We start from the raw sequence: 72,089 nt of genomic DNA on the forward strand, positions 1-72,089 counted from the left end.
TAGCATAATTGTCTAAGAAGTTAACAAAAACTAACTAGATTGTATACTTGTAAAACCTTTATCATACTTAAAATGAGAATAATTTTATCAATAATATTTGAATCAGTCTTCATCAGTCATTTAATAAGTACAATATTTGAATGGATTATAAAGTACAATCAGGAAAATATAAGTGCTAAATATTTCTATTTTTTTTTTCCTTTTGGGCAATTGCCCAATATTGAATGACAACCTTGAAAAAAGTTGTGACAGGAGATGACAAATGTAGACAGATGTAGCCAAAAGGATAAACTTACTTTAAGTGCAGTACAAACATGAATATAATTATTTCTAGACTTAGAATGCAATTCATCTTCAAGTCTTGCAAAAAATAATTTGAGTTAAAAAACAGATTCAGAGCTTTAAGATAGCTTTCTGGAAAGCTTAGAGAATTCTAAGAGTGGCAGATATTGTAGAATGCAAAATACACTTTTAAACGTGCTTCTGTGATAAGATTACAATTTGGTAAAGTATCCCCCAAGCAGGGAAATGTTATTTCCTTTTCAGACTCCAGTTAAGTTATAGTATCCATAAGATATGTTTCTGATTCTATAATGTAACAGTTACTCAAATCTGTCTCCCTTTCTGTTTGATTTCTTCCTGGTTTACGACCTGTGCTGACAGACAATATAAACCATCATACATGTCATTTAATAGGTCTTTGTATGATTTTAATATTCAATATGTAAGTGCTGTGGGATGGTCTGTATGTCAAATCTGTTGCTCTGATTGGTCAATAAGTAAAACACTGATTGGCCAGTGGCCAGGCAGGAAGTATAGGTGGGACTAACAGAGAGGAGAATTGAGAGAACAGGAAGGTGGAAGGAGGCTGTCAGCCACCACCATGACAAGCAGCATGTGAAGACGCTGGTAAGCCATGAGCCACGTGGCAAGGTATAGATTTATAGAAATGGATTAATTTAAGATGTAAGAACAGTTAGCAGAAGCCTGCCACGGCCATACAGTTTGTAAGCAATATAAGTCTCTGTGTTTACTTGGTTGGGTCTGAGCGGCTGTGGGACTGGCGGGTGACAAAGATTTGTCCTGACTGTGGGCCAGGCATGAAAACTCTAGCTACATGTAAGTCTTATGGCAGAGGCCTCAGACATTATGAAGCAAACATAAACTTGACCTTCAATTCCCTGTTTGATTTCTTGAACACCAAAGACTACATCACAAAACTTTAATATTCTAGATGTTATCTTTGGGAACAAGTTATTGAATATAAAAAATGATGAGTAGAATGAATGTACATCAGGTGAAATCAGTAAACAAAACCCAAATATTTCAAATATCATTACAAAAAATTGTTCATGAGGAGTCTTTATCTAGATTAAACTCCACCTAAGGATTTTAAATTAATACAGAAGAAGAAGATTTTAGCAATGTACTTAAATTTGGTTGCAAGTATGTGGTATTATCTACACTTAAGTCATTGTCAAAAATATGTTTTATGTAGCTGGTGGAAATACTTCCAATTAATAACTCTTACTTCATAATTTAATGAGTGAAATATCATATGGAAACTAACTTTCCCTTCAATTTTCCAGCAATGACAATAGGGTATTTCTTATAAATAAATTCACTAAGTCATAAATATGTGTGTAGTTCTGCAAATTTTCTATTTAGTCTTTCAGATGATGTGTTTAAATAGGTGACTTCTAACTGGAAGCACTTTTCAATGGGTTCTTCCTAATGTGGTAGGCAAGTGTTTCTTCATCAAACCAAGAATCAGAAATCACAAAGTAAGAGAACAATGAACCAAACTTCATTAAAATTAAGGTATTTTCTTCAGCAAATAAAAGCTGTTTTCTCCCCACTAAAGAAGCTCTGGGTTGGGATATGATATTTGAACCTATTTATTTCATTAGTAATTCATATTAATGACATATGAATTTCTTCTTATGAATTCTTGTGAAACCATAAGCTGCATGTGGTCTCATGGTTACAGTAAGGAAAAGAAAAGTGTTTGCATTTCTGACATGTAAAATAGAATTGAAAAAAATAGAGGCCATAGAAACAGTTTCTGACATTCTTTTGTCTTTTGGCTGTAACTGAAAGAAAGTATTGCTATCTGTTCTGAAAGTCACATCAATTTTGGGGGGATGGTATATTCCTATAGTTAGCTACTTTCTAAACTTGGTGTCATCAATCAGCAGTAGGGCTTTCTTCAACATACACATGCTTGACTTTTTAAGCAAATGGTTCTATCTTTATTTTCTATCAAACCTTTTGCAAAAGAAGTCTAATAGTTTGCTGCTAGACTATGATGTTGAGTCACATTGTTCCCACAGCTCACTTATGGCTGTACACATGAAGAACTGAATCAAGTTCACACTATTTCCATAAATTTGCAAATGAATGAAAAACCTTGAGCAAAAGGAAATTTCATTGTAATGGATTTTAATAGTATTCATGTTTTAAAAATAAGTGCAAAATATATCTGTGGATCATATATTCTTCTCCCATATTTTTAATAAAAATTAACAAATGAAAAGTTTCCCATACATGTCATTTAAAATAAGTGTTCCTGATACTTTTTTTCACATTTTTTCTGAATAAATTTTTATATACAATGTAGTTAAAAAGCTACATAAACTTTAGTCCTTGAGTCTAATTAGGATCTCTTTTTTAATTACCTCCATTATAAAACTTAATCTAACCCTTGGTCATAGATATTATTAACTATTATCATAAATAAATAGTGAATATTCGTAGAACAGTCCCTGAAAAATTAAAGGGGATTCTAGTAAAAATATGTTGAATGTTTTAATAAGTGTTATAGAAAATAATATGTAATGATTTTAGCTAGAAACAAAGAGGAGGGGCTTAATAAACGTTACTTTTACTTTTTCATTGAACTTTGTGCACTGCTGCTATTTTCAATTAGTAGGAAGTTTTGTTTTAATATTTACTTTTCACTTAAAATGAGCCCATATATTGTGTAAAATAATATAGAAATTTAAATATCTTCAACTTGGAACAAATATGAGACTAAGGTCATATGACTAAAGTAATCTATCCATGTTCTCTCTCACTACTGATAGACTCAACATTGGAGCCTTTTATTTCACAGTAGGACATTCTCTTATGGGTCTTGAAGTATATAAAACGGCATCTATTGCATGTTAGTAAAATTAGAGACATAATCCTACTTGTTACCTGTACTTTTATCAGCATTTACCTTGCTTTTTCCTCTGGTATCAGTTTTGCTAGGCTAGTCTCCATTACATTTTTAGTTTTGGATTTTTAAGGGCAAAAGCCCAAATGAATATTTCCATTAGAAATGAAGCACTCTAGGTACTTTATAACATGTTTAGCATTCTTATAAATGTACCCTTTAAACACATGTCTTTGGTTAAAGAAATCACCTATGTGTGATGCATTAGAGTCTTCTAAATACTCTACATTACGTGATATGGTGATTTCAGTAAAAAATATCCCTCATAGGATAACCTGTTTCAATACTTGGTCCCTGATTGATGGCATTTGAGAGATTATGGAACCTTTAGGAGGCACAGCCTTGCAACATCATTAGGTGTAGACTTTGAAAATTGATAGCTTTGCTTCACTTCCAGATCCTTATTTCTGCCTGACTGTATCTGAACATGTGATATGTAGGCCTCCTGCTATGGTTGACTGCTGCCATGCTCCCCTGCCAATTTGGATCTCCCCATGAAACTACAGCCCAAATAAACTCATCTATTCTTAAATTGCCTTTGGTTGTGGTATTTTATCACCGCAACAGGAAAGAAGCTAATATATGTGAGTTCTGATATGTTTGCCATTTTTTTCTAAGACATTTGCAAACAATGCTTTTTCAGTAACATTTTTATTTGTCTTACATTTCAAAAATTTAACTAATACACTTTATAATCATAATAAGGTAGATTTTAAAATTAGAACTTTGTGTTTTTCTATATAATTTCTATAGTACTGATATTTTAGGTGTCAAATGTTCTTTGCTCAACAATTCGTCACTCGTGTATGTGCAACATCTAGAAATAATGTACAATATCAAGTATATGCACATCTGTAATTTGTTCATTAAGTGAGTGCTCATTATCCAAAAGTAATGTTTCAGGCTCTGAGATAATTTCTGAAAATAAAACGGCAGACAATTGAGGGCTGGCCATTACAATGCTGTGGTCTGTAATTAATTGGTAAGCTTACTCTAGCTTACAATTGAAATATGAAAAGAAACTCCTCCCAGGGAAGCAGGCAGCTAACTCCTGATCTTCACTTCTGCCTCTGCTCCTCCAAATCCAATCCCCAATTCTAAAAGAGGAAATAAATAAATTCCTTAAAGAAATTTATGAAAACACAAAAAAAAATGGAAGGAAAAGAATAAAAGCATTCAAGACTTGAGAGTGAAAATAGAATCAATAAAGAAATCTCAAACTTAGGGAAATCTGGAAATGAAAAACTTAGAAACTAGAACAGGAAACACAAAGGCTCCCCTCAACAACAGAAATCAAAATGTGGAAGACTTAATCTCAAGCATTGAAGACACAATAGAAGGAGTAGATACAGCAGTCAAAGAAAATGTTAAGACAAAAAAGAAAAATAGAAAAGAACAACTCCTGGCATAGAACATCCAGGAAATCTGGGATACTATGAAAAGACCAAATTTAAGGATAATAGAAATATGGAAAAGAGAATAATCCTAGGACAAAGAAACAAAGTATTTTCAACAAAAGCAAAGAAGAAAAATTCCCCTAACCTAAAATAGATGCTTATAGTACAAGTACAAGAAGCATAACAACATTAAGTGGACTGGGTCAGAAAAGAAAGTTAAAACATGTGGAGACAAGAAAGAATACTAAAAGATGTAAGGGGAAAGGCCAATTAACACATAAAGTCAGACCTATTAGAATTATACCTGACTTCTCCATGGAGACTCTAATGTCTAGCTAAAAGACCCTGGACAAATGTGCTGCAGATTCTAAGAATTACAGATGCCAGCCCAGAATATACCCAGCATAACTTTTAATCATCATGGATGAAGAAAATTAGTTACTCATGATAAAACCAAATTTAAACAATATCTACCTACAAATTGAGCCCTACAGAAGGTGCTAGAAGGAAAACTTGAACTTCAAGAGCTCAGCTACATTCAAGAAAATACAAGGAGTAAATAATGCCAGACCAGCAAAACCATTAGAGGGGAGGAAAGACAAACACTGCACCAATGACAACAACAACAAAACAACAGGAATTCACAACCACTGGTCATTGATATCTTTCAACATCATTGGTTTCAATTCTTCAGAAAAAAAAAAAAGACACAAACTACCAGATACAAATCCAAGATCCATTTTTGTGTCCTATCCTAGAAACATGTGTTAACATCAAGGATCAACATCACCTCAGGCTAAAAGGATAGAAAAAGATACTCTAAGCAGAGGGACCTAAGAAGCAAGCCACTGTAGCCATTTCAGGACATTGAAGATAGAAATTGAAGAAGGTATTGGAAGATGGAAAGTTCTCTCCTGTTCATGGATAAATAGGATTAATATGGTAAAAATGGTCATCCTACAAGAAGCAATTGACAGATTTATTGCAATCTCCATCAAAATTACAATACAATTATTCACAGACTTTGAAAGGACAATTTTCAGCTTCATATAGAAAACAAAAATTCAGGATAGCTAAATACACTCCTGAACAATAAAAGAAGTGTTGGAAGTATCACATTCTCCAATTCCAAGTTGTACTATACAGCTATAGTAATAAAAACGGCATAGTATTGGCATAAAAACAGCTATGGTGGTCAATAGAATTTAATTGAAGACTTAGACATAAATCCACACACCTGATTTTTGATAGGGGTCAGAAAGCACACTGAGAAAAAGACAGCACCTTCAACAAATGGTATGTAGAAGACTGCAAATAGATTCATTCCTTTCACCATGCACAAAACTTACTTCAAAATGGATCAAAGATAACAATATGAAAGCAAATACACTGAACCATATAGAAGGGAAAGTGGGGAATAGCCTTAAACTCATTGGCACAGGAGAAGACTTTCTGAACAGAACAAAATTAGCACAGGAAATAATATCAGCAAAAAGTAAGTGAGGCCTCATGAAACTGAAAAGCTTCTGTAAGGCAAAGGACACCTTCATCTGGACAACACAACAGCCAACAGAATAGAGAAAGATTTTTACCAAATATACATCCAGAAGAGGGATAATATCCAAAATTTATTTTTAAAAAAGTACTAGATATCGAGAAAACAAATAATCCAATTTGAAAAATGGAGTACAAATTGAAACAGAGAATTGTCAATAGAGGAAACATGAGTGGATGAGAAACACTCTAAGAAATGTGCAACATCCATAGCCATCAGACAAATGCAAATTAAAAGTACTTTGAGGTTTCATCTTACACCTGTAAGAAAAGCTATGCTCAGTAAAACAAGTGACAGCTCATGCTGGTGAGGATATGGTGTAAGAAGAACACTCATACATTGCTGATGGAAGTGCAAACTTGTAAATCCACTATGGAAATCAGGGTGGTGGTTCCTCAGGAGAATGGGAAACAATCAACCTCATGATCCAACTGTAACACTCTTAGGCATATACCCAAAAGACACTTCATCTTACCAAAAAGGAACTTGCTCAACCATGTTAATTAAGGCTCTATTCATAATAGCCTGATATTGGAAACATACATTTGTGAATAGAATAATGGATAAAGAAAATGTGGTACATTTTCACAATGTAATATTACTCGGCCATGAAAAAAATGACATGCTACCATAAAAGAAACATAAACACCAACCCAGCCACAAACCTTTTAATCTACGATGGTGTCCTGCCTGCATGGAATGTCACGACAATTGTGGCACAATGCTTGTGGAAGTAATGAATCAATATCTGATTCTACTTAAGGCCCTCTCCATGAGATGGAACTCGTATCTGACTCTTCTTGTGTGATCAAGAATGAGAGATTAGACAGCCCACACACCTAGTATAAAACCAAATACTACTGGCCAAAAAAAAAGTAATAATAAAGTGAGTCCTAATGATACTCTGTTAGACCCATAGATCAGTGTTTTATTTATCCATCATCATCATTACTTTTGCAGAAGATTAGAATAAATACAGAGACCCACAGCCAGACATTATGCAGAAAGGAAGAAACCTTGGATCTCTCAGCCCTTAATGGGATGTCTCCATCAATCCTTCACTTAAGTTCAGAGAGCCCTACAGAATAAGAAATGATTAAGAACGTAAGACCCTGAGGGGATAGAAGACACCAAGAAAATAAGGTCCACTACAGTAACATGAGTAAAGCTCCTATGAACTCATAGAGACTGATGTAGTATGCACAGGGCCTACACATGTCTACATACAAATGTTATGGCTTCAAGTTTATAGTTTTCATGGGATTTCTGAGTATGGGAAAGAGTTGGTTTCTGATTCTTGAGCCTTCTATTGGGCTCTTTTCTTTCTGTTGGTTTGTCTTGTCCAAATTTGATGTGATAGCTTTTAATTTATCTTAATATATTTTATTTTGTTGTAATCTCCTAGAAGCTTGTTCTTTTCTAATAAGAGATAGAAATGGAGTAGATCTGGATGGGAGGGAGATGGAGAATAGCTGGGATGAGTAGGAGAAGAAATTATAATCAGGATATATTATGGGAGAAATGAATCTATTTCCAAAAACATGAAGAAGAGAAATATGAGAAGAAACAATTTTGCATAATTTCTCAAAATGGCCAGGAAGCACTTTCATTTTGCAGACTGCCTTTACTCTAACATGCACTGTGCTGGAGCACAGAATCAAAGGAAACATTCAAACATTTCCACAGAATAGGAAGTTCTAAATTTATAAAAATAGCTTATAGAATTAGGAAAATATATTTGTTAAATCTATTTAAATATGGTATGACACTTAAATTAGTAATTGAGACTAAGAAGAATAATTAAAACAAGTGAGAAGAGGAAAAAAACTTGAATTGGTAATACTTTCTGATTTTAAAGCTGAATAAAGTCTATTAAAATTAATTACTGTGGAGAACAAGGAATAGGAGACCATGGTAAATGAAGACCACATGAGAATAGGAAGAAGCAAAGTGCTAGAGAGACCCAGAGAAATCCACAAAGATACCTCCACAACAGACTGCTGGCAATGGTCGAGAGACAGTCCAAACTGACCTACTCTGGTGATGGGATGGCCAAACACCCTAATTGTCGTGCTAGAAACCTCATCCAACTACTGAGGGATCTGGATGCAGAGATCCATGACTAGGCCCCAGGTGGATCTCTGGGAGTCCAATTAGTGAGAATGAGAAGGGTTTATATGAGCGAGAATTGTTGAGACCAAGGTTGGATAAAGCACAGAGACAAATAGCCAAACGAACGGAAACACATGAAATATGAACCAATGGCTGAGGGGTCACCAACTGGATCAGGCCCTCTGAGTGGGTGAGACAGTTGATTGGCCTGATCTGTTTGGGAGGCATCCAGGCAGTGGGACCGGGTCCTGTGCTCATTGCATGAGTTGGCTGTTTGAAACCTGGGGTGTAGCTAGAGTTTTCCTGCCTGGCCCACAGTCAGGACAAATCTCTGTCATCCGCCAGTCCCACAGCCACTCAGACCCAACCAAGTAAACACAGAGACTTATATTGGTTACAAACTGTATGGCCGTGGCAGGCTTCTTGCTAACTGTTCTTACAGCTTAAAGTAATCCATTTCTATTAATCTATACCTTGCCACATGGCTCGTGGCTTACCGGCATCTTCACATGCAGCTTGTCATGGTGGTGGCTGGCAGTGTCTCTCTCACCCAGCTTCCTGTTCTCCTTTTCTCCTCTCTGTTAGTCCCGCCTATACTTCCTGCCTGGCCACTGGCCAATCAGTGATTTATTTATTGACCAATCAGCAACACATTTGACATACAGACTATCCCACAGCACTGGGGCCTATGCAGGGTCCCTTGGCTCAGTCTGGGAGGAGGGGACTGGACCTACCTGGACTGAGTCTACCAGGTTGATCTCAGTCTGTGGGGAAGGCTTTGCCCTGGAGGAGATGGGAATGGGGGGCAGGCTGGGGGGAAGGTGAGGGGGGCGGGAGGGGGGAGAACAAGGGAATCTGTGGCTGATATGTAGAACTGAATTGTATCACAAAATAAATAAATAAATAAATAAATAAATAAATAAATAAATAAATAGATAAATAAATAAATAAATATGTTCAAAGAACTCAAAGAAGATATGAATAAATGCCAGAATGAAGATTGTGAAAACACAAACAGTTGAATGAAACTAAAAAGCAAGAAAGGAGTTATAATTTGACAGAGTCACAAAAAAAAGAAAGAAAGAAACAGAAGAGCATGAACTGTATCAGGTCCAAGTAAAGGAGTGTGGAAAAAATAGCCTGATTAGTCTGCAATGAAGTAACTGATGATATTAAAAAGGATACAAAAAACAAAAAAAAATAATTACTGTATAATGAGCTAAAAAAGAGATTAGGTAGAATATAGAGCCCTTTCAAAATTCATTAGCATTAAAAGTTTTATCTTAGTTAGTGTTTCTATTGCTGTTAAGAGACACCATGACCACAGCAACTCATAAAGGAAAACATTTAACTGAGGTGGCAGCTTACAGTTCAGAGCTTCAAGTCCATTACCATCATGGCAGGGAGCCTGAAGGCAGATATGTTCCTGGCTACATCTTGAGTAGAAAGCAACAGGAAGTGGACTGTGACACTGAGAGTGGCTTGAGCATAGAAGACCTCAAAGCCCTTCCCCACAGTGACACACTTCCTCGAATAAGCCCACACCTACTCCAACAAAGCTACACCTCCTAATAGTGCTACTCCCTTTGGGAGCTACTTTCTTTCAAACCACCATGTTCTACCTCCTGACCCCAAAGGCTTTTAGCCAACTCATAATGCAGAAATGTATTCAGTCTATCCTCAAAAGTCCCCACAGTCTATAACAGTCTCAAACTTGTTTCAAAGTCCAAAGTTCAATGTCTCCACTGAGACTCATGGGAACCTCTTAATTGTAATCCCCTGTAAAATTAAAATCTAAAAGCAGATCATGTACTTTCAACATATAATAGCACAGGATATACATTTCCTTCCTAAAATGTAAGGATGGTAGCATAGTGAGGAAATACTGGAACAAAAAGACCAAAAAACAGCTGGGCAAACTCCAAACTCTACATCTCCATATCTGCTGTCAAAATGCTTTTCAGATCTCCAACTCAGTTCAGCTCTGTTGCCTGCAAAACATTTCATTCTCATGGACTTGTTCTGCTTTCTGCTAGAAGCTCTCCTCAGCAGGTACCCCATGACTCTGACATCTCTAACATCTTGGGTTCTCCAAGGCAATCCAGGCTTCAGTTTCACAGCTTCACACATAACCTTTCTAGGCCTCCATTCAGGGACACTTGCTGTGGGATGTTCTCTATGGCAAATATGTTGCTCTGATTGGTCAATAAATAAATCACTGATTGGCCAGTGGCCAGGCAGGAAGTATAGGCAGGACAAGGAGGAGAATAAAACTGGGAAATGGAAGCTTTATTCCAGCTGCCATGATGACAAATAGCATGTGAAGATGCCGGTAAGGCACGAGCCACGTGGCAAGGTATAGATTTGTAGAAATGGATTAATTTAAGCTGTAAGAACAGTTAGCAAGAAGCCTGCCACAGCCATACAGTTTGTAACCAATATAAGTCTCTGTGTTTACTTGGTCTGAGCGGCTGTGGGACTGGCGGGTGACAGAGATTTGTCCTGATTGTGGGCCAGGCAGGAAAACTCTAGCTACAGACAGTCCTGACATATACCTGGCCTCAGTGACTTTCTTTAGCCTAGGAGGCAAATTCCATAGCCCCTTTCTTCTACACTTAACTCCAGAACCACAAGGCCAAAGCTGCCAAGTCTTGCTACTTACGGGGGCTAGAACATGCCTCTCTTGTTCAATTACATCTTCACCAGCTTTCAGTCCTTCAGTGCCCAAGCTAGGCTGTCTTGATACTTTCTCTGTACAACAGGTTGGCCTCAAACTCAGAGATCCACAAACCTCTGCCATCTCAGTGCTGGGATTAAGGTGTTCCTCTACCTAGAAAAGCTCTAGGCTTTTCTTCAGTTCCTTTTCACAAGTTGGAAATTTAGCTAGATGGGATCGTGCCCTGAGGTCACCACTTCCTTTAGTCTATTCCTTAATTTATTTATCTCTTTGAACACAGAATTTAGCTCTCTTCCTCTTCCTGGTGCCCCTGTTTCTCAATCTGTACATTTTGTATTTTTATTTGCTCAGATTGCTCCTTTCCATTATAAATCTTCTTAAGAGTTATGAATAATAACCACAAAATAGAGTATATACTAGGCTGTTGAGATTTCCTTTGCCAACTGAATTAATCCAACACTCTTTACTTTAACCTAAAACAGACTCTTCAGGTAAGGGCAAAAAGCAGCCACATTTTTCATTAAAACATTGTAGGAACGATCTCTAGGCAACATATTAAAATTACTCTCCTCTGAAACTTCTTAAGTGAGCCCCACACAGTCCAAGTAACTTTAGCACCACTGTCTTCCATGGTACTAGTATTATGGCCCATTAAGCACTGCTTAAAGTATTCTACTGCTTCCTTATCCCAAAGTGCCAAAGTCAATATTGCTCCAAACAAAAACATGATCAGGCCTATCACAACAATACCCCAGTCCCTGGTACCAACTTCTGTCTTAGGGTTTCTATTGCTCTGAAGAGACACCATGACCATGGCAACTCTTAAAAGGAAAACACTTAATTGAAGTGGCAGCTTATGGTTCAGAAGATCATTCCATTATCATCATGACAGAGAGTACAAGGACGTGCAGGCAGACATGGTGCTGGCTACATCTTGATCAGAAGTAGCCAGAAGTTGACTGTGTCACTGGTGGTAGCTTGAGCATAGGAGACCTCAAAGCTCTCCCCCATAGTGACACACTTCCTCCAACAAGGTCATACCAACTCCAACAAAGCCACACCTAATAGTGCCACTCCCTTTGGGGGCTACTTTCTTTCAAACCACCACAAGTGTTTTATTCAGATTAAAATATACACCCTTCAGAAAAAAAATACCAAGCATACAGGAGGTAATAGAATGACCAACATCACTATGAAGAACTCAGAAGTACAGAAAATAACTGGAAAAGTGAATTAATTATTTGATAACTAGCAGAATTGAGCTGTGAGAGGTTTGATGCCTAAGTCCTTTACTATTAACAGAGTGTGGATAAGCCAAAGCTATCTGGGAATGGAAAGCATGGAAGTAAACATAGGCAATGAGTCACTGTCATGATTCTTCCTTTACCTGCAGAGATCAGCATGTCTAGGCCAAGGCTAGATCTGGATTATTTAACTCTTCCTATAGTGAAATGAAATGGGAACTAATGGAGTGTAATGATATTAATTCAACTTTAGTATAATTTAGTTGTAGAAATGAGATCAACAGAACTTTAATTATACCCCACAGCTTCTAGACTAAGCATTTACTATAGGTCTATTCCAGTGTCATTAATCTTTATGTATTAGTAATGTGGTGGTTTAAATGAAAATGGTGCCCATAAGCTGACATATCTTTGTGTTTAGTTCCCAGTTGATGAACTGTTGAGAAAGGATTAGGAGGTGCCTTGTTGGAAGAGTTGTCCCTCTCTGCCTGCTGCCTATGGACCAGCATATAAAGCTCTCAGCTACTGCCCCAGCACCATGCCAGTCTGCTTCCTTCCATAATGATCATGGACTAATCCTCACAAATTGTAAGCCAGCCCAGAACTAAGCATTTCCTTTTTTAAGAGTTGCCGTGGCCATGTTATCTTTTCCCAGCAATAGAACAATAATTAAGACAGATGTTCTAACCAGGGAGTGCTGTGTTGATCTGGCTGACCTCATTATGATGTTGTTTGGAGGCACATGGATGAATTTAGGACTTTGGATTAGAAAAGCAGCTGAGTGCTTCAAGAGGAGACAGTGCTATGGCTCAGCTCAAGAGGTTTAGAGGAGACCATTCTTAGGATATCTGACAAACAATGCAGCTGATGAAAAGAGCAAACATGGCAAAAAGAAACATAAAATGTACATTTTGAGGAGAAAGAAAGAGCATCAGGAAATTTAATATTGGAGCCAAGTCTTGTGCTCAAGGAAATAAAAAGTTTAAAGGACTGGTTTGAAATGGAACAAAGGGATTGGTATCCTTAGGACATGTCCTTGCCCAGCTAATCCTGCAACCTTCGAAAGGAAAGGCCTGAAGTTTCTTGGACTGGAAACCATAAACTAGTCAAAGCTTATGAAAGTGCACATCTTCCAGGTGGCCAGGTTTCAGCCCAAGGAAGAAGCAGAATTTGGCACCTTCACCCAATACATCTGGATATAGACTCAAGAAGGAAAAGGGAAGGAATTATGGAATCTTCCTACATATAAGCTGCTGAGGCCAGGTGTTTGCTAGGGCAGTCTCCTGAGGCCAGGAGAGGCCATTAATGAAGCCTGGGTTGTGTTGAAGACCTCAAGATGTTTGAGATGCAGAGCCATGAAATACTTGTCAAGGAGAGCTGCAGACCAGGTGCTGAACCAGCCTAAGAGAGGGAAGTGTGCTGAAATCTCAATACAGTCCTTTGACTATAGGACCCGGGTCAAAAATCATGGAATCAGGAATATGTGGCAGAAGATATTTTCATCTCACACCAGAGAAATAAATATGAAGAGACTGGGTGAGAAATCCAAAAAGACTAATGACCAGTGACCTATTCCTTCTGTTGGCTCCATCTTCTAAAGGTTCAGAACCACCTGCAGCTAAGAACCAAGTGTCCAAGAAATAGTCTGCAGGTGGCATTTTGTATTCAATACATCACCATCTACTTAGGAACACAATTCAATGGTTTCTGCACTCTTCTGTCCCTGTATCTCTCACCCCTACATGTATGCATGCATACATGTACATATACAGGTATAATTTGCAAAATCCCCCAAATATATTTCACAAATCTTATCTTCAGATAGTCTTAAAAATCTTCTTATCTTCTAACAACACTTTGATCCTCTACTTTTGTGTGTGTTTTTAGGTTCCATAATGAAGGATAGTTAGAAATGGAAGCATAGGGTTCCCTTTTAATTAGTCGGTGAACTCAGTATATTCCTTAACTAGACTTTCTGAGGAGAGACATTAGGTGCAGAGATATAAGTCCATTACAGAGGCGACTGCTGATTAAAATTCTAATATTGAAACTTCAAACTCAGTGTTGTGAAACTGAATCATGCTACTTCATCAGAAGATAAGGTAAGAGTTTCTCATTAATGAGACACAGGTTTGATCTTATTTTTTATTTGAGCTTCAGCTCTTTCTAGATCTTAATGAAATCAATTCAGTGATGTTTTTAGTATCGCAAAAACTATTTGAATACCAAAATCTAAGTTAAACAAAATCTCATTTAAAAATATGATTTTCTGAGAACCTACATTTTCTGGAATTTGGATTCTAGGTTCATTATGGATGAATAAATACATGTAATTTATATCTAGCTACAAAATGTGTATATGAAAATCAAAAAGTAGTTCATTTTTCTAACTCCTTTTAGTTTTTCTTCACATTTATTTTTGAGTTCTTATATTGGATTTATATTTTACAAGATAACCAAAGAACCATAAGTGGATAATATTTTATAAAATTCATGGAAACTTACAGGTTTATAAATTAGTCTTGCCCATTAAATCCTTTCATAAGTAATAAATTACATCTTTACATACTTTTTTGTTTTGTGTCCTAATTTCTGCCCTTTATCAGAATGAAAGTGTTTGAACAGTATGTTCAATTGTACCTGACATCAAAAATGACTAAATTTTCCAAAATTACTAGTGAGAAAAATAATATTAAAATGCTTTCATGTGGATTCCTTCTCAGCTATAAAATAACAGAATATTTTAAGGAAGTGAATCTCATATGTCTCCTGTCTAAAATTCTTTGAAATCGTTTTCTATTTGTAGAGGCTCCTTACCTACCTTAGTCTTTCAGAGATTCTGCTGAATCTCTGTGTGGGGCCTTGATTGTGGATCACCTGAGTGGCTGTACATAATGACTTGTTTTAATCTCCTTTTTTCCTTTGATGTCCTGTTCATCTCATCAATACTTCCCTCAAGTTCTGTTCAGAATATCTCTGTCCTCTTTAATTTTTATTGTCCATTATCACAATGTTCATAGACATAAGAGGTGAAACATACAGTTTCTAGTTGAAAAATATGACAACCTCTCCTTTTGATAATTTTGCATAGTCAATTGATGCCAATAGAATATATTCATTGACATTTTCTAACTTCACTGGAATTACAGTCTCTGAATTAACCATGTATCATTTTGTCTACCAAAAATTTGATTATGGATTTATAATAATTATCACTGCAAATTCATCCCCTGTTTAATGTGACATATTTTATTAGTAGTAAATTTAATAATCTGTACTTAGAAATATATAGTTTTTTTCTTTGCATTTTATCAGACTGTTTCATTCTTATTCTAGTTCTAATATTGCTTTTAAAAAAGAGAAAAGGGCTGGGCAGTGGTGGCGCACGCCTTTAATCCCAGCACTCGGGAGGCAGAGCCAGGCGGATCTCTGTGAGTTCGAGGCCAGCCTGGGCTACCAAGTGAGTTCCAGGAAAGGTGCAAAGCTACACAGAGAAACCCTGTCTCGAAAAACCAAAAAAAAAAAAAAAAGAGAGAGAGAAAAGAATCACAAAATCCTTTGAAACACTTTCAGCTGCATTTGAATCACAAAAGAAAAATACCTTCATAATGTGTTAATAAGGTGTAGATTTCTAACAAAAAAGCCTTTTGTGTTACTAGGAGAATTGCAAATTATTACCTTATTTGTTTTACAGTGTTCATTAATCATGATGCCCTTGAATATAGAAAGATTTCCTATACCAGCTGCCTAGTAGTTGGGCTTTGCTTCCTTAGGAGAAGAGACACACAGATTATAAGTCTGTTATACTTATGGAGACACCAGTGTCTTTATAAAATAAGGGAAGAAATTTATAGTGATAAATATAGATGATGAACGAAGAATTTGGAAGCAGAGATCTCAAAGCATCACAACTGGATTACATTAGATGCATTTACTCTAGATGTAAATCCAGTCTGCTTTACACTAAGATCAGGAAGGTATAATTCAATGAAGCCTAGTTACAACATCCACAATAATCTTCCTCCTGCAGTAAAAAATACAGATTAAAGAGGAGAAATGAACCTTAGTCCTTCTAGGGAAGAAGTTGAGACTCCCCCTTTATCTCATTTCTGAATGCATTTGATTTAGAAATATGAAAATGTGTGATATATTCTTTCTCTGTTACTTCATAAACTAATATATAATATATTGCATATAAAGTTAAATTAGCCTCCTGTCAGCATTCTGACTTAGAAATATCTTTGTCAAGAACCCAGAAATAACTTCTTTGAAATATAATGATGCAGGAACACAGCATCCCTGGGTCTCAATTTCACTGAGCAGGGAGGACCTCAACAATGGGATTCAAGTTGCAAACCTGTCTCCTTTGACAAATTTGGCAAAGTTAATCTTCATTTGGATAAAGAAAATTATCAAACAGGTCACTACCATAATTACCAGGTGAATTAAGGATGCAACACAAATGATTTTACCAAGCCCTGTTTCTGAGGAATTGTTGTTGTTTATATTGAGAGAAATATGGTTTTCTAGTCTGCTTGATATTCAAATGAGTGACATTTCATTCTGCCTCTGAGATCTTCTAAATAGATTACCTGTGCTGAACATCACCATTTAGTTTGCTCTTCAGTCAAACTGAAGAGTGTTTATTTTTGCCTTTATGGCTTTTCCAGATATTTCTGCTGCTACATTAAAACAAGTTTTTTAAAGCTTATATTTCTTGAGGTAACTCACACTCTTCCCTACTGCTTGCATCATGGTAGACAATGTTTAGCCCACTGAACCTTGGTTTGTACATGTATACACAAACAAACTGAGGTAAATTGGGAATTTCAATAACCCAGATTTCCTAAAAAGGATAGTGGCTCATGGAGAGTAACCTACATAAACATTTTCTTGATTTTACAAAGAAATTTAGTTTCAGGAGGCTAAATATGGTAAAGAACTAAACATATAAAAACATAATTATTAACTCTATGGATAATTTAGAATTTCATAGAAATGATTACATAATTAATTTACATACTCTGCTTTTGAATAATTTGTCAAAAATTAATTAGTTATTTTTGAAGATTTACATAGACTTTTTTTTTACTTTGAACTTTTTTATTTTTATTATTAAGAAATGTTTTACTCATTTTATATATCAACCACAGAACCCCTTCTCCTCTATCCTCCCACACCCTAGCTTTCTCCCCAACCCAACTCCCATTCCCACCTCCTTCAAGGCAAGGTCTCCCATGGGGAGTCAGCAGAGCCTGGTGCATTCATTAGAGGCAGGTCCAAGCCCCTCCTCCCTGCACCAAGGCTGCACAAAGTGTCCCACCATAGGCACTAGGCTCCAAAAAGCCCGCTCATGTACTAGGGAAGGATTCCGATCCCACTGCCTGGGGGCCCCCAAAGTAGTTCAAGCTAAATAACTGTGTCACCTATCCAGAGGGCCTAGTCTAGTGCTATGGAGGCTCCACAGCTATTGGTCCACAGCTCATGAGTTTCTACTAGTTTGGCTGGCCATCTCTGTACGTTTTCCCATCATGACCACTATGTCCCTTGTTCATAGAATCCCTCCTCTTTCTCATTGATTGGACTCCTGGAACTCTGTCTGACACCTGGCCATGGATCTCTGCATCTGCTTCCATCAGTTACTGGATGAAGGCTCTACGATGACGGTTAGGGTATTCACTAATTGACAGTTAGGGTATTTGCTAATCTGATTACCAGAGTAGGCCAGTTCAGGCACCCTCTCAACTATTGCTAGTAGTCAAAAGTGGGATTACCCTTGTGGATTCCTGGGAACTTCCTTAACATCCCATTTCTCCCTATTCCCATGATGTCTTCATTTACCATGATATCTCTTTCCTTGCTCTCCCACTCTGTCCCTGCTCCCTTATGTTCTCATCCCCTATCCCTTGCCTTCCATTACCCTCCACCCCCAGTTTGCTCATATAGATCTCATGTATTTCTTCCTCAGGGTGATCTATGCATCCCTCTTAGGGTCCTCTTTGTTAGCTAGCTTCTCTGGAGTTATAGTCTGGTTATCCTTTGCTTTACATCTAGTATCCACTTATGAGTAAGTACATATATGTTTGTCCTTCTGAGTTTGGGTTACCTCACTCAGCATGATATTTTCTAGTACCATACATTTGCCTGCAAATTTCGTATCTTTTTTTTTTACTGCTGAGTAGTACTCCATTGTGTATATGTGCCACATTTTCTTTATCCATTCTTCAGTTGAGAGGCATCTAGGTTGTTTTCAGGTTCTGGCTATTACAAATAATGCTGCTATGAACATAGTTGAGTATGTGTCCTTGTGGTATGTTGAGTCTTCCTTGGGTATATGCCCAAGAGTGGTATAGCTGAGTCTTGAGGTAGATTGATTCCCAATTTTCTGAGAAACTGCCATACTGATTTCCAAAGTGACTGCACAAGTTTGCACTCCCACCAATAGTGGAAGAGTGATCTGCTTGTTCTGTAAATGGTATAATTCTTATTTAAATAAGTTTCATTGTTTGCCTCTATGTCTTATGAATTCTTTCATTGCAATTTAACAGAATCATCTAAAATCTGTTTTTTTCTTATAAAGTTAATATATAACCTCTGAAAATTATACAATGATAATATTACTTCTCAGAATACAGTGGAAATCTTTATTCTTTCAGATACTTTCATGAGAGATGAAACTTGGTTTGCCAGAGGGATAGCATTAGAAAGGAACTGCAAGGTCATACCCACCCATGACCTCATTCAACAGAAACCAGGAGGTGACATGAATCTTAAAATCTTACACTTTAATAAGGGCCTTAGAAATCATATCTTTTAGTTTGACTGAGAAGCCTGGCACTTAGTGTAGTTAAATATGGGATTAAATACTGGTCTTAAATTGGTTGCAACATTTTTGTGGTCTTATTTTACATATTTCTCTACATTGTCTTTCTTTCATAAATTTTTGTAGTTGTAAAATTGAACAATGGTATCTTTATATTAAGGAATATAATCTTGTCTTTGAATGGAAAAGAAGATTTCATAGACAAACTACCAGTGAAATTGAGCTCAGAAAAGTTAGCTTCATGTTCTTCTTTCTGAGGGTTTCTCTGTATAACAGTCCAGGCTGTCCTGGAACTTGCTTTGTAGACCAGGCTGGTCTCGAACTCACAGAAATCCACCTGCCTTTGCCTCCCAAGAGCTAGGATTAAAGATGTGCACCACCACTGCCAGGCAGTCTCCATGTTCTTGCAGTTCCAGGAATTGCTGTGGTTCTGTAAAGGGAAGTCCACCTCACCTGACTTCATTACTTCACATTCAAAGCAGAAACAGTACTTTCCCTGTGTGCTTTTACAGAATTCCTGCAGTGTTCTGTTGAATTAATAAAAGATAAAGGAATGAAGATAACAACTCACATGCATAGAAATGTAAGCAAAACTTGTAATTTGATGATTCTTTGTTCAAGTACCATTCCTAGCTAATCAGGGGGAGCAGGTTTTCCATACAGCTGTTTTTCTCTTGCTGTGCCCACTGATATGAAAGAAGAAAGTAATTACAAAAGCCTCTCTTGAAAATGTGCCTTTCACATGTTTGACCTCATATTTCTTTGTTTCCTTACTTTCCCATAGAGAATGTCACAGAGTTTATATCTTTAGCATGAGGCCATGCACAGGGAATGTGCGTTTCCATTTTCAGTGACCTTTTCATGGTGAATCATTAGAGTACATTGTCTGCAGCACTCCAGGAGTTAGAGTCCAGCAATTTCTGAAAGGTTATAGATGTGATTGCCACTCATGTGCTGGAAATTTTACCCTTCCTTTGAATTTACTGCACTAAACTCAGTGTCACTAGAAGCCTGGTCAATGGGATCATTTAAACAGATTAGATTATTAAAAACACATTATTTACCATTAGAAGTCATTATAATACTAAAATCATTTTGAAAAATTATATTTCACACTAGGGATAATTCCATTAAGGGAAGACATGCCAAGGATACCAAAAGCTTGAAACAAGTCAACTGTACTCTAAGTCAATCTAATATTTTACAGTTTTGTCTATCATGATTCCTAGGCACCAATCAGATTGTACCTTTTTGTTATTTGATTAGTTGTATATCATTTTGAAGACTCAAAGATCAAAGAAACATTATTCATGTATTAGCTTCCAGAGACTGAAATAGAACACAGATATCTAATGTGCAATATCACACATATATGTCTACCCACTTACTCCATGACACGGGTACATTGTGAATGCCAACTAAAAAAAATCCTATGGTGAGTGTTGGATACCTCCTCTCTGGCTGGTGATCAGAGTCCTGCCCAGAGACACCCCCAAAAGTACAGATTATTGCCGCTGGTCTTGATTGTCCATCTAAACCTGATGGTGAGACCCTATTGCTGAAGACGTGCAAACATCATCAAACCACAGGACATGGAAACATCAAGCTGGTATTGACTGGTAAGCTGCCTTCTTGCTGGTTAGCTTTCATAGTACCAAAAGGTGTCTTTTAGGCTGCTAGGAGAAAAAGTCAGTAGTATTCTAACTCAGACATGAATTCTGTGAGCCATAATAATGATCAGCTTGGCACAATGTTCCCATGGATACAACAGTGATATGAATATTATGGAGGTAACTGAGCACTTTCTGATTGAATTTAAAGCCCACTCTACAAGAACAGTCTTATGCCTGGTACTGTAAATCTGCACAAGAACCTGTGCTGGGGAGCTCAAAGGCCTTAGAGGGTCAACTTTCTATTATTTTGCTAAGTGGAGTTAGTATCAAACTCCCTTTTGACTATGTGTCTTTGTACCCATAGTTTGTTGTATCTCTCTGTTAACAAAGAAGCTTCTTGTAGTGGCTGATGGTTGATACTTAGACTCACAGCTGGTCAGAGTGCAGAGAAAAGGTGTCTGTGGAATGTTCAATCATGAATGGTACATCTAAGTCACACCCCCCCAAGACTCAGGAAATGTCACAGACAAGGGGAAAAAGTGGGATGAAACAATGTTTTCTGGTCATGACAGGACCATTGTCCTCATGAACTCACAGCTGCTATGGCTGCCTGCACAAGCTCAAGCCACTCAATTCCAATAGGCATGAGCCCCTCCTCTAGTTGATGCACCATTAACAGTGGATGGCTGCTGAGGAGGGAGATACACTCTTTAGTGGTGTGGTCCCTGGCAGCTTGATGATGCTCCAGAGGATGACCTCACACTCATGTGCATGCACAGCTCTAACTGGACTCCGTGGGTTCTAAAAAATAATAAATTTTAAAAAATGATGTGAAGTTGGGAGGAGTGAAAAGAGGGGATCGAGGGAAGAAAGAGAGGTAGGGAGGCATGGATATGATCAAAACATCATACATGAAATTCTTAAACAGTAGTTGTTCTTAAAATGAGAACCAAAATCTGTGCAATGGCTCAGGAGGTAATGGTGCTCACAATCAAGCCTGAAAAATCAGAGTTCAGTCCTCAGAACCTACAATGGAAAGAGTGGACTGGCTCTTATAACTTGTCAGTGATCCATACATGTGCTGCAGTAAGCACACCAATCCTCCCTGAGACATAGCATAAATGAGTGGATGAATGGATGGATGGATGGCTGAATTAATGAGAACAGTTGGCATAATTATCTCTAAAACTAGTGTAAAATGGTGTATTTGAGTAAAACAACCATAAATACCCCTAAACATGTTCTAATAGTTAATATTAAAGTGTGGAATTTAATTAAAAATTATTAGACTTTCCAAAGAATAAATATTTTAGATTTTATATATAATTATAAATGTATAAATTATTGTAATATATTGTTTAACTTTTTTTAGAGTAAAAAGAAAATCACAATCATGTTAAGATCTAGAAAATGCCTATCTGCCCTCTTGGGAATTTCTTGAAATTGCTTTTATATTTTTTTGTGAATATTCACAAAATTATAGATTCCTGACTAATATTTGCAAATGTAAAGTGATAAACAATAGATGAAAGAACTATACTTATTTTTTTACAATAGGTATTACAAATCACTTAAATTATAGCATATAAGAGCTTTCATTATTGAGCCTATATTGAAATTTTATTTATGTGTCATTTTGAATGCTTAGTCCACACACACATACTTGGTAATTACCTTCATTAGCAGTGCTCAGTTTATAATTTTAAATCTGCATCCATGATGTAAATGAGAACCTGAGTCCCTTGGAGACTGCAGGGATGTCTGCAGGAGTCTTCCTTTGCTAAGAGTTGTGTCCTTGTTCATTTGTTCCTTTCATTAAAAATAATCCCAGAGGTCTTCATTTTTTAAGTTGTTCATTCTATAAAACAGAATAGAAAATTGTCCTCCAAAAGTTTATTTAATATTGGCTTAACCATCCCATTCAAATACAAATATAGTTTTAGCATGCCGTATGAATGAATGATATTGACCATATGAATGACAAATTTCAATTATGAAACTCATTTTCCCGCTTTAGCATTATTCATACAGAAAGTAGTTACTGCCATTTACTGTATATATATATACACACACACATAGAAACATGCACAAATATGGCTTATACATGTGTGTAACTACATCTTTCTGTAAAGTATACAACTGCTGCAATTTATTTGATCTTATAAAGCATTGTACTTTGGGTTTTAAGAAATACGGTTGTCATATGACTTTTTACTTTTTATGGTGAAATGTGAGCAAATATCTATTTCCTTCAGACAGGGCACAAAAGGCAAACCAAAGCAATGATTCTATCCTAGTCTAAATGTTCAAGCTATAGGTTTGGCAGGGATTACTTACAGTAGTGTAGGTGGACAATTAGTTAGTTATAGGAGCAAAAGTGACTCAAAGACAATTGTGTCACCAAATTGCCCATCACTGCATAGATTTTATGGAAACTGTGTTCCTGGTGCTCCCTGATGAGCATACAGGTAGGTATATATTCTTCCCAACAACTGTATATGACCTCAGGAGAGGCCTCATGAAGCTTCAGATTTTCTTAGTTTTCTGAGTCTCAGGAACCTCACCCTAAGTATTCTCCTTTGGAGGAGATCCTTATACAACATGGCAGCACTTTTATGTGCCACTGCAAAGGAAAGATGAAGTCATCTATCTATGACATAAGATATAGCAAAGACACTAGAAAGTAGGGAGTGTTCATTTTCTGCTGTGGGATGGTCTGTATGTCAAATGTGTTGCTGATTGGTCAATAAATAAATCACTGATTGACCAGTGGCCAGGCAGGAAGTATAGGCAGGACTAACAGAGAAGAGAATTGAGAGAACAGGAAGCTGGGTGAGGTAGACACTGCCAGCCACCACCATGACAAGCCGCATGTGAAGATGCCGGTAAGCCACGAGCCAAGTGGCAAGGTATAGATTTATAGAAATGGATTAATTTAAGATATAAGAACAGTTAGCAAGAAGCCTGCTACAGCCATACAGTTTGTAAGCAATGTAAGTCTCTGTGTTTATTTGGTTGGGTCTGAGTGGCTGTGGGACTGGCGGGTGAGAGAGATTTGTCCTGACTGTGGGCCAGGCAGGAAAACTCTAGCTACAATTTTCCAACAATGCTCTTAGTCATTTCCACTTTATGAATAATGTATTATAGTTTACCTGAAAGTCACAAGGTAAGCCACAGTCTATCTTCTGGGTAATGCACACAGATCTCTAGTTCGTGCTGTCCAGACACAAAAGGAGCGTTATTTAACACATGCCAGGATTCCAGCATGTCTGGAAGAGAACAATAAGGACAAACTTTTTGGGACTAGGATGGAATAACTCTGACAGCTGACATTATTTTAAAGGAAGAAATACTTTGTTTCCATGTTTCTCAAATTAAGCTGCCTGACTTGGGGGATTAGTCATTTTAAAATCATAACTAAAAAACTTTTCAGAAGGACTTAAAAGGCCATCAGACTGTACATAATGTTAGAAAAAATCAACATAATTCAATATAGAAAAAGCAATTTTATAACAATTAAAATTTTGAAAGTAGACAATAAGATGAAAAATTTTAAGGGATGAGGGGTACTACTGTCATAAATAGCAAGTTGTGTGAGAAGATATACACTATGATCTCGTTTTGTATAAGTACACGTACATGTGTATGCATGTGAAGAAAAGCCAAAAGTGTGATTACCACAGTATGCTGAGCAACCTGCTCCAGCAGAGAAAGAATGAGTTTCTGTTGATGTGATCTGCTGATGACTATGGTGCAAATTCTTCGTGCTGCTCCACTGGAGACATGTTTAGGAGTCAGACAGGGTGCCAGTGAACCTTTGGGTGAACACTGAGGTGTTAACCATGGTGATCTCTAAAATAGGGGAAGCAAGAAAGTTCTAGTTATTAGTTATAGTTTTTATTTTACTCCCTTATCATTTTATTTATTTAAAAAATAGGAAAAGGGAAACATTAAAAAAAAAGGAAGAAATATGTCACAACACAGTCCAAGCATGGAGTCTTGAGAGGAAAATTCTGAGTACTTGTGAGAAAACTTCAAGGGAACAAGATGAGAGTCGTATGGCTTCAGTTTCTTCAAAAACAGAATTGTTTTTGGAGGGTGCTTTCATGCCCCTCCCAGGAACAGTGGATAGGAGTGAGTTTGCTTTAGATTACTCGTTGCTACTGGCTGTTGTTATTTATGTGCCTCCCTGGAAAAACATGTTTTTGCCATGTGCAGCTTGCCCTTGTGATTGTGCCCTTTATTCATGGGACTCCTCTGAACCTTCAGACTATAAATTGTCTGATGCTCTGAAAAAGCTGGCTATTGCATGAGACTTTAGTCTGCCTCATTAATTGGCTCCATTTGTCTAGTTCCTACCACCTCTAGAGTGGGAAACAAAAGAAAATACTGTTGTCAATGGAGACGTGTGCACAATACACAAGGAACTAAAGCCACAGATTTCTGTCCTTAGTTATTTTCATCCTGTAAAGAGTGAAGACATTTTTTCAAAAGTCAAGGCATTTTTATCCACATACTGGACAGATTTTTGCTAATGAAGCAGAGGTGTATTTCCCAAGAAACTCTCCTGTTAATCCCAGCACTCGGGAGGCAGAGCCAGGCATAACTCTGTGAGTTCGAGGCCAGCCTGGTCTACAGAGTGGGTTCCAGGACAGGCACCAAAATTACATAGAGAAACCCTGTCTGGAGATATATAGATAGATAGATAGATAGATAGATAGATAGATAGATAGATAGATAGATAGATAGATATAGAGCTATCACAAGAAAAAAGAACTCTAGAAAGAAATCAAAGCAATATTAATTTGTAATTCAGCCTTGAAGAAAATCTTGAGACATTTGTCTGCAGGCAGTGTAAGCTCCCTGACACTGTGTGCAAAGTGTTCATGAAGCTCTGTTACAGGCAGGGCATCCCAATCACTTCCCATTGTGATCAGAGACTAAGACAACAGAAACTTTTGAGAAGAATCTAGTCCAAGACCCACATTTCGTTTTTTGATTTCTTTGGTGGAAAAAAAATGCTTAAAAGTATATTTAGCTCCCCTGAAGAGCCTGCTGCCTTGCAGGGAAGCCTGACCAACTTGACTGCCATCTGGACAGAGATCCAGTGCTTCTGAGTCAGTCAACCCCCAATCCCACTCCATCTATGAGCTGTTAGATAACAAGGAGGGTCTTTTGCTGAAGAACCACATTTCGGAGCATGCCATCACCACGGAAGATAAAAACCTGAAGCACAGTCCAGTATTTATGATGTTTCAGAAACTAGAGGCCTTGAACCAGACCAATGACTCATGACAATTAGTATCTGCATGTAGAGCTGTGTAGGCAAAAAATATACTGAGTGGCAAGCTGCAGTTTCCAATGCCAGTTCAAGGAATGAATTGGCAATAGAGGGGTTAGGAAGGATGGAGGAACAGAGTGGTACATGTATGATGGAGAGAGGCTTGATCATGTTAATGTCTGAGGCCTGAGCTGCTGCTAAGAGTCACGCTGAATGGCCTGTACTGATGCCTGAGGCCATGTTGACGTCTGTAGTCCATGCTGCCATAATGGGGGGGGGCATGTTTAACCACTGAAGGCCATTTGGATTTCAGTGGTTTATGCTGACACCTGAAGTCATGTTGGTGTCTGTGGGCTATAATTCTGCCAGGAGTCATGCAGATGTGAGTAGCCTATACTGGCACCTGAGGCCATGTTGATGTTCATAGACTATATTGCCAACATTGGTCATGTCTGGGTCTGGGGACCATATTGGTATCCATGGCCCATACTACCACTGGAGACCATGCTGAAGTCTATGTCATGTGCTGATGTTGGAGGTCAGATGGATGCCCGTAGTCTGTTCTGTGGCCAGAAACCATGTGGAAGTTCATAATTCATGATCCTGCTGAATATAAAGGACAAAAAAGCTTCCTTTGTAATAGTATTGATGACTGCAGACTCACAGTTGAGAAAGAGACATAGAAAGCTTCAGTGACAACCCCCACCTTCACCCTCCCCTAAAAGTAATATCCTAAACAAGAAGCCATTGAAGAGAACTTTTAAAAATCATGATAAAGCTGCTGAGGTAGAGCTCTCCACAGTAGATGGCCACTTATGATGTGGGGATGTGAAAGGATTCACTTTTCTTTAAGGGGCTGACCACTGGGGATTTGAACATGTTCCAATGACAATGGATGACACAAACTGGACTTTTTTTTATCTTTTTTGGGGGGAAGGTCACAAAAGTGGGGGGAGGATAACCTGGGAAGACTGGGAACTAAGGTGATTAGAATGTATTATGTGAATTTCCAAATAGTCAATAAAAATATGTTAAAAATATATTTAGCCAACCAAGACATTTATGTAAAAATAAACAAATGTTAAATGGGGAAAAATATGAAATATTTTTATAATACCCTCAGAATTTGTTGCCCATCCTTATTATTTTAGTTTTCAAAAAGCCTTGAAAATTATTGTGAGATTTAGCTGCAAGGCAGGATTTTATTTCAGTGACTCACACCAGCAGGTTGGTGAATAATCACAGTTTTCATCTTATCCCAAGAAAAGAGTTAGACATCTACTCTCCTAGGGGCAGGTAATATATTGGGAAGATCCATTGTGGTGGCATTGTGTTCCCCAGAATAGTGTGTACCTTAATAAACTTATCTGGGGTCAGAGAACAGAAAAGCCACAAGATACTTAGGCTAGAAAATGTTAGCACACGCCTTTAATCCTAGCATTCCAGAGACAGAAATCCCTCTGGATCTCTGTGAGTTCAAGGCCGCATTGGAAACAGCCAGGCATGTTGACTCACGCCTTTAATCCCAGAAAGCAGCCTTTAATCCCAGGGAGTGGTGGTAGAAAGCAGAAAGGTTTATAAGGCGTGAGGACCAGAAACTAGAAGCATTTGGCTGGTTAGGCATTTTGGCTGGTTAAGCATTTGGCTGGTTAAGCATTCAGGCTTCTAGCAGCAGTTCAGCTGAGAGCCATTGGGATGAGGACACAGAAGCTTCCAGTCTGAGGAAACAGGACCAGCTGAGGAATTGGCAAGGTGAGGTTAGCTGTGGCTTGTTCTGTCTCTGATCTACCAGCATTGACCCCAATAACTGGCCTCGGGTTTGATTTTATTAATAAGACCTTCTAAGATTCCTGCTACAATCCATTCTGAACATCATGAAGCTAACTTCAAATTTTACTACAAAAACTCTTTATAGGTACATTTTCCTAACTTAGGGTGTCTTCCTTTCTCTACAGTGCAGGAGTAAAGGACAGTGTCTGATCATTTAACACTAATGTACTGAGAGTTTTAACACTGAGAGATTAATGCAGGTAAATCTCTATTGAATTAGAACCAGGATCCATAAAACCTATTTGTCCACATGTGGACTTGTGCATACACATACCATTTTACAATGGTAAATTACATGCATTAACATACAAAATGTTATGCTCAAGAATCTCTGAAGATGAAGGTTCTTTCCTCATTGAATGCACATATTTCCAGGACAAAGTTTTAAATAGTGTAGTTTAGAATAAAATGAAAATAAATACAAATTATGAGGCCTAAGCAATGTTTTATTGACACAGTGAGAACACAAGATATTAAGTAAAAATAGAAATATAAAGCCCAACAATCGATTTCAGCAGCAATTGTGAACTAGTGTACCTCTAGAATTGGACCTGTAGTCACTTAGTCACAAAACAGAAATGGGGAAAGCAACATCTAGAGGACTTGCATTCAAAGCTCTAAATAAATGCTATATATGGGAACTCTGGAAGAAATTCAGCACATAAGACACATGATTTATTTATGAAATATGATTTTTTTCTTCATTATGCCTTCCCAGCATGATCTTTTTTATTTTATAACTGTTCTTTCACTAGAAAAGTACAATGTGGCAATAGATACCTCATTTTTTTAAATAATCTTCCTGTCCCAAAATTTTTTGATGTTAATTAAATTTTTCTTTTAACAGACCTTTGACCATTGTGTACCTGGAATTTAAAGACAGATTAATTTTGATCCAATACCAACATCAATGGCCTTTGCAATCACATTTGCCCTTTCTCATTGCTGATTCTTGCACTAGACTTGTGGATTCCATTCTGTTAGTTGTGATCATTTTGATCTACTACCCCCTTACTTTCCATTGAATGATTAAATAAAGATAATGTCAGCAAAGATCATGACTAACAGTTAGTGGTTGCTTATTATAGGGTATGTTAGCTAAACATTTTATGTGAATTAATTCATTTAATCCTCAAATGTGTCTATTTTGAATATTATTATCATGTAAATTTGGAAGCTAAGATTAAGTGCTTTAAAGATAGGCTTGAAATTGTCTTTTAGATCACAGGATCCAGCCAGAAATATAATCTTAGAAACTATTAAAACTGAATTACAAAATCACTAGTATCAGACAGCAAGGAGTCAGCAGCTCCCACCCAGTAAGATTAACGAGGCCTCCTGCCTGCTTTTGTGGGATCTACAAATGAGAATCGCTGAAAATTTTGAAGGAACTGTAGTATAGCCTGTTTTGAATAATATGATTTCCAGTACATGAATGTTGTATGAGATTCAAATTTCACTTTCTATAAGTACAAAATACCTTCCTGAATTTTTTATACTGTAACAATAAAGTTTAATACTTTTGACAAAAAAATGTGATACTCTCAAAACTTGGAATATTTACCATATAGGTCCTTAAGAAACCATTTTAAAGGTGATAAGTTAAAATATACTAAATCTTTTCATAGTAGGACTTGATTTATAAGGAACAATAAGCCACAATAATTAATTACAAAAGAAATGAAGAAGCAATGATGTCCTAGTCAGGGTTACTATTGCTGCCATGAACACCATGATCAGAGTGACTGGAAGAAGAAAGGGTTTATTTAGTTTCCACTTCCACTTCACTGTTCACCTTCAAAGAAAGTCATGGCAGGCACTCAAACAAGGCAGGAACCTGGAGCAAGGAACTGATGCAGGGGGCCATGGAAGAGTGCGGCTTACAGGCCTGCTCCTCATGGCTTACTTACCCTGTTTTCTTATAAAATCAGGACCACCAGGCCAGGGATGACACCACCCACAATGGGTTGGGTCCTCCTCCACCAATCACTAATTTAAAAAATACCTTAGATAGCTGGGTGCTGGTAGTGCATGCCTTTAATCCGAGTACTTGGGAGGTAGAGTCAGGCAGATCGCTGTGACTTCAGGGCCAGTCTGGTCTGCAAAGCAAGTTACAGGACAGCAAGCAAGAGCTGCTAGCAGAGAAACGTTGTCAAAAAAAGAAAAAAAAATCTTACTGGTTTGCCTACAAGCCGATCTTTTAGAGGCACTTTTTTAATTGGGATTCTTTCCTCTCAGATGTCTCTATCTTGTGTCAGGTTGATATAAAACTATCCAGCACAAGTGCTAATTATGGAGAATTTAAATTCCTAGGGAAATGGAGCATCCAGTCATGATATGGAGAGCAGAAGAGGAGCACTGGGAAACAGGGTACATACATTTTCCTCTCCTCTTCCAAATCATTGAAAACCAATGCATGTATGTCCCAACTAAACACAAAAGCGTGTATACCCACACAACTGGACAGTAGGAAAGAAGGCAATAGTAGACTCATCAACAACATTTTCGGCAAAGGGGAAGCAGATCTGTTCTACTCTCTAGAACAAAAGATCAACTTAAAGACTTTCAGAGGAAGACATCAAGTGAGAATATTTTAATAACCAAACAGTGCAGACAATAAGGTACTGATATCACCTTCACAGAATACAGAGTTCAAGAATGACAAATGGAAGGCATCCAAATGTTACTTCAAAGGGCAGCTGAGCTCCCAGACACCTTTCCCTTCTCTAGAAGCAAGTAACTGAGCCTCACCCTGGACAAAGCTGACTTTCTGGGATAAGTAACACAGATTTGTGATGACTCTTTCCACTAAGCCCAGCAGGAGACAAGGGTAAAGGCATACAACCAAATACAGACATGGCAAGTAAAATCTGAATATTTACTACTCATGTCAATAATATGCACCATTCCATTAAAATTTTTCATCACATTAGCCATATTATTTTGACATAAATATCTTCATAGTTAAGTAGATTATATCTAGAAACAAATCTTTATATTTTTTAATTGACTGAAACTATTGAGATAAATGGCACCAAAGATTTTAACAATGAGTGAAGCTACAGATCCACAGTAACTATCAGGGCTAAGAGAAAATGTATCTGATTTACGTTGTTGTAAAATCAACCAAAGCTTGGTTTATATTCTTAAATTATTCCTTCCTGACAATAGTAGCAACAGAACAATTAATGAAAATAAACCTGAAACAACCAAGGTCACTGTGAAAGAGTTGGAAAACTTATACCATTGCAGTTTAAACAAGGTGATTGGAATAATTACAAAGGAAAGCATTTACACTAAAACAGCCAAATAAACAAATTCTTAGAACAAAAATTGTACTTGATTAGCCTCATAGACAACAAACATCTCTGAAGCCCAGCCATGATAGGAGGATGTCATGTGTCCACTGAAAAGCCTGATATTACCATTAAAAATTTTTTTTTAAATATTCAGCTGTAATTCATAACATCTAATATTAAGTTATACTTCTAAATATGAAAATTAAAATATCCCATAATATAGAAAAATACATTTATTTTTGCATAGGCAGAACTTGATTAAATATGTTATAAAAAGCTCTGATCATTAAATCTTGATAGGTTAATGTAGAAATGAAAAAAGTCTTACAATTTGCACTCCCACCAGCAGTGGAGAAGAGTTCCCCTTACTCCACATTCTCTCCAAAATGGGCTGTCTTTAGTGGTTTTGATCTTAGCCATTCTGAGAGGTGTAAGATGGTATCTCAGTGTCATTTTGATTAGCATTTCCCTAATGGCCAATGATGTTGAACAATTCTTTAAGTGTATCTTGGCCATTTGAGATTTTTCTGTTGAGAATTCTGTTTAAATCTGTAGCTGATTTTTAATTGGATTATTTGACATTTTGATATTTAATTTCCTGAGTTCTTTATATATTTGGAAATCAGTCATCTGCCAGATGTGGGGTTCATGAAGATCTTTTCCAGTTCTGTAGATTGCTGTTTTGTCTTATTGACAGTGTCCTTTGCCTTTCAGAAGCTTTTCGACTCAGGAGATCTCATTATTAATTGTCAATCTCAGTGTCTGTGCAACTGGTATTATACTCAGGAAGTTGTCTCCCATGCCAATGTGTTGTACAAACTTGTACAGCCACTTTGTTTGGTAGTTTCCCAGAAAATTATAAATCAATCTACCTCAAGACTCAGCTATACCAATCTTGAGCATATACCCAAAGGACATCCCATTATACTACAAAGACACATGCGCAACTGTGTTCATAGCAGTGTTGTTCATAATAGCCAGAACCCAGGAACAACCTAGATGTCCCTCAACTGAATAATGGACAAAGACACTGTGGCACATTTACGCAATGCAGTATTACTCAGCTGTTAAAAACAATGACATCATGAAATTTGAAGGCAAACTAGAAAAAAATCAACCTGAATGAGGTAACCCAGACACAGAAAGACAAATATGGTATGTACTCACTCATAAGTAGATTTTACATAAGCTGTAAAGTAAAGGATAACCAGGGTACAATTCACAGCCCCAGAGAAGCTAGGTAACAAGGATGACCCAAAGAGGGATGCATGGATTTCCCTGGGAAGGGGAAATTGATGAAATCTCCTGGGCAAACTTGAGATGGGGCTGGGGTGAGAAGGGAGGGAATGGGGGATAGGAACATGAGGGATTGGTTTGGGTGGGTTGGGGGCATGACAGAAGGGAAGAGTAATAAAAAAAAGTCTTGATGAGGGGACCATTTTGGGGCTAAGGAGAAACCTACTACCAGGGAAACTCCCAGGAATCCACAAGGATAACCCTAGCTAAGACTTCTAGCAATAGTGGAGACATGCCTGAACTGGCCTTCTTCTGTAATCGTATTGGTGACTACCCTAATTGTCATCAGTGAGCCTTTCTCTAGTAACTGATGGAAGGAAGCAGATGCAGAGACCCACAGCCAAGCAATGAGCCGAGCTCTGAGATTCCAGCTGAAGAGAGGGAGGAGGATTGCATGAGCCAGGGCAATCAAGATCATACTGGGGGAACCCACAGAGACAGCTGACCTGAGCTAGTAGGAGCTCACAGACTCTGGACAAACAGCAAGGGAGCCTGCATGGGACCGACCTAGGGCTTCTGTATGTGTGTGTGTGGAGCTTGGTCTGTTTATGGGGCCCCTAGCAGTGGGATCAGGACCTGTCCCTGGTACTTGAGCTGGCTTTTGGAAACCTATTCCCCATTCTGGTGGGGGGGGGGTAAAAAGGAGGGGAGGGAGGGAAACTATTGTTGGTATGTAAATAAATGAAAAAATTTAACAAAAGAAATAAAAGTTCTCTCAATTAAACTAGTAAAAACTATACCATGGATTTATCAGCAATGGTAACCCCTTTTGGCAAACCTCTACCTCCAAAAATACTTACATTACAATTCATAACAGTAGCAAAATTACTATTATGAGGTAGTAACAAAAATCATTTTATGGTTGGGAGTTAAGACAATATAAGGAACTGTATTAAAGGGTCACAGCATTGGGAAAGTTGAGAACCACCGATGTAGCCCTAAGGGATACCTTTTCAGAATTTTAAAAGACTATCTTGATAACAAATAAATAAAACCTGACTTGCTTGTTTTTAAATTATTGTCCAAATCTCATGAATATAATATCATTTTGGATATAGTGGGCAACATGAGTCAGAATATATTGTTTTGTTTTTGTTGTTGATGTAGAATAATTTCCTAGAAATTGCTTTTTGCTTCTTTAGTGTGATTATCACCAGTTTACTTTTTTAAAAATGTATTTTTTATTTTATGTGTGTGAGCATTTTGCCTGCAGGAATATGTGTGTACTATGAACAAGCGTGGTGCTTGTGGTGGCTAGGAGAGAACACCAGGTTCCCTAGAACTATAGTGCTAGACAACAGTAAGCTGCCACGTGGGTCCTGGGAATAGACCTGGAATCTTTCAAGAGCAGCAAATGTTTTCAACCACTGAGCCTTCTCTCTTGTTTCAAAGGAACACCCCTCCCAACACACTCACACACACACACACACACACACACACACACACACACACACACTTTACTTTATAAATGTTTGTGTTGATTATAAATAGGCTTTCCAGCTTTTCTTTAGCTGACTAAAATGTTGGCAGAGCTATCGGTTGTCCAAACTGTGTTAGAAGAGTATTATTATCCAATTAATTGTCTTGATTTATATGTAAATTATGATTTCATGGGCAAGTGGGACCAGTAGGATTTCTTAATTCTGAGATCTATTAGAAATTTCTTGAAAAAAATTTGTTGTCATCTGGCTTTGAGCACTTATTAATATTTCCCTTGTGGTTTAATATTGGTATTCATTTCCATAAACTCTTCAGAAATCATATATCTTTTGATGAAATTTCCTTGTATAAATTCAAAATAAAGCAGCTTCCTATTTTGAAAGCATGGATGGAAAATGACAGATGGGGATGCCTTTCCAGTTTTCTCTCTGATAAACACGAGATTATATAAACATTAAATATGAACAAGTCTGCATATTCTCCATTTATGCCATATACAATTCTATCCATGCATTGGACAGGAGAGTAAATAAAACTACACCATTGCTGGATATTTGATCACACTGTGAGAGATCTCTGCCTAAGGTACCTTCTGATTGATTTAATAAAGAGCTGAATGTCTAATAACTAAGCAGGAGAGGATAGGCAACACTTGCAAGAAGAAATAGAAACTCTGGGAAGAATCTGAGAGTCAGGGATTCACCAGCAACACATGAAGGAAGTCAGACATAAGATACTAAGGACAGGCAACAAGCCTCATGGCAGAATGTAGATTACTATAAATGGGTTAATTTAAATAGTAAGAGTGATTTCGGGACAAGCTTAAGTTAAGGCCAAGCTTTCAAAGTTAATAAAAAGTCTCCATTGTTGCTGGAGAATTTCTCTCCAGCTCCCACCGCCAAGTCCTGCCAGTCCTAGAGCCCACTTATAAAATAAACACACAGACTCTTACATTATTTAAACTGCTTGGCCATTAGCTCAGGCCTATCATTGTCTAGCTCTTATTCTTATATTTGGCCCATTTCTATTAATCTTTACTTTGCCACGTGGCTCGTGGCTTACCAGTACTTTACATCTTCCTGTCCTGGCAGCTGCTCCAGGCAGTCTCTCCTCTGCCTTCCTGTTTCCTCTTTTCTCCTGTTAGTCCCACCTATACTTCCTGCCTGGCCACTGGTCAATCAGTGTTTATTTATACAGATTCGATATCCACAGCACTTCCCCTTTTTTTCTTTTTCAAAAAGGAAGGTTTTAATTTCAACATAGTAAAATTACATATAACAAAACAATTGTTGAGTAAGAATTACAGTTACAATATTAAAGGTTTTATATCTAACTTATCTTTTATAATAACTAAGGAAAATTGTAAGTATCTAGTCTTTAACCACATCAAAGACCTCAGAAAGATATACTACTACCTGAGAAATGGGAGAAGGATGCAAGCAACTTTCGGCAGTCTTGCAGGGTAGACAGAGACAGCTGACAGCCTGGACAGTCATCCAACGTTCTCTTGTAAAGTTGGGGCATCTGTCTTCAGCCCACAGGCCTAGAGTCTCTCAGTCATTTTTTTTTCTGTGTCCTGTAGAACGTCTGGCAGTTTCCTCTTTGAAGTAGGAACATAAAGAACCATTTTGCCAAGCAAAGTTCAGTGGTCACCTTTCCATGGGTCCTGCATGTCCAGTTGATCAAGCAGTCTAAGCAAGAAGAGTTTCTTGCCCAAATGACCATTTTTGCCAAGGTGAATATAAACTCCATATGGAGTGTCTTTGATGCCTATCCTCTTCTCTGAAGTAAATCGGTGTTGTCAGGAGCAGACATGTCTCACTGTCCAGAAAGTCTAAATTTTTAAAACATTTTAAATGCCATATTCTGTAGGTCTTTGAAGTGTTTGAAGACTACCTATCTATCTGAACTATATCTATGTATACCTAGAAGACTTAACTAACATGGCTACAAATATGATTATCATAGATGACTAATTATTAAGCTACATTTGGCGCCCAATGTGTTGGCAAGAATTTCCACCTAAAATCTGAGTAAAAAGATTCTAAAACGGAGCTAAAAACAGTTCCTAGTTGTCTCTTTCAAGTTAGCCACAGCCTGTGTGTTTGACCTACTATCTACTATGGCGGGTTCCTGGTGTGCACGCTTGACCTACAGTATGGCAGGAATGAGGCCTCTGCAAGTGGCACATTAAGCTGCGTAGTGGATTTAGCCTTTGCTAGTACAAAACAAAAAAAGAGGTTTCTGGGCTACATGCTGCTTTGATAAAAACATAGACTCACTATTTCTGAGAGTTGATGGCTCCCAGAGCTGGCGGAAAATGTACCACCGCCATGTTGGGAAGCTGAAGTGGGTGGAGCCAGCAGCCACAGCACTGGTTCAGTCTTAGAATGCTGCAGTTTAAAGCAATAGGTTGAAGGTAATATAAAAAATAAGCCATGTAAAGATGGCTCTCACACAGAGATTCTGGATTATGTTCTCTTTGATATTCGTAACTGAAGAAAAACATTTGATTGTAAAAGCTGTTGAGTTATGCCAAAATGTATATTTTAAAGATACCTTGACTTCAAAATTTGGATGTAAGGATATGTTGCTTTGAAAAGGAGGCTCTTCTTTTGTTTCCACAGAAAGCCAGAGGCTATAGATTTGTTCCAGATTAAGATACATCAGGTTTGACCAGCCAAGACCCCCTGAAAGGTCTCCATTGACACCATGGCCCAGATGATCCAACATCCAGAATGGTTGCAAGGCAACTGGCTCAGACAATACAGCCTCATGGACTATTCCATAATCCTAAAATTTTCTTTGTGTTCCCATAAGATACAGCACCCCCCTCCAGCAGGAAGTAGTAAGAGAAGCTACACCCAAATTCCCAAATTATATGTAATTTTACTATGTTAAGGTTAAAACCTTCCTTTTTGAAAAAGAAAGGAAAAGAAGTGCTGTGGGATGTTCTGTATGGCAAATGTTTTGCTCTGATTGGTTAGTAAATAGAACACTGATTGGCCAGTAGTCAGACAGGAGGAAGTATAGGTGGGACAAGGAGGAGAAGAATTCTGGGAAGTGGAAGGCTGAGTCAGAGAGACACTGCCAGGCACCGCCATGACACCCAGCATGTGAAGATGCTGGTAAGCCACGAGCCACATGGCAAGGTATAGATTTATAGAAATGGATTAATTTAAGATATAAGAACAGTTAGCAAGAAGCCTGCTATGGCCATACAGTTTGTAAGCAATATAAGTCTCTGTGTTTACTTGGTTGGGTCTGAGCGGCTGTGGGACTGGCAGGTGAGAGAGATTTGTCCTAACTGTGGGCCAGGCAAAAAAACTCTAGCTACACTCCATGTTATTATTCAGGAGCTGGCAGTCTAAAGAAAGACATGTTACTTTACAACATCTACTATCCATAAAGAATAATCAAGAACAAATCAATAATAGTACATACAAGTAAGAATTTAAACATCAAATTCAATTAAAGCTAGCACTTGAGTGCTCAGTAAAAATTAGAATTGTTAACATTTAGACATTACCTGGCCAATACCTTGGCAGGCAATACCTTGGCCCACCCATCATCCTGGCAACGTCATCCTATGTAGCCCATAGCCTTTTTGCATAGCGCAGCATATGCAAAGTCCCCTCATAAAAAGGCAGGGCCTCCACCTGCCTTCTCCTTTCTTCTCTTCTCCCCTCAGTCCCTGCCCCCTTTCTCTCTGACTCTTGACTCTCTGTCTCTCTGTCTCTCTCTGTCTCTCTCTGTCTCTCTCTCTCTCTCTCTCTCTCTCTCTCTCTCTCTCTCTCTCTCCCCCACAAGACTGCTCTGCATCACCTTTTCCTGTCCCCTGTTCTCCCCCAATAAAACTCTCCATGTGAGTGCTGTCTGCATGGTGTATTTCTCTCTCACCTGCCATGGGGCCCCTCCGTTCCAACCCACCCAAAGTCTCTTGCCTGTTGTTTTTAGGCTCTCGTGGCAGTTTCCCCTGCTCACTGGCAGTCTGAGGCATGTTGGGACTCTGGAACCTTCAACAGTTTCACTTTTCCAACTAAAGGATTGCTGAGTCCCCTCATCCTACACCGCCATGAATAGTAAGCCCCCTACCTTCTCCACCTCTGGCCATTCCCCACAAATGAGGCTTTGTTTCATCTCTCAGATCCATGAGTCCCTCAAGCTTGGACCTTCAGTCCCTACCTTTTGTGTGACAATTCACTGGGCAGATTGTGCCTTCTCATCTCCTGGACCCATGTGTCCTGGCCTCTGCTCTGTGTTTGATGAATCAGTTAGCAGCTTGTGCTTCTCAATCAGTCCTTGCTGAATTTCTGAGATGCTAGAGTTGCATCTTATCGCTCTACCTCATTCATGGAAAATGCACCTAAACTTACCCACCTTTGTCCCAATACCCCTCAGATATCAATCCACACTGTCGCTTGCCAGCACCCTGTATCCCGGTATTTCACAGGACCTTCGAAACTTCTGCCAGCGATCTGTGTCCAGCTTGTTCTCCTCTCCCAGCTGCCTGGGAGACTCATGGCTTGGGCTCTAGCCCACTGGATGCCTCCCTCATCTCCTGAACCCTGCTTCTGTACCTGCTGGCATCTCATGCTTTCCCTCAAAATGTCTTCTGTTTGTTCTCTCTCTGCTCCCCTGCACCCTCCTGCTGCTGCTCACAACTACAACCACCATGCTGAAGCCCAGGGAGGGTCCCTCTTTCCCGCCAGGCTGTGCTGCTACTCTGTTTCCCCTACACCACCTGCTCTGCATGCTGTAATGCGTGAGGTGCTGCCAATTCCTGTAATGGGCTAGCCTCGCACAAGCAGGGTCCAGTGTCACTGCCTCCACCACCTTGGCAGGAAAGTCTTTCATTTTCATGGTTTCTTACAGGCTGCCTTATACGGTGAACTCTTATTTTATGATTTTTCAGTTGGTCAGCTGACAGTTTCCTGGGGAAAGTTTTGTTCATCTTTCTGTTGAAAAGTCTGTTTTGTATGTGTGGGTGGAAATGTGTGAATGATGTGGCCACATGCTTGTGTTTCTGACTTATTTTTTAATGTCTGAGATTGCATGTTTTGTATGTCTTGGGGAAAAAATAGCTAAGAAATTGGGTATGGAACACACCACATGATCTGCCATGACAAGGGTGACCACATGGGCAGGCACCATCTTGAGTAAGGTCAAAGACAGACAGGTCACATGACTTCACTGCCGTCTTTGATGAGGGTGACCAAGTGGGAAGTCACCATCTTGACTAGGATTTGAAAAAGAAGAATCTTACGACTTCACTGCCATCTTTAGTAAGGGTAACCACATGGACAGATTCCTGTGTGATAATTCCTGCCCTGTCCTAAAAACAAAGTTTATTTAAAAAAAGGTTTTAAAATAATGCTGTTTTACTGAGATATTAAAGCTGTACCTCTGTATTCATGCACAGGGATGAATCTTGCTGGCAGCTAGATTTTATAAAAATACATTTATTCCTAATGACCTCTCTGTTCACTTTATCTCCTTTTAGACTAAGAAAGCAACAAGCCTCAAATATTTTAGATTGGTATAGACTTTTGATTGATGATAGAAATATGAAGTTATATGTGATTCAACTCTGGTTTAGAATACACTCTATATGGTGATAAAAATTTAAAGTTATAAATGTCTATTTTGATTAACAAAAGCTAACAGGGATTTACACCCTATGTCTTTGCCAAATGTTCAACACCAAGCTTACAGAGAACTTAAACAAATGGTGACATATGTCTGATAAATAACACACTTGGTAAACAAGATATATATTCTATAATGGATTTTCTGGTCCCCTGAGAGGGTGATTTTCTCAGAGGATTTTCTCAAATCACAAGTCCCTTTTCTCCGGCTGCCATTTGACCATGGTAACCTTTCCCCTGTCACTTTTCCTTGGCTTCTCAGGAGACAGCCTTGCCAGTTTGGTACAAACCAGTTCTGTTTTTAACTGGTTTTTAACATGGAATGGCTATTTTGGTCTCTTTACTGAAATCATATTTTTAAGGCTACACCTGACATGAATGGAATATAAGTCCTAGTCTTATGAAAGCTGTTAACATATTGAAGACTGTTAGGGAACACAAGTTGATAGTCATTCATACCTAATAGACAGTCCCCAAATGCTCAGAGATCTGCAGAATATGGCATTTTAAATGTTTAATTGAAAAGCATTTCATGATAGAGGGACATGCCAGCTCCTGGCAGCACTCCTGTTTCCTCCAAAGAAGATGGATGGGCACAGAAGAACCCCCACCTGTAACTTGCTCCAAAAGTGGTAACACAAGCCACTGAGCAAAAACTGTCTTTCACCTCAACTACTGCCAAGACCTTTTTCAGACTGTGGACAAAAGAACTCTGGGGAATCCATTGCCTCATGTTTGCCTAGACAAGGTAGGCTGGTCCTCCTCACAAATTTCTATCCCACAACTGTTGTATCTTCTGAGGCCTGGCACCCAGAGACTGATGTTGTTGCCTTGAGACCTCTGTCCTCAATAACCATGGAGGACGCTGAGGTGAATGTCTAGGTAGCCAGCAAGTAAGTCTCTGCCACTTTCAATCTCTAACTCAGGTAAAATGCATCTTTTTCAGATCTCTGATGCCATTTGACAACCAGGCTTTGTCAGTTCAACAGCAGCAACCAAGGCTCAACTGCCTTCCCAGTTCTCTGTGTAAAATTGACAGGCCTCACTCTCTTAGAGCTAATACTAAGTCTAGACACAACTCCTTTTGCAGTGACTGCCCTCAATGGTCAACCACTTGTATCTCCTGGTGAATTAGATAAAAAGAAGATGCTTTAAGGTTTGTATATGTGAAGATAGGAAAGCTGTCTCACTTCTGCTCATTTACTTATTCTTCTCAGATCTGATGGTGTTTGATGACTAGGGTACTAATAGATTTGCCAGTTTTGTAATTCTTCCCCCAAACCCAACACTATAAGCACTTTGGTATCTTTTTAGTAAGTTTCCTGTTAAAACTATTGACAGATTTGCCTCGTTTGCAGACTTCACGGTACAGGATAAATTGGTTTCAGATGTAACTTTGGAGGTTCAAAATTTAGCATTGATGAATGCAGTTTTGATAAACTGATAGATCATTGACTACAAATAGTTCTTATGAGTCCTTAAATTCCTATGGATTTTTAACCCTTTTGCTATGACACCAAGAGGTAGCTCTGTTCCAGTTGTTTCACAGACACTTGTAAATTCTTGTACAGGTCCACCCCCCTGTCAGACTCATGCCAAGGCCAAACACACAGGTCCTTGCAGATACACCAGCCCCTGTACCAGCTCCAAGGATGTCAACTGGACAAATACTGGCAGGTTAACTTCACCCAAATGCCTACTCATTAAAACTCCACTATTTCCTAGCTTATTGACACTTTTACAGGAGGGAGAGAGGCATTTCCCAACTCCAGAAAAACTGCAGATATGATGGCTCAGGTACTCCTGAAGAATGTGTCACCCCTCAATTTTGCATGCCATTTCCCCAAGCTCCTGGGACTTCATTACCAGTACCACCTCTCCAGGCTCAAGTGACCACCTACCCAGCAACTGGAACCTAGTTTTCAAAGACGTCCCAATGAAGAGCACATCTGCTCTCATGTCTCACTCACCCATCCTTGTCTCTTCTGTACACTTGTCTGTTTCATTCTTTCTGGCAGTTACACTCTTCTCATGGCTAGCCCCACTCATAAATAACAATCTATTTTTTTCTTCTAGCATCCTGACTTTTCCTCTCCCTCAAGGAACAGATGCCTGAGGTCTCCAGGATGACAGCTAACTGAATGCTTCTTCACTCACACCTTCCCCATGCATGGCTCCCAACTCCCAACTCTGCCCCCCCCTTTGTCCCAAATCAGGAGGAAGCAGTCTTGAGAATTCAGTGCCCCTCATTCCTACCTCACATGCTACCCCCTTCTAACTCCTCACCTTTTATAATAAACAAAAAGAGAGAAGTGTTAGCATTTAGACATTACCTGGCTGGCCCCCTGACCCACCAGGGATCCTGACATCTTCTTACATAGCCTGTAGCCAATTTGCATAGTGCAGTATGCACAAATTTCCCTTATAAATGGCAGGGCCCCACCCACTTCTCCCTCTTCTTCTCTCCTCAGCCCTCACCTGCTCTCTCCCTCCCTTTTTCTCTCTCTCTCCCCATGAAGCTGCTCTGTGCCCTCTTCCCTCTTCTTTCCCCCACACCACTAACAAAACTCTCCACATGAGTGCTCCCTGCATGGCCTGTCTCTCCTCACTCACTGTGGTGCCCCTCAACTCCAACCCACCAAAGTCTTCTCTCACCATTTTTAAAGTACTACAAAAGTTGAAGAGGGGATTGGAGAGTCCCTCCCACACAGAAAGGAGGGATGGTGTCTAATTTACACTGCAAATGTGGAGAACGAATCTGAAACATAAGTCTGATTAAACTTTACTGGCAACTGGAAAATTTTAGGAAGAATGATGAATCATATCAGGAAAATATGGTCTTTTTTAGCTGGTTAGTGGTTATTAAGAAGAAAGCAGGGGTAATAATTATATAACTTACTGTGCAGCCACTTTTATAGTTCAGAAAGATGAAGATACATTTAGGAAAAAAGTCAAACAAATAAGAGGCTAACTGGGCACTCAGGCCTTTTTTGAGGAGAAGGCTCGGCATTCAAGGCTTCTCTATAGAGAATGAGGAAGAGAGGAGTAGAGCTTGTCACCAACAATCACAGCAATGGTAACAGATGTTAGGAAGGAGTGACCAATATTAGTTAGAAGTCATATGTACATGTACAAAACACCCACGTTTACAATGGCTAGTCTTTTCTGTTGGTATAACAGCTCTATCACAGTCTGTGAATGTCACATACTGTGTGTTAGACAGCTCTATCAGTCTGTGAATGTCACATACTGTATGTTAGACAGCTCTATCACAGTCTGTGAATGTCACATACTGTGTGTTAGACAGCTCTATCAGTCTGTGAATGTCACATACTGTGTGTTAGACAGCTCTATCACAGTCTGTGAATGTCACATACTGTGTGTTAGACAGCTCTATCACAGTCTGTGAATGTCACATACTGTGTGTTAGACAGCTCTATCACAGTCTGTGAATGTCACATACTGTGTGTTAGACAGCTCTATCAGTCTGTGAATGTCACATACTGTGTGTTAGACAGCTCTATCACAGTCTGTGAATGTCACATACTGTGTGTTAGACAGCTCTATCAGTCTGTGAATGTCACATACTGTGTGTTAGACAGCTCTATCACAGTCTGTGAATGTCACATACTGTGTGTTAGACAGCTCTATCACAGTCTGTGAATGTCACATACTGTGTGTTAGACAGCTCTATCACAGTCTGTGAATGTCACATACTGTGTGTTAGACAGCTCTATCATAGTCTATGAATTTCACATACTGTATGTTAGACAGTTCTATCACAGTCTGTGAATGTCACATACTGTATGTTAGACAGCTCTATCACAGTCTGTGAATGTCACATACTGTATGTTAGACAGCTCTATCACAGTCTGTGAATGTCACGTACTGTGTGTTAGACAGCTCTATTAGGCTGTAGATGTGGCAGACTGTATATTAGACAGCTCTCTCGTAATTGGTCCTATTTTGTGAACCTAGATTGAGATTTTTGCTGTATTTGAATATAAAATAAAATGATCCATGCAAAAAAAAGTCTGAATATGTACATGAAAAAATTGTTCTTAGTGACCCCTCTTCATACTGAATATTTAATTCAGAGCCTTGCAAGTGTTAGGAAAGTACTCTACCCCCGAGCTACATTTACAACAATTTCAATGAAAAAAATTACAGATAATTATTAGAGAGTTATTTTTCAAACAATTAAAAGAGGAACAAACAGAAAGTCACTTTGTATTCATGGATTAAACAAAATAATATTGACAAGTATTCATAAATCTACATCGTCTTCAGATTCTTCATTTCCTATCATAATATCAGTAACATTTATTTAAAACAAAACAAAAAAACAGCACCAATAACACCCAAATCCATATGGAAGCAAAAGTCCCAGAATAATCCCAGCAATTTTGTGGAACATTGTATCTCTGGCCCTGAAATAGAAAAATATAGCAGTTAACATAGAACTCAGCAAGATGAATATCAAATTTATAGACCATGGGAACAGGACAGAGAGCACTGAAATAAACAGACCCACATAGGACATAGTCTTTGAAAAGGGTGCCAAAAATAATCAATGGGGAAAGAAATCTCTTCAAGATTATGGTGATGGAAAAACTGAGCATCTGTGTAAAAATACAACTGGATCCTTTTTTCCACAACACCCCAAAGTTAATGCAAACTTGAATAAAGATTGAAACATAGCATTTAAAGCTAAAACTCTTAGGTAAATGCCTAATGGCAGTGCTCCGAGGAAAATGGCTACCTCCTGTATTCCCACAGCAGTGGAGACATGGCTGTGAGAAACATTTGGAAACCAATATGCAGTTGTGTTCTTCTAGTAAAATATCATCATAAGTGCACACTTACAAAATAATGTATGCACACAGTTATTGTGACACAGTTAAATACAAAATACTAGAAGAATATGCCAATTCACAGAAGACTGAGTATAAGCACTATTACTGGTATAGCATAACATATAATTATTCAGATATATAAATATTTAGAAAGATACATATGACTGGATATTTGATTATATCCAGGATTTAGTGTTAAGTAAATACAAGTTAATTTAAAAGCTCTAGTGTGTCTCTACATTTGCTCTCAGTGTTTGATGTTGAGCTTTTATTCTCAATTTGATCGAATTAAGGTGGGCCAAGGAGGGTAGTCAAATATAGCCTTTGTCTTTGGGGAAAGACTCTTCTAGAGAAGAGCTGTCATTAGTGTGGGTGCTGCAATGTATAACAGATGGCAGTGGGGTGACAACTCACTCTCCCTGTCTGTTTCCCAGCTACCATAGTGTGATCTACTCTGCCCAATATACTCTCCTCTCCAGGATAAACTGAAATCTCTGAAAGAATGATACAATCCTAACCGTATTCCTGTTGTTATTTTCCCACAGAAACAAGTGTCTAACACAAACCAAGACATATTATTAAATTTAAATCAATTTATGTGAAGTTTGATACTTGTTCTCAAAAGAATATTGATTAAGATATTAAGAAATCCTCAGATATATTTTATTTCATATTACTCATCCTCCAGCATTATATTGAATTGAAAAGAGAAATTTAAGACTGTATCTACTCAATTTGATACAGCTCCAAAATGCTTAAGGGCATTCTAAACTAAGACAAACAAATTTCTTCTTTAATTCTGTTTTCCCTTGCAGGCTGTGACACACTCTTTGGTGGACAGCCAATGTCATCCTTGCCAAGTGCCACCGTTTGCATGAATATGTGCTTCTAGTGGATGAACAGGTCAACACATCTCTTTCTTTCCAGAGAACCTTCATATATTAGTGCTGCAACATACAGCTAAGATTTACCAAGAAACAAAGAATTTCCTAAAATAGAAGCCTCCTGAAATCACTTTCAAAGGTAAAAGAAAGAAAGAAAGAAAGAAAGAAAGAAAGAAAGGAAGGAAGGAAGGAAGGAAGGAAGAAAGAAATATGTGCTTGTGACTACTTTAAAGGGTATTACCTTTTCCTTATTATTTTGGAAATGCTGTGTGCTATCTCGAAATGTTTATGGCAGTGACTACGTACACAGATGCCAGGGTCTCCCACCTCCTGGTGGGATCAAGGATCAGATGGAAGAGGTAATTACAATGACTTGCAAGTTATTTGTCCTGACCTTTCATTGTCTAATGAGACACTAATGAGGCAGTTCAAATCTCTAGGCTAAAAAACAATTTGTCTTCTTTTCCATGCACAGTTTATGAGAAGACACCAAACAGACCACTCTTGAGGGGACTGGCGCTTCTGCATGACTCTTCATTCAGTCAAGGTCATACTTAGGAGAGACTTTTCAGTAAATTTAATATGACTTCTCACTCCAATAAATCCATTCTGTTTCTTTTATTACATTTGTATTGCTTAAAAATCATGAAGATAAAATATGTAGTTATGAGTCTGTAGAATAAATTCAGCAAAGTGATGGCTCCAGAAGCTGGTGTCTCATGGGCATCCTGTCCTCTGAAGTTTCTGGCCTCAGCATCCTGAGGAGCTTTGAACTTTACTTCTCTTGCAGCACGAGTTTGCTACCATATGCAAAGAAATTTCCTCAGAAAACACCTTGGCAGCATTTTTGGCTTTGGAAGATGTGACAGTAAAATATCCTGAAGATTGCAATGGAGGCCATAGACTTCCAGAGATCCCTACAGGACTCCACATGCAGGAACAGCCTGTCATAACCTGATCACTCACAAGCATAGTTGATTTTGAATTCAAGATGAGCTTTCTGTGAAAAATCTTGAAATAGAAAAACTCCTATTTCTGACAAAGAAAAACAGGAAACAAATTGGATAGGAAAAAAATATTTCTATGCATTTGCCATTTAGTAACATTGTCCCACCATGTAAAATATTATTATAATAAATGATGTTTTTATAATAGTTAAGAGTACATAGAAAGATTATTTATTTTCTCTGATTTAAAACACTTAATTTACCCAATTAATAGTACTAAACAATATTATCTTCCTATTACTTTTAGTAAAATGATATTTATTATATTAAAACCATAGATAACTCATTAAAATGAATTTAAATATTTAATGGTTTCTGACATTCTGATTTTAATCAAAATATTAGGAAAACATTTGTTCTTAGATTAAAAAGAACAAGAAATCTTTACTTTTATTTCTTGAGCTATAATGTCACCTTGCATTTTACAGTGTAAGGCTTTAATGTATTTATAAGTTTGTCATCTTTCAAGTGTTGAGATTAGAGCTATGAAACTCAGGGATCCTGGAATGACCATTCCAGTTAGACATGGATGAGTGAGATCTTGGGATACTACCCTGAGTTTAATCTTTTAACTATGAAAAGTTATTGTAGAATATTCCTATATACTGTGTAAAGATGTGTCACTGTGATTGGTTTAATAAAAAGCTAAATAGTCAATTGCTAGGCAGGAGGTATAACAAGGACTTCTGGACATAAAGAGCTCCGGGAGGAAGAAAATTGGTGTCGCCAGCCAGATGTGGAAGAAACAGGATGGGCAAAATGGAGATGATGTGGCAAGCCCATGGAAGAACATAGATTAAAAAATACAGCTTAATGTAAGCTATAAGAGCTAGTTAGAAATAAGCCAAAGCTAAGGCCAAGCTTTCATAATTAATAATAAGTCTCTGTTTTTTTTGTGGGCTGGCAGCCCAAAGAAGTATCCGTCTATAAGGAATTGTACAGTTATACCTGTTTTCTTCAATGTGCAACCTTTCATAAAGAATAGAACTTCAACTTTCAGTTATGGATAGCTTATTACTCAAAGAAGTTTCCCATAAGCAAGGGACCATGCCCCCGATCCTAGTGTTAGTTATTTGGCGGCGCTCTTACCCTGCAAGGAAATGTCACGAAACACAACAGAATCCACTAACAAGAGTTTTATTAAGATAAGAGAGAGAGACAGATGTGCTCAAGACTGCAGAAAGACACATGCTTAAGGAGAGAAGCTAGGAATATGGTGCCAAATTATAAAGGCTGGGCCACGCCTGCATACACAGGCTCATGTGGTTACTCGACACATGCGCGTAGATCACATGGTTGCACTACGTGCTTTATGCAACCATGCAAAGCCATGGGGTCCTGGTCACGCAAGACGTTTTGACCCAGAAATGGCTATTTTGACCTGGAAATGGCTATTTTGACCTGGAAATGGCTAGGCGGAAGTGTCTAGGTCCTCCAGGTATGTCCAACCATGGGGACGTGTTGTGAATCTATCATCCCTGACTCTTGTTTTTTTAAAGAAACAAAAAATGGCAGTTGAGTGGTTATGGGGTGTCGTTTCTCTCAAAGACTGCTTCCAGCTGAATAGTGGGTGTTGGTTGGCTCTTGGGGGAAATGGGGAGGGTGGCTTGTGAAGTCCTGGGATGATGGTGGGGGTCCTGAAATGAAGTTCTGCTATCCCCTTGTTCTGCAGCTGTCCATCCTTTGTGGTGTGGCTGGGAACCTTTTGTCTGACAAGATACTGGTAACATAGAAAAAGCTTAGAGAAAAAAAATCATTATTATTTTATTTTTGGAGTTGGCATTTATGTAAGGTAGATCTGGCCTGCCCAGATGGAGACATGTGACATTTATCTGAGGTAGATCTGGCCTTAGTACTCTGCTTAATTTTTACTTGAGACAAGCCTTATTAGAGGTAGTTTATTTAAGGCACCTGTTTCCTTTATTAGTTTAGCATTTAGGAAACACAGGTGATCAGCTGCTGAGTATTGAACAATGATAGATTATTGTATTACATTATTCCTTACTGCCTGGATATTTTTGATGGTCCTTTTTGCCTCTGGCTCTGTGTGGCCCTGGTTGGGAAAGGAAGAGGTGATACCTTATTCCTCTGGAATTGGTGACAAGGCAGTGGATCCTGACGTCCTCTGGAGCTTGAGAGTACAAGGCCCTGTTTGTTTTACTGTATATGAAGAGAGATTTTTCTGGGATGGAGGTGAGATAAAAGGTTTTAGATGAGACAGGTGGACACATTGAGGAAAGCCCTCAAGTTCAGCAGCTGTAGGAGTCACAAGAATTACCTTGAAGGGTCCCTGCCACTTAGGGGAAAGGAGTGAAGAGTGATGGCCTGGAGGAAAGAGAAGAACCTGATCCCTGATGTGGGTTGGAGGTGGACAATTATTGTCACACGGCTGAGGTAATGAACAGTCTGCATAGCTCCATAGGATAGACCTTGGGTGACATAAAAGGGGAGTTAACAGGCTATCTGGAATAGTTGGAGGGTTGGATAAAAGACCTGGTATTAGAACTGGCCTTCCATACATTAGTTCAAATGGAGAAATTGAAAGAGGCTTTTTAGGAAGAGCCCTGAGCCTGAGAAGAGCTAGAGCAAATAATCTTACCCAGTCAAGGTGAAGTTCCTGTGACATCTTAGTAAGAATAGTTTTTAAAGACCAGTTGGTATGCTCCACCTTTCCTGAGGTTGAGGATGGTATGGGATATGAAAATGCCAAGGAATGTTAAGAGCCTTAGCTAGTGTCTGAGAAATCTGAGAGGTGAACTCCAGGCCATTGTCAGACTGAAGAGAAGCAGGAACCCCACACCGAGGAATAATTTCTTGGAGAAAAAGGTCTGCAACTGTCTGAGCCCGCTTATTAGAAATCGGATATGCCTTCACACAATTTGAAAATGAGTCCATAATCACAAGAAGATATTTAACTTTCCTGACAGTGGGCATATGGCTGCCAGTCAGTCCCTGGAAGGGAACATCTAGCTTGGTGTGTGGTAAAAGGCTGACTCCTGTATTTGGTATTGGGATCTGTTTTTTGCCAGTTCTCACAAGAGGCAGTAATAGTTCTTAAGAACTGTAAGTCCTCAGAGGTGGGCTGCAGGTGAGCTTTTACAAATTGAGACAGAGCAAGATTATTAGGATGAAAGAGCTGGTGTACATAGGAAATAATTTGTCTAGTGTCTGGAGTTCCCTGTGAGGGTGTAAATTGTACTGTATGGATTCCCTGTGGTGGGTGAGGTGAAACTTGGCCCTGGAGGGCCACTGTTCTGGCTGCCTGGTCAGCCCGGTTGTTTCCTCTAGAGATGATAGAGTTATTGGTCTGATGAGACTGGCAGTGTACAAATCCTATACCCCTGGGTAGGTAGGAAGCCTCCAGCATGGCCATTATTTGGCCCGAGTTAGATATGGATCCCCCTTTTGCTGCGAGAGGGCCACGCTCCCTCCAAATAGCAGTGTGGGACAGGAGGATATGAAAAGCATATTTGGAGTCTGTGTAAACATTTAGACATTGTCCCTTTGCCAGTTAGAAGGCACAGGTGAGAGCTATCAGCTCAGCCTGTTGGTTAGTGGTGTGTGTGGGTAATGCCTGTGCCTCTATTATCTCAGTATCTGACACGATGGCATAACCTGCTTTATGGGTCCCTTCATATAAAAGGAGCTGCCATCTGTGTACCAGGTATAAGTAGCCTGAGGCAATGTGCCCTCCTGTATGTGTGAAGGGTGAGGTAACAGTTCCTCTAGGGTTTCAGTGCAGGAATGAGAAAAAGAATGGTCAGCATTAGGTTGAGGGAGGAGGCATGAAATACTAAGAGGTGGACAAGTCTGGAAAGTAAGTGTGGCATCCTCTAGTAATGCCACCTGGAGAGAAAGAACCCAGGAAGGAAGTAAAGTTTGTAAGCCTTTATAAACTAAGAGATGGGACAGATTATGATGAGAAAAGACAATAATGGGTGACCCAAAGCTTAGCTTCTTTGATTCCCGAATAAGGAGCTCTGCAGCTGCTAAGGCATGGATGCAAGGTGCCCAGCCCTTACTGGTAAGGTCTAGCTTCTCTGGCAGATAGGCTACAGGTGCAAAGGAGGGGCCCAGCTGATGCCCTAGAGTTCCTAGGGCAAATCCCTCCTTCTCTTCTACATAGAGGGAGAAGGGACGGGTTAAGTCTGGAAGATGAAGTGCTGGGGCCTGAAGAAGAGCCTGTTGGAGCTTCTGGAAAGGTTTAGTGACAGGATGGAGGAGGAGCTCATGTGGTGAGCCCTGAGCTGCCTTGTATAAGGGGTGAGCAAGGGGTGAAAAAGATGGAACCCAAGACCGTAGGAAGCCAGGTATTCCTAGGAAAGACAGAATCTCCTGTTTAGTAGAAGGGACTGGAAGAGACTGGATTAGATGCTTTCTGTCTACAGTAATAGCCTTATGGGTTGGAGTAATGGTTAGACCCAAATAGGTGACCTGGGGAGTTGACAGCTGAACTTTAGAAGGAGATACCCTATAACCTTGACTGGATAAGAAATTTAGGAGAGTAGAGGTGTTAGCTTGGCTAACCTGTAAGGACGGGCTACAGAGTAAAATATCATCTACATACTGTATTGGTTTAGAGCCAGGGAGAAACAGAGAAAGCAGGTCAGAGGCCAGAGCCTGACAAAACAGGTGTGGACTGTCTCTGAATCCCTGTGGCAGAACAGTCCAGGTCAGCTGTGTGGACAGGTGAGTGTCAGGGTCAGTCCAGGTGAAAGCAAAGATATTTAGAGACTGAGGACTGAGAGGAATAGAAAAGAAGGCGTCTTTGAGATCTAGAACTGAGAAGTGAGAGGTTCCCGAAGGGATAAGGGACAGGAGAGTATAAGGGTAGGCACTACAGGATGGAGGGGGACCACTGCACAGTTAATGAGCCAGAGGTCTTGAACCAGGTGGTAGGTTCCATTAGACTTTTTAACTGCAAGTATGGGGGTGTTAAAAGGTGAAGAGGTTAGGTGGAGCAGCTTTTTCCTGAGAAGGTCAGAAATGATAGGCTTAAGTCCTCTTAGGCTCTGGGGTGAGAGAGGGTACTGAGCTTGGGTGATATATCTGGTAGGGTTTTGTAGCTGGATAGTAATAGGCTAATGGTGTCTAGCTATAGAAGGGTTTTGGGTATCCCAGACTTTTGGGTCTATCTGAGAGGCTGGCAAGGGAAAAGAATTGTTAGAGTCAGTAGAGTGAGTGGCTAGGAGAAGAAGAAGAGGAACTGCTGGCGCATCTGGGATGAGGCAAATGTGTGGAGTGAAAGAAATGGACGTTAGCAGGATCTATAGTCAGAAGTTCCGGAGTCAGAGAATCCTCCAGTTTAGGCATAGCTAAAAGCATATGAGCAGGAGAGAAGGAATCCAGAAGAGACAGTTTAGCACTGAGAAAGAAGAAAGCTATGATATAGGGCAACTCTTTCCATTTGCCTGTTCACTGGCAGAAATTAGATAACTCCCGTAAAATATCGGGATCTAAGGAGCCACTCAGCGACCATATTTTGTTATTTTCTAAAGCATATTTGGGCTATCTCTTAGTATAGAGATGGATAAGCTTAGGAATCTTTAAGTAAGGCATTAAGCTGAGAGGTTTTAAAGCTTCAAGAAGACAGCCTAAGGGAGAGAAAGGACTAATAGGGTTGGAAGCCTTATTTCCCATGTCTGCAGCAAAGAGGCAGAAAAATAAAAAATAAAAATTTAAAAAAAAATGTGATCCGGAGCCAAGGCCCCAGGTGTTCCCAAGGCCAAGGACGGATACCGGGCACAGGCTGCTAGACAGCTCATCAGCCAAAAAGCAGGTGCCCCACTGCATGAGGCAAGGATTCCCTGGAAATCTGAACAGTGTCTACCTCTTTGTTAAGCCAGAAAAATGTGCCGCCCTCCACAGCCCCCAGGACGCACCCAACGGCAGTGGTCCAACTGCAAGGAATATCTCAGGCTGCAGCCGTGGGAGATGGCTAGAAATTTAGGCCTGCGATAGGGGCCAACTGTAGCCAATAAAGACCATGGCCAAGGGTTCCCCCAGTTTCAAGAACACTCAGTGAAGTGCCGGACGTTCAACAGTCATTCTCACAGATTCAGGAAACCATTTATGCTGGCCGAAAAGTGGGGAACTCACCAATCGGAGCAGCGGTATTGCATGGAATTCGTGCAGCCAGGTGAATGGACAGTGGTCTGCCACATATGGAGCAGAGTTCCCGGTTTATGGGTTTCCAGGCGCCAGGCACCCGGAAGCACCCATGTCATCACGACACCAGATGTTAGTTATTTGGCGGCGCTCTTACCCTGCGAGGAAATGTCACGAAACACAACAGAATCCACTAGCAAGAGTTTTATTAAGATAGAGAGAGAGACAGATGTTCTCAGGCCTGCGGAAAGACACACACATAAGGAGAGAAGCTGAGAATATGGCACCAGCTTATAAAGGCTGGGCCACGCCTGCATATACAGGCTCATGTGGCTACTCAACACATGCGCGTCCATCACAGGGTTGCACTGCGCACTTTATGCAACCACGCAAAGCCACGGGGTCCTGGTCATGCGAGACATTTTGACCCAGAAATGACTATTTTGACCCAGAAATGGCTATTTTGACCTGGAAATGGCTAGGCAGAATTGTCTAGGTCCACCGGGCATGCCCAACCATGGGGGCATGTTGTGAATCTATCACCTAGTTTGATTGGTAATGAATATGGAGCAGAGATATACTCTAAAGCTAAGCAAATAGCCTTGTTGGTTTTACCACTGTGTAATTTTAAAACATTTTTGGGCCTATGTAATTTTCTGAAACAGTAGGTGATAGTTTTAGACAGCACTGTCTCAGTTGTTCTGTGTAGCAGTAACTAGTTTCATTCTGCATATGGCAAATTAAAAACCAACACAGCTTTTGTACTAGATGAACATCTTAGTTTTCATTGAGAGACAGATGAAGTATAAATTATGTCAATGACACTTGTTTGTCATTTGCAAAATGGTATCCTGTTTCATGGACGCAATTTTAGAGCATTATATCTGTCTCAGTTCTGAGGCTGCTCTGTGACTTTGGAAGCTGGCCGTCAGGATTACACTTTTAAGTTGCTAAATTGCTGCTATAATGGAGATAGCATTAATTCTGAAGCTGTTTCAGTGAGGTAGGCACTTCCTAAAAATACCATAGATGATAAAAATTGTGAGAGCCTCCCATGATGACTTGTTGAGTGCAATGTAAATAAATCAGTCATGTTTGCTGCCCATGACACAAAACGTTGTTTGGTACAAATGAAGGAATATATAAAACTGATGGGCAATTCCCTTAGAATTATAATTTAGATGCGGTATGCTGCCAAGATTTTTTTCTATGCAGTGCTCTCACTAGTCTCTCTTGGGCTGGAATTCTTGTCAGGAAATGTTAAACTCAGGCTATACTACTTGTTTAAAACATATATTTCTAGAGTGCATGCCCTCTAGAATGCCAATGAGGAGTGCTGAGTTACTGTCTCAGCTAGACCTCTCTCACTCTGCCAGAACCCCATACCTGTTGGTGCTGCCCTGTCTCATCAGTGGAAGACAGATGGGCTGGTTTAAATCAATCCTTTTCCACTTTAGAGTCTGCTATTGAATTGTTGAATTCACAGTTGAATTGTTCATCCTCTAAATTAATATATGGACATCCAAACTCTCAAGACCTCAAAATGAGACTTTTTGTGAATAGGATCATTGGAAATACAATTAGCTGAGTCAGGAAGAGGTCATATTGAAGCTAAATAGGTTTCTCAGTCCAGTATAATGGATTTCAATTTGGGATGACACAGCAAAATCAGACAATCCATGAATCAAGTATAAGGAAAAACAGGTCAATAAAACGTCATTACCTGTTTGATAAATTAAGACCACATTTGAGAAGAAACATGAATTAGCTGCTTTTTGCTACAGATATCACAAACTTTCACACTGTTAACTTAGTTTCATGATTACATGTATTTTCATTAGTAAAAAATCACAAGTAAAATTATATAAGGTTTTCTTTCTTTTTAATTTAGTTTTTTGTTTGTTTGGTTTTATTTGCTTGCTTATTTTTGTTTGTTTGTTTATTTGTTTGTTTGTGATTGAAAGAGTGAAAATTTCCATAGTGCTTTCCAGGAAAACTGAGGACTAGTGTCAGCTAGATCTTAACCCTGGAAATTGTGGGTGTTTTCTTCATTGTAACGGGAACAGATACTGTCTTGAGACAGCAATGTTATCACGAGTATATATCATATGTATAAGTTTTATATGTACTTATCTTCATGAAAGGAGGGGGAAAGGACTTGGTACTGATGAATAGTGGGGAATGTGGATGTGTGGCAACAGAACAAGACACTGCTGTGATACCAGAAAGTGATCTTGATTCGGAAATTCTGGATTTTGCAGAAGTCATGAAACAGCAAGCAATGATTCTCTCTCAAGAACTTCTGGAAAGAAAGCACCCTGCTGACATCTAACTGTTGTTCAATGGTGAAAGGGGTTGGGGGAGGAGAGCCAGACAGATAACCAACGGGTTTCTGAAGCCCTGAGCAGCAAGGAACTTCTGTGTCTTATACTACTTTATTATAAGGAACATCACACACATAGTTTGCTTCACTTTCTTTGTGAGATTTGGGAAGATTGAGTGTAGCTAGAGTTTTTCTCCAGCTCCTGCCAAGTCCCACCAGTCCTGGAGCCCACTTATAAAATAAACACACAGACTCTTATATTATTTAAACTGTTTGGCCTAATGGCTCAGGCTTCTAGCTATCTAGTTCTTACATCTCAAATTAACCCATTTCTATTAATCTATACTTTGCCACATGGCTCTTGGCTTACCAGTACCTTACATCTTCCTTGTCCTGGTGGTGGCTGGCAGTGTCTCCCTCTGCCTTCCTGTTCTCTCAATTCTCCTCTCTGTTAGTCCCGCCTATACTTCCTGCCTGGCTACTGGCCAATCAGTGTTTTATTTATCAATTAATCACCCACAGCAATTGAAGTTCTCTCTCTTTCTCCATAATTTTCTCTCAACTGTTATCTCTTGCTAAGGTAGGTTTACTGATAGGTAGGGCAGTTTTCTTCTCTTCTTTACACCAGAGGAAGCAGTTTTCCATTTGTTAAACCAAACCAATAGTTGGTAGACACATATTGAAAACCTCAGTATTTCCAGGTACACTGTGAATAAAAATGTGGACACCACAGAATTAATGTATTGTGTCAAGCAGCTATTGGCATCTGTGGACTGTGTGTAGAATGACTTTCAAATCAGAGTAGGTTCTGAATCAGCAACACAAAATGCAAGATTCTCTAAGCCTTTGAAATTCACTATTAATGCAATGATGCCAATATTCTCCTGGCTGAAAAACCTAAATTCATGAGCATTGAGAAATTTCCACTCACTTGGAAAAAAAAATTGTCATTAGTCAGAGGCAAAATGTGTAATAGACCTGTATAAAGGGGTTTTATTAAAAAAAAAAAGCATTGTTTGCCTATATCCAATCCTCGCTGAAACATTGATAAACATCTGTCTAGAATAATAAACAATGAAATATCTATATCAGAAATTAAAGGGGGATATCACTGTAAATTACAAAAGTAAGAAATAATAATTCGAGGACATGAAAGCAATCAACAATTATAATTCACAAAAAAAGATTCTAGTATATATCCAATGAAATAAATTATGAAAACCAAATATATGTAAACAGAAGATTTGTGTACAGGGAAATAACATCAGGATAGGAAGCTTATACCCAATATACCAGGATTGTCATTCTATAAATTTTGTCTATTTCTGTGAAGGCCTAGACTTAACTTTACAGGTTCTATCTTAGGGAAAGGGCTACCATCTCCGACCACCTGCTGTACTCAGTTCCAGGAAGGACCAGAGCAGTATCTTCCTGAAGACATTGTGTCTGCAGTTTAGGCCCTTGAAGATATCTAGATAATCTTGCTGAGCAGTCCAGATAATCCTGTTCAGTGGGTTGTGTCTCCCCACCAAAAGTCTAACCCAATGGTTTCAAATGTGGTTTTATGCCCAAAGTCTAGACCAACAGCTTCAAAAAATCACCTTGCCCTTTCTACCCAACCCCAAGTTGCCAATTTCCGGCTTGTGGGTTTTCCCTATAAAAACCCTCTACACCTAAGCTTGTGGCTGCCACCACATTTCTTTCCATCTGCTGTGCGGTGGCCCAAGTTGAACCTGAATAAAAGGACCCTTATGTGCTTGCATCGGAAACCAGCATGTTGGTGGCCTCTGGGGGTTTCACGAAACGGTTACAACAATTCATAAAATCTGACAACACTGAAATTGGAAAGTATTTTTGAATCAATTATTAATAAAACATATTCAAGAATATCTATAAATATAAAGCCTACGGATATAATAAAGATATTAATTCACAATTAAAACCTTGCATATAGTCAGTTCCAAACCTAGTTCACATTACCAAGCAAACACTAAGCCTTATAAAATGAACTAAGATCAATATTATCCCAAAGTCAGAGAAGAGAGAAAAATATAATTCCCAAATTGTTTTTCTAGGCCAGAATTTTCCTCATATCAAAATAAGACAAAAATATAAGAAAAGACAATTATAAACCAACTTTCTCATGAATACAGATTCAAATATACTTAGCAAAAAATATAGCAAATTGTGTTTAATAAAGTGGAATTTATTCTAGCAATGAAAGGTCAGCTTGACACCAGAAAACCAAATCAATTTAAAAGGCTGCATTAGCAGAAAACAACAGAGCTAGCGATGATGATTTCAAATGATAGGTAAAGCATTTGCCAAAATTATAAACCAATTTCTGTTACAAACTTCAAGAGCCCCAAGAAAAATGAAAAGTATCTATCATGAGGAACAGCAGATATTCACAGCAATTGTGATACATATTCATTCTAAAACAACAAAAAATTGATCTTTGTGTATGTGCATCAATTGTATACTGTACATATTTAATTCTGAACACATGTGTATATATTCCTGTGTGTGGTATACATGTACCATGGCTCATGAGTCCAAGCAACAGATTAACCTTGGGTATCAGTCCTCACCTTCATCTTTGAGACAGGGTCTCTATTTTTCATGCCTGTGTACACTGGGCTGTCTGGCTTGAGAGACTCACGGGGTTCTCCTTTCTTCATACAGTAGGATTATAGGTGAGTCATGGCATCTGACTTTAATTGGCCCTGGAGAATCTTGTTTGTGTCTTCGCACTTATGCACCAAGCTCCTTACTCACTGGACCATCTCACCAGACTATAAAATTGATGTTTACTTTAGGCCAGACTCCATCCCTTTCTTTTCCAATAATTAAATTAATAAATCTCGCTAAAATAAAAACTGTTAGAAAGTACAGATATAATTTAGACAAAATTAACCAATCACAAGCCATCATGTGAAAAATATTAAACATATTATTAAAATCTAAAAGTCAAGCCTTAAATGTCACTATCATGAAAATGTCATGTGCAGCCCATTATTTTTATACTAATTAAAAAAACTCTATTAAGAAATTAAAATATGGTGCTGGAAAGATGGCTCAGTGGTTAAAAGTACTTCCTACTCATTCCTAGAACCCACATAGTAGCTCACAACTCTCCATAATTCCAGTCCCAGTAATTGCAATAGCCTCTTCCAGTCTCTGTGGTCACTGCATTCACATGGTACATATAGTATAGGCAAAACACTCAAACACACAAAATAAAATGCTATTTCAAAATAAATTAAAAGACAAAAATTTAGAGTACTTATTCAGCTGAATGGATGTTATTAAGAATATATAGACAATTTTCTTAGCTCAAAAGCATGAAAACATACACTCATTAAAAATGTTCAGAAACAATCAAGGTCAACTGCAGTGTACCACAAGGTCTATTTTATAGTGAGACTCCTAGTCTGTATCCTGAGTGTAGGATTAGTTGTACAATTTTATGCCTTTTTCAAAACTCTATGCCAAATGGAATAAATTTTTCTCTATGTAAATATGAAAAATAAATTAAAATATTTGAATAGGGTTTCCTCCCAATAGATGTGCATGCCAGTAAACACTGAAATAACACTGTCATTGGAAAGATGGAAATTAAAACAATTACAAAATTAAGAACACAGAAAATATAGAGAGTCAACTTGAACTGTATAGAGAAAAAATTTTTATTCATGTTGCTTAACCAATTTCTCAAAGAACTGCATACATGATTACCAAATGATAAAATACTTCAACTCTTAGCTATTTAGTCAAAAGAAATGGAAATCATTATTAATAGAAATGTCTGTACTTGATTATAGCTATGCATGAGGCCTTCTATATTAGATACAATTCAATGTCAAGAAGGTGGTATATCTAACACAACTGCTTACATGTGCAGAACATGTTTTATCTGCTAAAACATCATGACAAAAGATGGAGGAGAGATAATAAGAGCCTACATTTTAAAAATATATTTCTGTATCAGACTACAAATGGCCACACTAAGAATCTGCCAAGAAGTTAATGCTTGTGTTAACTAACCCTATTACAAAAAATGTAGTGAAAATGAGTAGAGTAAACAGAAGGAAACCTGGAGGTGAGGGACATATTTACAGACCTGATCATGTAGTACTTTCACCAGTATAATCTTCAGGTTTGTGAAGCGGTGTGCATTGGATTATGTTCAGTTTAGCATGTCAATCACACATAATGACTCTGGGAGCACAGAAGAAAGGAAAGCAGGTTACTGATACTAGGAGACTAGAGATGGAGAAACTGGGCAGGGAGCTGTCCTTGGATGCTGTTGGTTGAAAAGGAGTATGGGAAGATGCACTTGGTGATTCATAGTAAAAATTCTAAATCTGATCATAGTATGATTCAACTATATATTTAAAATGAACACATATGTGTATCATAGGCATTGATATTGATGAAATTTTTAATTGGATTATTTGAAGTTAATTGAAATACTTAATCAGTAATACTAAGATGTGCAGTATACTTATCTATATTTGATGACAGTGATTGTGTCTGGCCATGTTCATTATGTAATGTACATGTTCATGTACATTACAATGGAAATTGAGGCCTTCAATTCTTTATATACCACTCAGGTGTTTTTCAAATTCTAAAGTGGAATTTTGATAAAAAAAAAAAATCTGGTGCCAGGTATTGGGATCAAAGAAGCAGAGCAAGCCACAGCCACCACCTCTGACCTCACCAACTTCTCAGCCTGAAAGAGTCTCATCCTATAGGCCTCTACCCAAATGAGCTCCCTCAGCTAAAAAGGCTTTAATTCCTATCTCCTCATGCCTTATATACCTTTCTCTGCCCACCAGATCACTTCCTTTCTCAACCTCTCTAGTGCTGGGATTAAAGGCGAGTGTGCTTCCCAAGCTAAGGCATGAGATCTCACGTGCTGGGATTAAAGGTGTGTGCCACCACTGCATGGCTCTGTTTCTCTTCTAGACTGAGTCAATCTCATTATAGGGTGGCTTTGAACTCACAGAGCTCCAGATGGATCTCTGTTTCCCGGGTACTAGGATTAAAGATGTATGCCACCACTTCCTGCCCTCTATGTTTAATCTAGTGGCTTGTTCTGTTCTCTGTTCTTCAGGCAAATTTTATTAGGGTACACAATATATCACCACACCTAGGCTCTTCTCTTTTCTTGCCAATGGAAATGGAAGTAATGTTTCAAGCAAAGTTTGTACTCCAGTCATTCCAGCCAACAGATACCCCATAGTAAAGACTGACATCCTGTGAGTGCCTAAAATCCTCATGCTGGGTATTCTGTCCTAAGGAAGTTTATGTGTACTGGATAAAATGGGACTTGGCAATGTACTACTTGTTAATTCTATTGTTGTAAAAGAAAAACAGACACAAAGACTCTAAAGTCCCCAGACAATCCTTCATTATGGACAGCCTCCTTTTGAGAAATGCACACTGGCCTCAGTTTAGCTGTCATGGTTGGCCTGTTCTGTTCCCACTGAGCAGAATCCCAATTGGATCCAGGTGGCATACAGAACCTTAGCACAATTTGAAAGAACTAAGACCAAAAACAAGAGAGAGAGAGAGAGAGAGAGAGAGAGAGAGAGAGAGAGAGAGAGAGAGAGAGAAAGAGAGAAAGAGAGAGGGAGAGGGAGAAAGAGAGACTTGACAGCGGAACAGGTGATGGCATTCAGACATTCACTTGTCAGAGGAGTAATTGAAAAATGATTTTATGAGATTTCAGCTTTATCTACCATCAGTGCCTGTGTGAACACTGTGGGAAATTACTATTTTTTCCATTGGGAAAATGTTCAAACATTTGACTAAATATATTTTATGTTTAATGATTACGGGTGTGGGAGAAAAATCAGGGTAATGGCTCTAGCAGGAAAGGAAATGTTCTGAAGATAAATATATGTGCCCTTTCCTTTAATGGACCATCATACCATTGAAAAATCTGAAACTCCCAAGGAATTCCTTACTGGGGCAAGATAATAGTTGAAGCCCTGGTGCTGTAAAGAGTGGAAACTTAACTCAGGAAGAGATTTCACACAGTTCTGACAACTTTCATATTCCCTTAGTAGAGAGCCAAGACCATAACTTGAGTTAACAAAGATTTGAACCACATGTTGACCAAGATTGCTTACTCATGCATACCTGGTGCCATCTATCTAAACCAAAACCTTAGGCCAGTACCTCCAAAGATAGACTTGGTGTCACTGGACCTCTTTTATGCCTTTTACCAGTGTGGTCACTGTGAGTTAATTTTCTTTCCTAGGTTTTCACTATCTCTTGTTTTTTTAGTTGTTGGATTTGAAAGAGTTGACCAAATATAGCTTGTTAAGGCTGCCACAGCCCAGTCTTTCACTCTAAAAGATAAGATATTCTGAAGAGAACTATCTTGGTGAATACTTTTTCATAGGCTTTCTCTTTTAAAACCATATTTTTATTAATTCTTTGAGAATTTCATACAGTGTGTTTTGATTATGTTCATCTCCAATTCCTCTCTAGTAACCCCTCTCAGATCCAGCCCCATCTCTGTATCTCTCAACCTTAATGCCTTATTTTTTAATATAATACACTGAGTCTAATCTGTGCTCTTCATATACTCCTGAATGTGAGGCCATCATTGAATGGAGCATAAAGGTCACCTTACCACAGGCCACAATCTTAACAAAAATGGCGTCTTCCTCCTTCAGAAGATATCAACCATCCATAGATCCTCATAGCTACTGAGGCTGTATGCACAAGATGAAGCCAGTTGTAACTGGCCTCCATAAACTCATAGGGAATGGCACCATTAGGAGGTGTGGTTTCTTTGGAGTAGGTATGACCTTGTTAGAGCAAGTGTGTCACCATGGGGCTTTGAAGCATCCTATGCTCAGGATCCTGCCCAATGTTTCAGTCAACTTCCTGTTGCCTACAAGATATAGGATTCTCAGCTATATCTCCAATACCATGTGTGCTTACATGCTGCCATATCTCTACCACGGTAATGGACTGAATGTCTGAAACTGTAAGTTAGCCAACACAATTAAATGTTTTTTCTTTATAAGAGTTACTGTGCTTATGGTGTCTCTTCACAGAAATAGGAACCCTAAGACAGCAGTCAACATTCTAGCATAGAGAGGGAAGGGGTTTGTAAGCTATGAGTTCATAGATACAGAAGGTCATGTCTAGAAGACACGGTTTTGCCCCAAAACTCTTTTATTTTATTTCAAGATAAGGTTTCTCTGAGTAGCCAGGACTCCCTCTGTAGACAAAGCTGGCCTTGAACTCAGAGATCTGCCTACCTCTGCCCCACGCCAAGTGCTGGGATTAAAGGTATGTATCATCGCTGCCCAGCTGCTCCAGAAATCTTGATCCCTGAATATTATGTTTTTATCTTCCTCTTCTGAGGGGAGTTCAACCTTTTTCTTGGTTGAAGGGTGATTATATAGATGTCTTATTTGTAGCTGAACATTCTGCAGATATGTACTCTCTGCACTTTGACCACTGTCCATGCAAAAATAAACTCTTCGGACTAGCTCTGAAAGCTGCACTAATATATGGGCATGAAGATACTGACTTAGAAGGCAGTTTGATACTATGTCTATTTATCAGAACAATATAAGTAGATTCACCCCTGGGGCCTATGAACTCCATAACCATGGGTTTGTGATCAGATTTGCAATGCAAGGCAAAATGTTTTCTTCTGTGGAGCCAGCCTTCAGTCCAAACAGAAGCAGCTGGTTTCCATCACGGCATTCCTGCCACTATTGCACTCATCAACCTCTCTCGCCTCGGTTGTCTTAATTGTAGTTCACAGCTGTGTAACACTGTTGATGACTTTCCTCGACCAGCAGCCTACACAACACCTTCCAGTACTGTGAAATACAACCAGTACTACGAAATCAGGAAGTGGCTTCCTAATCACTACCAACCCAATTTTTCTGTGTGTTATCACCAATATGTACAGTACCTTCAGCAAAAGGGTCATGTCTTAAGTTATGGTAGAAAATGAAGAGCCTTTATTGATTTAGGGAGTCTTTTGTATACCTCTTGAACAACAACTTGAGCACTGTTGGATGGTTTTGGTAGAATATGATGATCACAAAATTTTAAAAACTTTATAGAAAATGCTCCAAAGAACAAGACAGCCTCTAAAAAAGAAAAAAGAAAAAAAAAGAGGCTATTTTGAACCAAATATTGAGATTTGAAGAAGCAAGAACCACAGATGTAGAGCTGTGAACATAAAGACGAAAGATGCCATAAATTAATGGAATTAAAGAGGAGTGGTGGGTCATAGGAGGCTAGAACATTGTGTTTTCACAAACAGGATGAGAACATTTACCTGAAAGTAGGTGTTGGTGAACTTCGTTCCAGTATGAAATCCCACAGAATAGTAGGTATCTTGTCAGGAAATTAGCTAAGTGGCAGCTTTGAAATTGTGCTTCTCTAGCATTATTAATATGACTACATGGTTGTCACTCTAATAAGGATAAACAAGTACCAGACCATACAACTTCCTTTCTTTGCACAGGCAGTGGCTTTGATGTTGACTTCTGAGTCTTTGCACATCCTGTGCACAAGATAATCCCTTGGCTCTTGTGGAGGAATGGAAGATAAATGCAGGGCATGCGGTTAAGAGACCAGGGTGTCTCTACTGCTAATAAATTGAGAAATCACCCCCCAAAAAAACACTACTTTTTTTCATTGCTAAAGTTTTCTGACATAAACAAACCTACCAAGTTGAAAGTCAGTATTTCGAGTCATTAACTGACTCAGTAAGCCACTCAGGAGCACAAAATATAGATTCATGAAAAGTCGAGACTAGGAATTCTGTGTTTTGGCTCTGTTTTAATTGCCACCCATGGTGCTGCCATCATTGTAAACCTCAAATGCTATTCATGGAAAAACTATTTTTACAATACCTTTATTGAATTAACACAATGTATAAATAATTAGGGAAAATGCTAACAAAACTGATGCAATGCATTTTATAATTTCAAAACATCTGACTTGTCCTGCAAATAGTCTATGTTCCAAAGAGTTGTGAGACCAAACCAGAAATAAGAACAATATACCTTACAAGTTACTGGGAGACCAAAACAGGAAAAATAAATCTTTCAGGTTAAGGTTTCTGTTTGCAGTTAAGACAGTTAGGAATACGTTCCTGTTTGTCCTATGCTCATTCAACCCATCTACACCAGATGTGCTTGATCACACATGGGCAGGAGGTATGTGGACTGGAAATATGTCAGGAGGTACACTTGCCCTGATTGGATGTAGGTGGATGGGATGCAGACAGGAAGTACAACAGGATATATGCTTGTCCCCAATTGGACCTGATGGAGAATACTGCGGCCCTGTGGTTTTGTTCTTTTTAAGCCTCTTCAAAACATGACTTGTGGCCATTTCCTGAGAAACCAGGAATGACCTGGCCAGAGACCATCATCCTTGCCAGTATTTAATTAAAGCTTGCTTCAAATTTGGAACTGGTCTTTCTTTTGCAAATCTCAAGATTAATGTTCTAAGTTCCCATCTTCTATGTTCTTGGAAAATTTGCTTACTCTTTTCTGAAATCTGAATCTTAGCTCCATCTTTTGTGAGGTTTGGAATCTGAGAATGTGTCTCTTTCAGACTCAAGCCTGTCCTTTGTATGCAGTCATCAGAGGAAAACACTTTGCAAAATTTCCCAGTCTCTGTGAGGGTAACATCCAAACACTAGTAAATCCCAGTTAGCAAAGCTAATTTTGGGCCCCTCCCTTTAACTTTCACTTACTAAGCACAAATGAAAGAAAATGGAAGTTATTGACTTTCTACATCTGACTTACAGACTTATTTTGCTAAGTATGAGTATCTCCAATTGCATTTGTTTTCCAGACAAATTGCAGTTCCATTTTTGGTGGCTGAATACTACTTTATTGCTGTCTGCAGAATTTTAAATATCTACTTATGTATTGACATATAGCTATAATTGTGCCAAAACTTGGTTATTGAAAAAAATGCTAAAATAAACATAAATTTCAGACATCTTTTTGATTATGTTGTCTTATAGTCCATTGGGTACAAACCCAGTGAGATAAGATTGACTTACATGGAAGCCCTAAATTTGGAACTGATTTACACAGTGTTTAGACCATTTGCATTCCTATCAGTGAGGAATGAGTGTTTTCTCTTCCTTATATCCTTGCCAGTATTTACTGCTTGTCTTCTTCATGATAGCCATTCTAGCTAAAGAAAGAATAAATTTAATATCATTGTAATATGTTTGTTACTGTTGAATAAGTATTCTGAATATTTTTCATATGCTTATTAGTCATCTGTGTTTCATCTTTTAAGAAATGTCTATTTATTTCATTAGCCCATTTATTGATTGTATTGTTTGGGTTTTTATTTTAAAAATTAAAAACAATTCTTTATGTATTATGAATGTTAATTATGTCAAATGTACTACTGACAAAGGTTTTCTACTCTTATATGAGATGTCTTTTGCTCAATTACTTGTTTCCATTGCTGCTCAGGATTTTTAAAATTTTAAACAATTCCATTTGTCACTTCTTGGTACTATTTCCAAAACTATTAGAATATTTGGGAAAATCTTTACATATTTCTATTGTTAATTTTGGGCTATGAGCTTCTCAGGATGTGCATGCATGTGCACACACACACACACACACACACATACACACACCTGCAACAGCCTCTTTCTTTCTCTATTCTTACATCTGATTCTAGTTTCCACTGCTATAGGGAACTGACAGATACCTTACCAAAATAGTTTTCCTGTAATTCTATAATTCTCACTCCCACAAAGGAAGTTAACTGAGACCCTAAACAATGAGGGGCTAGATGTAGCCCATTTTTAGTATAAATATACATTAACAAAAGGGCCAAACTTTACCTCCTTCCTTTATTATCTAGATATCAGTGGCCACATGATTACAAATGTGCATTATGAGCTACTCATCAACTACATGGGCATGAGATTTCTCCATAGCTTTGAAACCTGTAAGGTGAGATTCACATTTAGTCATGTGAGCCTGGAATCTCTTCAGAAAATCTTCATGTTCTATGTATCTATAGTATAAATAACTTGCCTAATGCATCTTTCATTCAAAAGAATAATATGAGAGCTCCCATCCAGACCAGAGGTGAGTGTTCGGGGTCATACCCAGGGAAGCCTGCCCCTAGGTGTAGATGTAACAATCCTATTAAATAAGAAACACTGAGTGAAATGCAGAGTTAAAAGCCCAAGAGGTCAGAGTAGTAGCTAAGAGCTGATACTAAAAACCCTTTCTTACTCTTCGTTCCCCTCAGAAAGAGACCTACTTACTGTGTATCTGTCTTTTTTTATTGACTTTCTGTTCTGCCTTCTCATTGGTTGTAATCCCAACCACATGACCTCCTTGTCACTGCCTATCTATACAGACCTCCAGGTCTTCTATGGTTGGTATTGAGATTAAAAGCGTGTGTCTCCATGCTGGCTGTATCCTTGAACACACAGAGATCTGCCTGTCATGTGATCAGGATTAAAGGTGTGCACCACCACTTCCTGGCTTCTGCTATGGCTTGCTATTAGCTCTGACCTCCAGGCAACTTTATTTATTAACATACAAATAAAACCACATTTTAGTACAAATGAAATATCACCATACCTAAGTCCCATCCTGCCACTTGGCCCCAGTTGCTGTCCAGCAGGCAAGGCTCCTGTGGGAAGGACTCCCACAGGAAGGTGCCCCTTCTCCAAGACCCCCCAGTGGATCCTGCAATATACATGCCCTGCCCCCACACCAATCAGCCCAAGACCCACCACTTCCTGAGACTTAGTGACCAGCCCACAGCTCTCATCTGGCCTAGAGCTCCCATCTTACCCAAAGAGCTCCCATCTGGCCCAGAGAACTCCCATCCAGCCCAGAGAGCTCCCATCTGACCCAAAGAGCTCCCATCTGACCCAGAGGGCTCCCATCTGGCTCAGAGAACTCTCATCAGGCCCAGAGAGCTCTCATCTACCCCAGAGAAAGAGAGAGCTCTCACTGGACAAAGAGCCATCATTAGACCAAGAGTAAACTCAGGAGACAGGGAATCTGCCAGCCCTGATTAGACCAAGAGTGGCTTTCTGAGAAGTAGAATCTGCTACCTCTCATTGGACCAAGAGAGGCTTCCTGAAACGCTGAATCTGTCAGCTCTGACTGGACCAAGAGCCCTAAAAAGACCAAGAAAAAATCCATGAAGAGATTGGGCAGACATCAAGGCAGAAGTACATACAACAACATAAAGAGCAATACAGCATCACCAGAACCTAGCCCTCCTCCAATAGCAAGACCTGAACATCACAAAGTAGAAGAAGCAGAAGAAAGCAACCTTAAGAATAGCATCATGAAGATGCTAGAGGCCTTTAAAAAAATCAAAAATGAAATTGAGGAAAAGATAAACAAAAAAATGGAGGAAATCAATAAAGAAAATGAAAAATCAAACAGAAAATGGGAAGAACTCTATAGAAAACTAGAGGAAAAGACAAATAAAGCAGAAGAAAACAATAAATCCTTTAAAGAAAACCATGTAAAAGCAATGAAATAGGTGAGGGAAACAGTCCAAGATCTGAAAAGAAAAATAAAAACAATGAAGAAGACACAAACAGAGTGAATGCTGGAAATAGAAAATCTGAGTAAATGAACAGAAAACACAGATGCAAGCATAACCAACAGAATACAAGAGATGGAAGAGAGGATCTCTGGTATAGAGGATACAATAGAGGAAACGGATTCATCAGTCAAAGAAAATACCAATGCCAAAAAAGTCATAACACAAAATGTCCAAGAAATCTGGGACACCATGAAAAGACCAAACCTAAGAATAATAGGGATAGAGGAAGGAGAAGATTACCAACTCAAAGCCACAGAAAATATGTTCAACAAGATCATAGAAGAAAACTTTCACAACTTAAAGAAGGAAATGCTTATGAAGATACAAGAAGCCTATAGAACACCAAACAGACTAGACCCCCCCAAAAGTCTCCTCGCCACATAGTCATTAAACAACTAAATGTGCAGAATAAAGAAAGAATATTAAGAGCAGCAAAGGGAAAAGGCCAAGTGATTTATAAAGGCAAACCCATCATAATAACACCCGATTTCTCAATGGAGACTTTGAAAGCCAGAAGGACCTGGACAGATGTAATGCAGACACTAAGAGACCATGGATGCCTGCCTAGACTAATATACCCAGCAAAACTTTCAATCATCATAGATGGAGTGAACAAAACATTCCAAGACAAAGCCATATTTAAACAATACTTATCCACAAACCCAGCCCTACAGAAAGCACTAGAAGGAAAATTCCAATCTAAGGAAGTCAGATACACCCACAAAAACACAGGCAATAGATAACACCATAGCAGTAAACCACAAAGAAGAGAAGCACACACACATTACCACCAAAAAATAACAAGAATGAACAATCATTGGTCATTAATATCCCTTAATATCAATGGACTTAATTCACCTATTAAAAAATACAGGCTAACAGAATGGATATGGAAGCAGGACCCATCTTTCTGCTGCATATGAGAAACACACCTCAAATTCAAAGATAGACACTACCTAAGAATAAAAGGCTGGGAAAAGACTTTTCAATCAAATGGTCGTAAGAAGCAAGCGGGTGTAGCCATCCTAATATCCAGCAAAACAGACTTCAAACTAAAATTAATCAAAAGAGATCAAGAATGGCATTACATACTCATCACAGGAAAGATCCACCAAGATGAAGTTTCAATTCTGAACATTTATGCCCCAAACACAAGGGCACCCACATATGTAAAAGAAACATTACTAAAGCTTAAATCACATATAAAACCCCACACATTAATAGTGTGAGACTTAAACACCCCACTCTCACCACTGGACAGATCTGCCAAATTGAAACTTAACAGAGAAATAAAGGATTTAACTGATATTATGACTCAAATGGCCTTAATAGATGTCTACCAAACATTCCATCCTAACAAAAAAGAATATAGCTTCTTCTCAGCACCCCATGGAACCTTCTCTAAAATCAACCACATACTTGGCCACAAAGCAAATCTCAAGAGATACAAAACAATTGGAATAACCTCCTGTGTTCTATCAGACCACCATGCTTTAAAGTTAGATTTCTACAACAACAAAAACTACAGAAAGCCTACAATCTCATGGAAACTGAATAATGCTCAACTGAATCACCAATGGGTTAAGAAATAAATAAAGAAAGAAGTTAAAGACTTCCCAGAGATCAATGAAAATGAATATACCACATGCCCAAACTTATGGGACACTATGAAAGCTGTGCTAAGAGGGAAATTCATAGCACTAAATGCCCACATAAAGAAATTGGAGAAATCTCACACTAGTGACTTAACAGCATACCTGAAAGCTCTAGAACAAGAAGAAGCAAAGTCACCCAGGAAGAAGAGATGCCAGGAAATAATTAAATTGAGAGCTGAAATCAATAAAATAGAAACAAAGGGAACAATACAAAAAATTAATGAAACAAAGAGTTGGTTCTTTGAGAAAATCAACAAGATAGACAAGCCCTCATCCAAACTAACCAAAAGGCAGAGAGAGAGCATCCAAATTAACAAAATCAGAAATGAAAAGGGAAACATAATAACAGACAATGAGGAAATCCAGAGAATCATCAGGTCATATTTCAAAAACCTCTACTCCACAAAACAGGAAAATCTAAAAGAAATGGATAACTTTCTGGATAGGTACCACATACCTAAGATAAATCAAGACCAGATAAACTAAATAGTCCAATTACCCCTAAGGAAATAGAATCAGTCATTAAAAGCCTCCCAACCAAAAAAAGTCCAGGACCAGATGGTTTCAGTGCAGAATTCTACCAGATCTTCAAAGAAGAGTTAATACCAATACTCTTTAAATTGTCCCACACAATAGAAACAGAAGGAACATTACCAAACTCCTTCTATGAGGCTACAATTACCCTGATTCCTAAGCTAAACAAAGATGCAACAAAGAAAGAGAACTACAGACCAATCTCCCTCATGAACATTGATGCAAAAATAATCAATAAAATACTGGCAAACAGACTCTAAGAACACATCAAAACAGTTATCCACCATGATCAAGTAGGCTTCATCCCAGGAATGCAAGGGTGGTTCAACATAGAAAAGTCCGTCAATGTAATACACCATATAAACAAACTGAAAAAAAAAAAAAAACATGATCATCTCACTAGATGCTAAAAAGTCATTTGACAAAATCCAACACCCCTTCATGATAAAGGTCTTGGAGAGATCAGGAACACAGGGAACATACATAACATAGTAAAGGCAATTTACAGCAAGCCAACAGCCAACATCAAATTAAATGGAGAGAAACTCAAAGCAATTCCACTAAAATCAGGAACAAGGCAAGGCTGTCTGTTCTCCCCATACTTATTCAATATAGTACTTGAAGTTCTAGCCAGAGCAATAAGACAACATAAGGAGATCAAGGGGATACAAATTGGAAAGGAAGAAGTTAAGAATTCACTATTTGCAGATGACATGGTAGTATACATGAGTGACCCCAAAAATTCAACCAAGGAACTCATACAGCTTATAAACACCTTCAACAACAGGTTGTAGCAGGATACAAGATTAACTCAAAAAAATCAGTAGCCCTCCTGTATACAATTGACAAACAGGCTGAGAAGGAAATAAGAGATACATCACTGTTTATAATAGCCACAAATGATATAAAATACCTTGGGGTAACTCTAATCAAGCAAGTGAAGGACCTGTATGACAAGAACTTTAAGTCTCTGAAAAAAGAAATTGAAGAAGATGTAAGAAAATAGAAAGATCTCCCATGCTCATGGATAGACAGAATTAACATAATAAAAATGCCAATCTTACCAAAAGCAATCTACAGATGCAATGCAATCCCCATCAAAACACCAACACGATTCTTCACAGACCTGGAAAGAACAATGATCAACTTCATATGGAAAAACAAAAAGCCTAGGATAGGCAAAAGAATCCTGTACAATAAAACCACCTCTGGAGGCATCACAATCCCTGACTTCAAGCTCTACTATAGAGCTACAGTAATAAAAACAGCTTGGTACTGGCATAAAAATCGAAATGTGGACCAATGGAATTGAATTGAAGACCCTGACATTAATCCGCACACCTATTAACATATAATTTTTGACAAAGAAGCCAAAACTTTACAATGGAAAAAAAGAAAGTATCTTCAACAAATGGTGCTGGCATAACTGGATGTCTACATGTAGAAGGCTGCAAATAGATCCATAACTGTCACCATGCATAAAAGTCCAAGTGGATCAAAGACTTCAACATAAATCCAGTTACTCTGAACCTGATAGAAGAGAAAGTAGGAAGTAGTCTTGAATACATTGGCACTGGAGATCACGTCCTAAATATAACACCAGTAGCATAGACACTGAAAGAAACAATTAATCAATGGGACCTCTTCAAACTGAGAAGCTTTTGTAGAGGAAAGGACACGGTCAACAAGACAAAGTGACAGCCTACAGAATGGAAAAAGATCTTCACCAACCCCACATCTGACAGAGGGCTGATATCCAGAATATATAAGGAACTCAAGAAATTAGACATCAAAATGCCAACAGTCCAATTAAGAAATGGGCCATAGAGCTAAACAGAGAATTCTCAACAGAGGAAGCTCAAATGGCTGAAAGACATTTAAGGAATTGCTCAACATCCCTAATCATCAGGGAAATGCAAATGAAAATGACTCTGAGATACCACCTTACACCCATTAGAATGTCTAAGATCAAAAACACTGAAGACAGCTTATGCTGGAGAGGATGTGGAGCACGGGGAACTCTTCTCCATTGTTGGTGGGAATGTAAGCTTGAACAGCCACTTTGGAGACCAATATGGTGCTTTCTTAGAAAATTGGGAATCAATCTCCCCCAAGACCCAGCTATACCACTCTTGGGCATATACCCAAAGAATGCTCAATCATACCACAAGGGCACATGCTCAGCTATGTTCATAGCAGCATTCTCTGTAATAGCCAGAACCTGGAAACAACCTAGATGCTCTTCAACTGAAGAATGGATAAATAAAATGTGGTACATATACATATGCACATATACACTCAGCAGAGGAAAACAATGACGTCATGAGGTTTGCAGGCAAATGGATGGATCTAGAAAAAATCATCCTGAGTGAGGTATCCAGACTCTGAAAGACAAACATGGTATGTACTCACTCATTGGTGGATACTAGATATAAAACAAAGGATGACTAGACTGCTACTCACAACTCCAGGGAGGCTACCTAGTAAAAAGGACCCTAAGAAAGACACAGGGATTGCCCAAGGACAGAGAAATGGATGAGATCTACATGAGCAAACTGGACGGGGAGGGGGTAATGAAGGGCAAGGATGGGGGAAAGAGAGCTTAGGGGAGCGGGAGATCCCAGCTAGATCAAGAACAGAGAGGGAGAACAAGGAAAGAGAGA

This window comes from Peromyscus eremicus, chromosome 10 (assembly GCF_949786415.1).
Source record: "Peromyscus eremicus chromosome 10, PerEre_H2_v1, whole genome shotgun sequence".
NCBI lineage: Eukaryota > Metazoa > Chordata > Mammalia > Rodentia > Cricetidae > Peromyscus > Peromyscus eremicus.